The 64635-nt window shown below is 37.5% G+C and overlaps 3 protein-coding genes across 3 annotated transcripts; 2 read left to right on the top strand and 1 right to left on the bottom strand.

The window, feature by feature from the left end:
- The first annotated feature begins 4028 nt into the window (after positions 1–4028).
- On the top strand, positions 4029–8323 carry LOC143559929 (B3 domain-containing transcription repressor VAL2-like). Its single transcript, XM_077048352.1, has 8 exons — positions 4029–4190; positions 6011–6092; positions 6187–6285; positions 6378–6511; positions 6595–6694; positions 6791–6965; positions 7362–7441; positions 8116–8323. The coding sequence occupies exons 1-7, from the start codon at positions 4066–4068 to the stop codon at positions 7430–7432; spliced, it is 786 nt and encodes a 261-aa protein (XP_076904467.1). The 5' UTR covers positions 4029–4065; the 3' UTR covers positions 7433–7441; positions 8116–8323.
- Positions 8324–9799: 1476 nt separating this feature from the next.
- LOC143559918 (cytochrome c-type biogenesis ccda-like chloroplastic protein) lies at positions 9800–18333 on the top strand. The gene is made up of 12 exons (XM_077048344.1): positions 9800–9863; positions 9954–10079; positions 10878–10933; positions 11155–11288; positions 11366–11451; positions 11536–11567; positions 17149–17310; positions 17399–17471; positions 17567–17667; positions 17774–17866; positions 17991–18037; positions 18107–18333. The coding sequence occupies exons 1-12, from the start codon at positions 9800–9802 to the stop codon at positions 18180–18182; spliced, it is 1050 nt and encodes a 349-aa protein (XP_076904459.1). The 3' UTR covers positions 18183–18333.
- Positions 18334–18576: 243 nt separating this feature from the next.
- Positions 18577–21855, bottom strand: LOC143559928 (ADP-ribosylation factor GTPase-activating protein AGD5-like). The gene is made up of 11 exons (XM_077048351.1): positions 21805–21855; positions 20751–20809; positions 20552–20642; positions 20391–20445; positions 20213–20303; positions 19939–20131; positions 19683–19863; positions 19424–19599; positions 19102–19347; positions 18853–18911; positions 18577–18766 (listed from the first exon to the last, which is right to left on the bottom strand). The coding sequence occupies exons 1-11, from the start codon at positions 21853–21855 to the stop codon at positions 18577–18579; spliced, it is 1392 nt and encodes a 463-aa protein (XP_076904466.1).
- Between the last annotated feature and the right edge of the window lie 42780 nt (positions 21856–64635).

Here is a 64635-nt window from a genome sequence, read left to right as displayed (position 1 = left end):
AAGCAGTTAATGCGGAAAAATATCGGATATCGGCCGTGGACCGATATTTGAGATATCCGTTATCGCGGTGAGATATCGGTAATGTTTATATCATGCGGAATTTATATATATAGCACGTTAACACTAACAATTCAGTATATTCTTCTCCTATTAACAAGTTAACCTTTTGCAACACTAACAATTGTAGCAAGTAGGTACTGATTAACACTCGAAACACCAACATTAAACACTAAAAGTTGGAAATTAAGACTTCAAATGCTGATATCGGGAATATCGGTGATATATCGGTGAAATATCGGTCAATATTGCCGATATTATTGGGACCGATATTCTGACCGACATTTTGACCGATATTTCACATGAGGACCGATAACCGAGATACCACCGGCATACCACCGAGATTGACTGCATAGGTATGCATATATGTGTGTGTGTGTGTGTGTTGCTTTGAACACAACATAAAAAGGGTTTAAGTTTACTTTTCGTATTAGATTAGGGTTAGCTTTTCTAAGATGTAGCAGGGTTGTGAAAAAAAGTGAAATGAGATGTAGCAGGGTTTATTCTCAATAAAATCATATTGTGATCTTTATATTGTGAAAAGAGTCATATTCATAATCTTATGACGACAAACTTTAGTGCATGAAATATATGTTCTTTCTAAAACGGTAAATCCAAGTATCAAAGTGTTGCTTGCATTTTCCTGTTGAATAGTCTTTATTATCTTTTGCTTGCTGTTTTGTCTTGTCTTTTAGTTTTTTGGATTTTTTTAGTAACCCTTAAAGTAATTTATTCACGTAAGAGGTAACTAATAAAGATGAAAAAATCGAGGGGTCAAAACAAGTATTCGTTAGCTGGTCGATATAGGGCTATAGGCTAGTGTATGAACACTTTTTGTCCAACGTGTATAGTTTTCCCTTAAAACGATTAGCGTCACATTCGGATACCTAGTGTTTATCACTAACAATATTATAGTTTCTTAACTAAAAATGATTTAGGAGGCTTTATGCATTTTATATGCAATTTGAATGCCTTTCAAGTTGTTTTGACTTTTAGCTATTTTTCTTTTTATTGGCTAAAAAAGTCAAAAGGCGTCTAATATTATAATTTTAGTTGCCAGTTCTATATCTGTTTGTTTTGTGATTAAAACTCACTTCTCTGTCTGTGTTTAGAAAGGTGAGGGGAGTACAAATGAAACGATGTAAAAATGTTCGAAAGCTAAAAGCCATAGCAAAAGCCGTCTCTCAAAACGAGAAATCTGAAGCAAAGGTCAAGAAGAATGAAAGCAAGACTTTGAGAACCAAGTCTGCAAAAAATCTATATGATTGAAGTTATAGCTGACTTTCATTGTTTATAAATCCAACATATAGTGATGCATTTTTGTTTATGTTTCCAGACTCGTATACTTGGGTTTCCCTATGCTAGTGATTGATTTATTTTGTATGATGATGCGTTGGTTCTGCAATACTTTTATCGTAGGTGTTTGAGACCGTGTTTTTGAGCTGGTTGCATCTAAACCAATTTATTTGCATGGGGGTTAAACTGGTCGTGTTCATGGGCTACGGGTTAAAAGCAAGTTAAACATAACATGGTCCTGTTATGTTTAACAAGATTTTTCTTTTTTCATATTAATACCTGGGTGGCATGTGCCCGCTTTGGTTTCGTCTTCACAGTGAGACTTTACAGAGTGGCATGTGCACGCTCAAAAAAACGCTGCAACAAAGCGTTACAAGTGATTGTATTAACGTCAAGCTAGAAATGGTATATATTTAGAAAGTATTGAGGGTTGATGTATCGTGGTGGACAAAAAGACTTTGATTTTTTCTGAAAAAAAAATCCGTTCTAAAAAATATTAATGATTAGAACTACGATCAATGGATTTCATCCTGTCCTGTTCTAGAGACTGACAACTACACGCGCTTTGATTCCTAGCAGTACGCTGGTCTCTCCTTTCTCTCGATTATGAAATACTAACCTAATCTTGATTCACTAATTATCGAATGTGGGCCTCACTCTTTAGAAATCGCACATGAACGATTCTCATGGCCTCATGTGACACAAGCGCACCACTAATCACCTTACACGATACACCTAATAACGTCATATCTATGATCATAACTCATATACTACAAACAAATCTGAATTTTTACAGATTACACACGGACAAGGAAATTACTGGGGATGGGATAAATATTTGTTTCTAGATTGACTCTTGATTGGTTTCGGAACCTCTTTAAGGATGTCTTTTCCGAATCTGTTTAACAATGTCTGGAAAAAAAAACCGTGTGCTTGCAAATTTATTAAACTTATGTCATTAGGTGGTTCTTTCGGTTCAGAAAGACAAATGGGTCTGGATTGAAGATTCATTCGGGAAATTTTTGGTTGCTTCTATGAAGAAGGCTTTGTTCAATGCGTCAGGTCCAAACGCCCTATTCAGCGTGGAATAATTGGGTCCCGAAAAAGTTAACATATTTGTATGGCATGTTGAGATGGATCGTATTGCAACACGGGAAGGCCAAGCTTATAGGAATATTCGAGTTGATTCGGTTTCTTGTCAGCTCGATGAGGATTTTCATTTTTCTAAAAACAAAGCTCATTTGCTCGCTTCTTGTCAGACTGCTAATATGTGTAGCAGAATATAAGTTCTCCCATTTACGTTTTTTCGGTTCGTGATCTTGTTCATTCAGAAAATAGTCCCTATTTGCAATAAAAAGAAAAAAAAAACTTTTGGGTGTAATGATGACAACTTGTAGTATTTGGAAGGCAAGAAGCGAAATAACAAAGTGTTCTCGGTGTCAAAGATGGCGGAAGATATCAAATTCTTGCCGTTCTTATAGATAAAAAATATATCTCCGGTTTAAAGCTTAAACCGGAATGATTGATATTATTTCTCTTTTTAATTCTTTTGTTGTTTTAGCTCTAGCTTCTTGCTAATTTTTTGTGTTTTAATGAAAGTTGTTTGAAAGAAAAAACACGATCATGTTTGTACTGTTTATTTAAGTTTATATGTCACTTAATTGGAAAAAATATTTGTGTTCATGCTTGTTTATCTAAAATCTAAACGCATAGTTCACGAACAAAGATAAACGAATATAAACATATGCAAACGAACAAAAACACACATAAACCAGCATAAATGATCATAAGCAAGGGCTAGATAATATATTAGGGTGGTATAATTTCTAAAACACAAATATTTTTTAATTATTTTCTATTAATATGCAAACAAACATAAATGAATGAACATTCACGAACATAAACGAACATTCACCACCATAAATAAATAAACATAAACAAACTTTCCGCCGAATTGTTTACCAAACGCTTGGTTCGTTTACGGGCCTACAAAATATAATACTCAGAGTCAAACATAGGGGTACAAACGAGCCGAGCCGAGCCCGACTAGGCTCGAGCTCGGTTCGTTTAACTTACATGAAGCTCGAGCTTGACTCGTTTACTATTTATTACTTATTCTTTTTATATATTTTTCAATTATATCTTTAAATATAAAATAATTATATATTATTTAAGCTATTTTTATTTAATTTTTCATAACATACACACATATATATATATATATATATATATATATATATTAGTAGTTATTAAATACATATTTTAAAAAATTATATAATATAAATGATAGGCTAATTTAGGCTTGCCAGCCGGCTCGAGTTAGATAAGTGAAACTCTGACCCGGCTCGCTTATTAAACGAGCTTATTTTTAGACTCGAGCTCGATTAATTTCAGCTCGATCAAATATTTTAACGAGCCAATATCGAATATCTCGCGTAGCGTCGTTTCCACTTTCCACCACTCAAATAAAAGAAAGAAAAAAAAGGAATAAAGTCATAGGCCAGTCAACCAAAAACTTCTCAGAAAACCATGAATACTCACAAGTCAAAATAATCTGTCCCAAATTAATAAATAAATAAATAAATAAATTTCAGATACATTCATTTCCAACAATTAGCTGGTTTCTGCTCAACAGTCAGCCTGCAATTAAATGCTTCTTAAAACATTTACTATATAACAATTTCTAGGGTTTATTGACTGATCGCCATTGCAATGGCGTCAAATTCATCGTCATCATCGTCCTGCTGCTTTCAATGCCATGATTCGACTTCCAATTGCTTCCGTAACGGATGGAAACTCCGTAACGGCGAACGTGCTCACCTCTGCTATCGATGCGCGTAATTATTATTATTATTATTATTATTATTATTATTATTATTATTATTATTATTCATTGTATTCAATTTTGTTTGATTTAGTTGTTTTTATGTGCTAATTAGTTGATTCTGTATTATATTATGTGCTAATAATATGTTAGGGTTGAAGTATGCACAATTGCATGGTGTGATTGGTTGCTGTGAAATTGTTAGGCGCTGATTAATTCCCAATTAATCACTAGTTCCCACCCTAGTAGGTACATTTTGGGCTAGTCGGTTAATTTATCAGTCAATGTTCAAATCTGGCTAAAATCGGGATTAATCGAACTTACTTGGCGTTTTCTGACGAGGTTTTGGCCAAAATCAGCGGTTTCTAGCGAGATTCTAGCCAATTTTCGGCCAAAGTGTGCATGTGCATGTGCATGTTTGAAATAGAAAATTACATAGAAAAATGTGTGTGTAATAGCGTATATATAAAACTGAAAATTACTATTATTATTATTATTATTGTTATTATTGTTGTTATTATTATTATTATATTTTCCCCTCTTTTATTTCAGTGTTTTTGTTTGATTTAATTGTTAGGTTTTATGTGCTGATTTGTTGATTCTGTTGTATTAGTGCAGTGTGTAGTTTAATCAGTTTTTATTATCATTTTTAATGGTTGATGGTTGCAAGTAATATGCTAGGGTTTAGTTTAAGTATGCAAATTTGCATGGTGTGATTGGTTGCTGTGAAATTGTTAGGGGATGAATGAATGATTCATTAGTGTCAAAGGCTGTGTTGTGAAAATCCCGACTAATCGCTAGTCCCCACCCTAGTCAGTTAATTAGTCAGTGGTCAAAGTGGGATTAAGCGAACTTAGTCGGTGTTTTCTGACTAGGTTCAGGCCAAAATCGGTGATTTCAGGCGGGATTTCGGCCAAAATCAGCGGTTTCTGGTTTCCAGCGAGATTCTAGTCAATTTTGGGCCAAAGTGTGTATGTGTATATTTGAAACGGAAAATTGCATATAAAAATGTGTGTGTGTATATATAAAACTGAAAATTATACATTAAAGTCTGATCACTAGTTTTACAACCTTGGGCACAACGGGTGAGCCTTGGGCCTAGGTGCAAGGGGCTTATAAAGCGAGGGCTCAAGACAAGGACATGCAGCATAAACACACAATTTTTTGGGGTTTTTGACATGTTTTAGGCTAGTTTCGGTTCATTTTTGGATGTTTAAGACCTGTTTTTCCGCATTTTGCGGAAGTTTGCTGGAATTTAAAGGATTTGGCCAGAATCCTAACAAAATATGGTCGAAATCTTGCCAGAAGGTCGACGGATCACTTGAATGGCAGCGATGCGTTCTCTGCGCCTCGCCTAAGGGCCTAGGCGCACGACCAAAGGGCTTTTGACAAGATAGGGATTATGTGTGTGGGAAATGTATTTGGGAAAATTAACATATCATGAGGGTTTAACTTAGTCTTGATGTTTTGTTATGCAAGTGTTTGATTTAACAACTTAATCTTTTACTTTGGGGAGGATGCATTTTGGGTTGCTGGTGTTGTGATTTGAACAATCAAAATGAGATAATTAGGTATAGTTGCATGCATCTCAATATTCAATATTTGGATTAGAATTATCGAATTCGGTGTTACGTAAGGCTTCAAAATTTGCGACCTTGTTGAATCATTAATAAAGATCAAGGGTTTCGTTTCTTCTTGGAGCAAAATTGCTTTATGAGGCAAGAAGAAAATTTTGACATGAGCCAATAGTCGAGTTTTGCAGATTGTTTTTTGTTTGATTTAAAAAGTTTTTTTTTTCCTTTTAACTAAGTACGAATATTTTTCTTCCACTAGTTGTGTTTACGAGGATGGAAGGTTCTGTGAAACGTTTCATTCAAACGATGATGGTTGGAGAGACTGTGCATCTTGTGGAAAGGTGAGTATAATTATGAAAATATATAGTTAATGACGCGCCACACATAAAAAGTACTATTTAAAAAATATTGGTTTTTTTCGTCTTGATTTTGCAGTTGGTTCATTGTGGATGTGTTGTGTCATTCAATCAATATTTTCTGCTGGATTTTGGTGGTGTGATTTGCATGGAATGCTCCAAGAAAAACCTCGTTCAGGTAAGACGTAGTTTGTTTTTATAAAGCACATATTTTAAAATTTTCTGCTACCAGAAATGAAAACTACTTTTCTAACATTTCACATTTTATAGGCACGAAACAGGCGGTATGCACGTGAATTTCAAACAGAACCTATGAATTTGCCTGATCTTGCCAAGAAAGTACAAACTGAACCTCATTGCTGGTCTGGTGGTATTGATTCAGACATACAACGCATCCCGATGACGTATCCTCTAGTTTTTATTTTATTTTTTAATTCAATTTATCATTAAAATATTTGATTAATGTAAATCCTTAATTGTAAATTAGTACCAAATCGGTGCTCACTCCTTTGTTTGAAAAGTTATTGACTGCTAGTGATGCTGACCTCCGATTAAGCCGTATAGTGATCCCTAAGAGATACGCTGAGGTAAGACGATAAAACTGTGTATATAATTAAAAAATTATCGTTGTGATAAAGCATTATAAGAGTTTAATGACATTTGTAATGTTAACATTTGTTCAGGCTTATTTTCCAGAAATTTCTGAGCCCAAAGGGTTTATAATGAGTATTCTGGATACCGAAAACAAAGAATGGCATTTTCCCTATCGATTTTGGCCTAATTGTGGTAGCAGAACATATGTTTTAGAAGGCCTCAGAGAATTTTTGACTGTAAAGAAATTGCACGCAGGCGATACAGGTAACTATTGCTTTTGTGAAATTTTCATCACACTACTTTTTTTTTCCTCATTTGTTTAAATAACGAATGCGTTGGTTATTATTACAAAAATATTATTATTATTATAGTAATCGTAATCTATATTGTTAAAATAAAAATGATTTAGGAGGCCGTATGCATTAAAATCAAACTCTTACAGACTTATAAGTTGCAACCAGTTCAATGCATTTGATTCAAAGCTAATAACAATTGAGATCCCAAGCTCAGTAAAAGTAAACGGGTCGGTTAAACTTTGGCAGACTTTTAATTCGTCAATATAACTTGACTACATTCACTTTGTGTAAACATGCTACTTCATTTATTTCTAACATACCATTATTATTTGAGCATAAGTGCTTGCAATGCATTTCTTTTCAGTCACATTTTATCGAGTGGAACCCGGGGGAAACATAGCAATTGGAATTAGGAAGACATCTGTTGCAAAATAGCCTCATCAGGTATGCCATGCTATTTTTTAATCCGGTGACAATAACAAAATTTAATAACTTTATCATGGAACTTCACTAAGTAGAAGTGCAATTTTGACTCGTTTCTTTATAAAGGAGACAACTTGAGTTATTTTATCTTTAACGAGTTAAATGAGTATAATAAAAAAGCTAAAAGAACGAATCGGATTTATAAAAATATGGAGAAAAAGTGTTTTGTTTAACCAACTCGGCTCAACTTGCAAGTCTGCAACGAACAAGTTGCTGACCTGCAGGGCTGTCTTTGAGAATCGTTAAAAAATTTTGGGCCGAAGGTGAAAAAATGGGCTTTAAGTAAAAGGTTTTTTTATTTTATTTTTTTATTGCGTTTAAACAATTAATTATTTAAATGGGCTTACTTGGTTATGCACTTTTGGTTGTGCAAAAAACATATTTTATAAAAATGGGCTTAAATGAGTTGAGTAATTGGGACTAAACATTAAGAATACATATTTTTTCAATATATATATATATATATATATATATATAAATTTTTTTAAACAAAAAAAATTCGGGCTTATCCGGTGACCGGGTCGAGGACGATCGATCTCCCTGGCCCCTCTTCATTGTCGGCCCTGCTGACCCGCATATAAGTTTTAAATATCGTTTTTATTTTTTCAATGTGTTGATATCATTTTTATTTGCAGGCGCCAACCTGATGCTGTGAAACGACAAATGTTGGTGATGATCGTACAGTGAACCGTTGGACGGTGTCTTCATGATACAGTCTTTAGTACTTGTGTTCTAAACTGGAAATTTTTGCCTTCTGAAATTGGTGTGATTTTCAGAGAAACTTGGATATTTTTTTATATCTTTTTTAGAAAATAGATCGAAAGAGAAGCTTGCGAGATTCCTTTCTGGGTTTATACTTTATAAAGATTTCTTGCTATTATAAAAATGAAATACTGTTCATATTAAAGCCATTGTTGCTATGTGTTGCTGCTGATATTTCATTGCTGTGTTTTTAACCACATTTTGTTTTTAACCAAGTTAGGAAGTAGCATTACATTTTGCTAGTTGAGTTCTAGTTGTAAAAAGTCTAGTCGTACGACAAGCAAATGCTATCGAATTGCTGGTTTTTCTTCATTAAACCAAAGACGTTTTGTTGTGTACTCGTGAAAGGGATATGTCTGAACGAATCAACGAATTTAGGCTTTGTAATCTTTGTTTTGAGTTTACGTCTATCCTAGTTGGCGGCCATCGTCACGATCACAATTGTTATTACGAAAATTTGCCCATTAATGGTTTCCATGATATATATATATATATATATATATATATATATATATATATATCATTAAAAAGTGTATATATTTGGTCATCCATATTGAAAGTGTATATTATCATTTCAAAAGATTAAGAAAATGCATGCTTTGATAAATGGGTTTTTGTATATGTATTTACAAGTAGTTATTTATAATCCAACGTTAATTATTTGATTATGAGGATTAATATATATCAATTAATTACAAATTTACCAGGCGGACTGAAATAATTAGGCTTTTTATTGTCACCTCTACCGTGTTTGATAAACATGTGTTTGAGCTAACATAAAAAATCGTCATGTTCAGATTAACATATATTGAACCCATTTCATTTAACAAGTCCACCCGCCAACTAATTTAAAATAAGAGCAAAAATATGTTGTTTCATAAAGTCAACCCACCGTCCGTGTAACGTTTTTATTACAACCTGTTCAGTCTCAGGGTGTGCGTGGTGCAGTTTTGGGCTAAAACCAAACTGAAAATTAAAACTTTGGTTTTTGGATTTTTGGAACTTTTCTGTTTCGGTTTTTTTAGTCTCGGTTTCGTTTGGTTTCGGTTCGATTTCGGTTTTCTCGGTTTTTGCCATTTGAGCTTGAAACTTTTAGGCCGAAAATAAAGTTGGCTGATAATAATGAATTTGGGTATAAAACTATAAATAATTTTGTTAAATGTTAACTAATAGACTATTATATATACATTTGGCAAAAGTATTTGGAGTTACATATTTGTTTAATTCATATAAAGTACTTAAAATACATAAAAAATAAAAATCTAGGAATTCGGTTTGTTTTTTCGGTTTTTATTACATGCAAAACCAAAATCCTGATTTTTTCGAATTTGACCATTAATCGAGTAACCCAAAATTAATCAATAAAACGAGGACTAACGATTAATCAGAAATTAATCACTCCAAGTTAAACGTGGTGTGTCCAAGTAAAATTAATGTAATAAATATCTCTGATGTTGCTTCTACTACAAAAAAACCGTTGCAACAAACCTGTGGTTCAACTAACTACCTTCAACTCATCCAATAAACCTATGAATCTGAGTATTATTAACTCCCGCCATGGCGTACCTCATCGTCTCATCTCAAGCTACCGTCGGCCACCACACAACATCATATCCGGTTAGTTAGTTACTTACTTACATCCACTTGCCCTAATTTACCGGTTCATTAACATAATTATCTAAACGAACTGGATCTGTTTATCAAATTAAAGCTAGTTTCCAACCTCCAATCAAATCGGTGAACAATTCGTCCAGTTACACAAAGGAAGTATCGTCTTCTTCGGAAATTGACCTGAAATCGAGCTTAGGAATCACTTCGTTAACAACCGCCATATCAGGTACTGTTTAATTAAGTTATTTTGCAAATGAGCCGAGCTACTCAGAGATCGGCTCGCTAAAAAGCTCGATTTTGATCGAGCCTAAAAGTAAGCTCGTGTAATAAACGAGCTCGAGCCGCCTCGCGAGCCTAAACGAGCCTGTCATTTATATAATTTTTTTAAAATATGTATTTAATAATTATTAATTAATATATATAATGTTATGAAAAAATAAATAAAAATAACTAAATAATATATATTATTTTCTACATAAAACTATAATAGAAAAAAATATATGAAAATAATTATAATTATCTAAAAAATAGTTGATATATAGTAAACGAGCCGAGCTCGAGCTCTGTGTAAGTTAAACGAGTCGAGCTCGGGCTCACCCCTAGATTTAAGCAAAATGATTAACTATAAAACAAAAATATATATGAGTGTTATGTGATTAATTTATACATGTACTTAACATATGATTATGAATGTTGAAAAAACACCAGCACAAACTTGGTAGCCGGACCAACCGTTGACACTTGACACTGACTATTCCTGGTTAGCCAAATTAAGTAAAACATTGTTTGTGTTTGTTTTGTTTATGTTCGTAAACCATTCACGGACAAGTACATTTCCTTAACGGAAGAACATGAACAAGAAATTTCGATCGGTTAGCTGTTCGTGAACTGTTCACGTGTCCTACAAAAGCTTAACGAACGGACATGAACAAGGCCTTGTTCAGTTCGGTTATGTTTGTTTACAGCCCTAAAAAGCACTAATTAAATTGATTATGATTTTGATTTACTTATGTTGATGTTTTAGCTGCAACTTTGGCTTATAGTGAGAGTGCACATGCCTTGAATATGGAAGATATCATGGTATGGATGAACCCTTTCTCATCAATTTTGACTTCTTCCAACTTGTTGACTCTTCTCTAATGGACCATTTTATCTAACTTTAAGGCAGCTTACTTTTTTACTAAGTTTCGATGAGGTCAATTAAACTAATGAACCTTTCTTGTTTAGTTTTAAAAACAGTTGTTTTGATGTGCATTTTGAAAATGAATTTATGTACTCAATATTAATTTTGTTTAATTCAGGAAAGAACAGCTTATTCTGTTTACACATTGGCTGATGGAAGCCTTGGAGATTGGTTTGGAGGCCTCATGTATAACGCTGGACAACAAGCAAATGAAGCTGTTCAAGTTCAGTTAGGAGCTTTAAGTTTCACTAGGTGTGTTATATATAACATTAGTTTTTTAAAATAACAATCATGCATTGTTATCTTGTCTCCTAATTATCTTTCCACAGTTTGGCAGTTATATTTGGTGCGGGCCTAGTGACAAGCCTTTCACCCTGCACATTAAGCGTTCTACCATTAACACTCGGTTATATTGGTATAAACATTAATTTTGTAGAATGATATGGTTACATTGGTTTAATAACTTTGTTGCTGACCTGGCATGCTGTTGCTATGTTAGGTGCATTTGGATCTGGAAAAAGTAGAGCAGAGGTAAATTATCTGATTGTTATTAAAACTAAACTAACTTCTAATGGGCCAAAAAGTTTAGATGAATATATTAACGATGTAAATGAACAAACATAAAGAAATTTAAATGACGGACGTTCAATAACATAAATGAACGAACATACATGTGTTCATGTCTTGTTCGTTTAACAAAACGAACAAACTTTTTTGTTCATGTTCGTTCGTTTAATATATTTATAACGAACATAAACGAACTTCCATCATTAAGTGTTATTGCGAAACAGTATTATTACAATAATAATCTAAATCTTGGAATAAAAACAATTCAGGAGGTTGCATGCATTAAGTGTATAGACTTCTGTTATTTTCAACTCGTTTGAAATAAATCACAACCCAAAACGATCTATTTTACGTAAATGGTTGGGGACTGCCGCCTCTGTTATTTCTTGGAGTTGAAGACCTCCCAATTTCGGTTCAGAAATTAGGGGGGTGATTGTTGGGTTTAATTTCTGTTTACGGCCCGTGTGGGGTCGGCCCGAGGGAAGGAGGCGATGAGGCCAAATTCTAAATGGGTTGGGTTATATTAATTGTAATTTCTTGTTGACTAAGTTAGGGTTAGCAAGGATTATTATTATAAGATCTCATAACCGAGTTATGGTTTTTGAGACAGTCTTTGTAATCAGCCTATATTTTCCTTGATTAATAAAGCATTGGGAGTTATCCACGTTCTTGTTTTTTTGTCTTTTGATATCAATTCAAACTTGAATTGGTATCAGAGCGGAATCGTTCAAGTACCTGTGAAGAAGCTGTTCGGATCGTTGGCAGGGAAGACCGAAGAGGTACAAGGCGGCTCCTAGGGTTATCGATCAACCATACTCGGGAAAGTTCTCGGGTTCGAGGTTGTTGGCTGATATCAAAGTTCTGGGTACACCTTTGTATTATAGCCGTCAAAGAAAACGCGGGGTGATGTCAGACAACGCGCCGCCACCAACAAAGGAAGGTAATTCTGTTTCACTTCAATGTCCGGTGCTCAACATGACCAACTATACCGTATGGTCCATGCGCATGAAAGCCATTTTCAATGTGCATGGGGTATGGGATATGATTGATCCAGGGACGAGTAGATATGTGAAAAAGAATAATATGGCAATTGCTCTTTTATTTCAAGCTTTACCGGAAGGGCAGATTATGCAGGTTGGAAATAATGAAACCGCTAAGGAGATGTGGGATGCAATTAAATCTCGTCATCTCGGGGCGGACCGGGTGAGAGAGGCGAGACTACAAACGTTAATGTCAGATCTCGAGAACTTAAAGATGAAGGAGACTAGTACGATTGATGAGTTCGCTTCGGAGATATCCAGGTTTGCTTCTAAAGCAGCCGCGCTTGGTTCTGTTATTGAAGAAACGAATCTGGTTAAAAAGTTTCTGAATGGGTTACCAAGGGCTCGGTTCATTTACATGGTGGCTTCAATTGAACAGGTAGTTGATTTAAAAACTATTGGTTTTGATGATGTTGTAAGTTGTCTTAAGGCGTATGAAGAACGAATAAAAGACGAAGATGGCAAAGTAGAAAACCAAAGCAAATTAATGTTCACCAAAGCTGAATCGAGTAAGAGTCGCTCCTATGATCAGTTTAAGGGGCGTAGTCGTGAAAGTCAGGCCACCCGAGGCCGTGGGCAAGGCCGAGGTGGAGGACAAGGACGAGGTTCGGGTAATCCTAGTCAAAACTTACCTGATGACTGACAAAAGGGTAAGAAGGATCGATCTGAGGTGCAATGTTTTCGGTGTGATGAGTTTAGGCACTTTGCCTCGAGGTGTCCGGAGCGAAAATAGAAAACTGATCAGGAAGCAAACATTGCCGAGACTGAACCACGTGACCCGGCAAATTTCATGATGAGGTGTATGCATGAAACTGTTCACCTTAACGAACAGAAAGTGATACCAAAGAACTTCGAATCCGATTCAATGGAGGAGAACATTTGGTATCTTGACAAAGGAGCGTCAAATCATATGACCGGAAACCGGTCTTATTTTTCGGAGTTAAACGAGCGGATTTCGGGAAGGGTGAAGTTCGGTGATGATTCGTGTGTGGATATTAAGGGAAAGGGGTCGATATTGTTTATAACCAAGACCGGTGAACACCGGTTCTTACCCGATGTTTATTTCATACCGAGCCTAAGAAGCAACATCATCAGTCTCGGTCAGACACAGAAAACGATTGTGATGTTTACATGAAAGGTGAGTATCTGTCCCTACGTGACGAAGCGGGAAAGTTACTTATGAGAGTTCAAAGAACAAAGAACCGTCTCTATAAGATCAAGTTGACTGTGGGAGTTTCGGTGTGTTTGCTCGCCAAGCTTGACGATCCCGCATGGCTTTGGCATGCCCGGTTGGGGCATCTAAACTTCGAGTCTATGAAGAATCTGAGCACCAAGGGTTTGGTACGTGGCATGCCTAATATTATTCATGCTATTAATATTTGTGATTCATGTTTAGTAGGTAAACAGACACAGAAACCGTATCCGAATCAAGCAACGTTTCGAGCTACGAAGCCGCTTGAATTATTACATGCAGATTTATGCGGGCCGATTACACCATGCACACCAGTGGGAAACCGATATATGTTTCTGATTGTTGATGATCTCACCCGTTACATGTGGTGCTTTCTGTTAAAGTCCAAAGATCAGGCGTTTGAGTTTTTTAAACGTTACTGGGCCTTAGTCGAAGTCGAGACGAAGTACAAGATCAGTGTGTTACGAACGGATCGTGGGGAGGGGGGGGGGGTGAGTTTACATCCCACGAATTCAGTAGTTGGTGTGAGAAGGAGGGGATAAAGAGACATCTTACAGCTCCATACTCACCCCAACAAAACGGGGTGGTGGAGAGACGTAATCGATCGGTTATTAGCATGGTTCGTTGTATGTTGGCAGCGATGAAAGTACCAAAGAAGTTTTGGGGAGAGGCAGCAAAACATGCAATTTATGTTCAAAACCGAAGTCCCACAAAACCAGTTGTTTCTAAAACTCCATATGAAGCCCTAGTTGGAGTAAAACCGAACATTGAGCATCTGCGTGTGTTTGGTTGTGTGGGGTTTGCATCTGAACTGAAAGTTAACCAGCAAAAGCTTAACGATCGTAGTCGTCCTATGGTATATTTTGGGACTGAACCAGGTTCAAAAGCCTATCGTATGTACGACCCGGTTCAGCAGAAAATATGTGTGAGAAGAACGGTGGAATTTTTTGAAAAAAGGTGTTGGTCATGGGAGGTTAACGGATCTGCAGTAGAACCCGAAGAGCTGATTGTCGAGTTCGACAATCAGTAGTGAACAACCTGAGTCGGATGGGGATGCATCGGAGCCCAACTCAGGTACGAGTACCCATAATATTCCCGAACATGAAGCGGGCCCACAAGCCCAATCGGAACATGTCCCGCAGGCCCAAATCGAAACAGGTCAGCCCAATACAAGTCATAATACAGCAGCTGAAGTAGTTCCATTAAGGCGATCAGCCCGTGCACACTCGGTACCGACAAGGCTAAGAGATTTCGTTATCGCAGATGGGGTTAATCGGGGTGAAGATTATGAGTTGTTGTTGGTTGACGATGATGAACCAACAAAGTTTGCTGATGCTAAGGATGATCTAAACTGTGTAAATGCCATGAAGAGTGAGTTGTGTTTGATTGAGAAAAACGGTACATGGAAGTTGACCGATCTTCCAAATGGGCACAAAGCGATAGGGGTAAAATGGGTATACAAGGTAAAAAGAAACCCAGATGGTACTATTAATAAATACAAGGCCCGTCTCGTAGCGAAGGGGTATATTCAGCAACATGGAGTCGATTTTGACGAAGTGTTTGCCCCGGTTGCTCGGATCGAGACGGTAAGGTTGATTTTGGCAATAGCCGCGCTCGAGGGTTGGCAAGTTCACCATCTAGATGTAAAATCGGCGTTTTTACATGGTGATCTCAAGGAGGAGGTGTACGTTTGTCAACCGGAAGGGTTTGTGAAAGGAGGGGCTGAACACAAAGTATACCGTTTGTCGAAGGCGTTATATGGGTTATGACAGGCACCACGTGCTTGGAACACCAAACTGGATGCAACATTGAAAAGGTTTGGTTTCAAAAGATGTCTCCATGAGCAAGCCATCTACACGAAGTATCACGGTAATGACTTTCAAGTTGTCGGAGTATACGTGGACGATTTGGTGGTGACCGGTACAAGTCCGACTCTCATTGCTAATTTTAAACGGTATATGGAAAGGGAGTTTGAGATGTCAGACTTGGGAAAATTGTCTTATTATTTGGGAATTCAAGTCACACAAGACCCAAATGGTGTGATAATTTCTCAAACCAACTATGCAAAGAAGATTCTCAAAGACGCGGGAATGACCGAGTGCAACCCGACAAAGTGTCCGATGGAACCTGGGACTGTGATGTCGAAAGACGAAGACGGGGAACCGGTTGACCCGACTATGTACCGAAGAATGATCGGGTGTCTACGGTATCTTTTGCATACTAGACCGGATTTGTCGTTTGCGGTTAGTATTGCAAGTCGATACATGCAGGAGCCAAAGAACTCTCATTTGCAGCAAGTAAAGAACATATTAAGGTATGTGAGGGGTACTCTTGATTACGGGGTTCGGTACATGTATGGTGGGAATCGTGAGCCAGTCGGATATAGTGATAGTAGCCATGCACCGGGTAGAGATGATGGTAGAAGTACCAGCGGAATTGTGTTCTATTTTAATGGGTCTCTGGTAACATGGTGTACTCAAAAGCAGACAACTGTGGCATTGTCTTCGTGTGAAGCCGAGTTTATGGCTGCAACCGCAGCCGCGTGTCAAGCACTTTGGTTGCGTGGTATCCTTACCGAGATTACGGGATGGTTAGAGAAGCCGGTTCTTATTAGAGTTGATAACGTTTCGGCATTGGCACTCATGAAAAACCCGGTGTTCCATGGTAGGAGTAAACATATCCACTTATACGCGAGTGTGTTGATCGTGAGCAGGTGATGGTTGAACACGTGAGCGGTGTAGAACAAAAGGCGGACATCCTAACGAAGCCTTTAGCTCGAGTCAAGTTTGTTGAGATGAGACAGCTTCTTGGAGTTGAAGACCTCCCAATTTCGGTTCAGAAATTAGGGGGGTGATTGTTGGGTTTAATTTCTGTTTACGGCCCATGTGGGGTCGGCCCGAGGGAAGGAGGCGATGAGGCCAAATTCTAAATGGGTTGGGTTATATTAATTGTAATTTCTAGTTGACTAAGTTAGGGCTAGCAAGGATTATTATTATAAGATCTCATAACTGAGTTATGGTTTTTGAGACAGTCTTTGTAATCAGGGTTTTTTGAGCCTATATTTTCCTTGATTAATAAAGCATTGGGAGTTATCCACGTTCTTGTTTTTTGTCTTTTGATATCAATTCAAACTTCATTATTTGCTTGAAATTTATGGTTGTCCATATGCAACTTTAAGATTCTTAGACCAAGTAATATTTGAGATAGCGTTGAGATGAAATCTAAACCTGTGAAGAATTTTCTCAAATGCATAGTTTTTTTTCTCTTTTTTTCATTTTTTGCACTTCACTTATATATAAATGGTTTGAATTAGGTTATAGGTGACTCGATAGCATTTGCAATGGGTTTGGCCACTACACTGGCATTACTTGGTGTAGCAGCCTCGTTTGCTGGAAAGGCGTATGGACAGGTTGGACAGGGTTTACCATTGGCAGCTTCTGGTTTGGCTGTTGTTATGGGACTAAATCTTCTAGAGGTAATTAATGAAATCATATTTTGATTTTAATCTGTATTACGCCTTAAACAAGATTAAAATATTTTATATATTTTTGCTAATGTTGCAGGTAATAGAGCTGCAACTCCCTTCTTTCTTTGACAACTTTGACCCACGCGCTGCTGCTGCTAATTTTCCTTCAAGTAATTCAACTTAATTTATTCCTTAATCATCTATTTTATTTGACTTATGTTTGTGAGATGTAATTTAACAACCAAACATACTACTAATTTATCAGGCATTCAAGCTTATTTGGCCGGTCTTACTTTTGCTTTAGCTGCATCGCCTTGTAGTACGCCTGTGCTGGCCACCTTACTTGGATATGTTGCAGCATCCAAGGTATTGTTATATAATATTATGTATTATTACCTTACTGTTAAGTTAAATATAATAATAAAAATGTAAATAAAAATTTATGAGTGATGATCCTTTTTATCTGCAACAGGATCCGTTAATAGGTGGCAGCTTACTATTGACTTACACGACTGGCTATGTTGCTCCTCTGCTTCTTGCAGCTTCTTTTGCTGGAGCATTGCAGGTATTATTAGATACACCACCATTTAAACTCTACCTAAATTTAATTTATCTATTTTACCCGTTAAGTATTTAGAGATAAAACATTATCCAAATTGACCTATCACTGGATCTTCTGATGTGCACAGAGTCTGCTCTCTTTTCGCAAGTTTTCAGCATGGATCAACCCTATCAGGTAGCTTATATCATGATTTTTTTTAAAATCCATGCGGGTGCTAATTTTCACATATGTTCCTGTTTGCAGTGGTGCATTACTGTTAGTCGGAGGTGTTTTCACGCTTCTTGACAAGGCTTTCCCAGCTTCCACAATGGTGATGTAGTTTACAGTGAAATACGGGACATGAATCAGATAAACATGTATAGTTTTCATTATCCTTGATGCACAAGTTTTAGTGTATTACCAGATGTTGTTTGTATACTAAAATTAATATGATATTTGTCTATTTTTATTAAAAAGAAACAGATTGCACAGTCTTTACAATCTTATTGGCATCCTGAACTCAATCAGAAAAATATATAACCGTTATATAAAAAAGTAATAATACCGTTGGGCCAAAGGCTGGGCTGCACATAAGAGAATGAAAATATGAAGTGAGAAAGAAACTGAACTTAAGTTTCTCTACAATTAGTTTACATTTTCCAGCATTTGTTTTCTATTGGACTTACAATTTATGGTATCCTATAAAACTTGCATAAAAACAACAAAAAAGGTTACTACGGTTTTGAGAACATCCCTTGCATCAATGAAGAGAAATCATAGTCTTTGGCAGATTTTGTAGGAGATAAAGATGACGTCAGCGCAGAAGATTGCGGTTTTGACGGTCCAGATGGGCCCACATTAAAAGAAGCATCTTGACCCGTCGAACCAGAAAGTGTCGTCCCACTTAGCCCTGTGGCGTAAAAGCTGATATAAACATAATATATAACCATAAGACCTTTTTTTAATATATTTGTGTGAAGTTTTTTTATATTTTTGGTACAAAACCATACCCGGATGTTGGAACCTGAACTAACTTCCCATCTGAATTTATCGCTCCCATGTTCGTCATCTAGTTCAAAACAGAGAAAATAGTGTCATAATGATATGTACACACTAATAATTTACTGACAAAGTGGACAATAAAGTGTTTTCGGGTCAACCCAATTCAACCCGTTTAGACCAAAATGACCCGTTATCATTACCATCCGACTCACGGTCGTCATAAACCAGTAAAGCTAACAGATCTTGAATATTATTACCTGCTGCAGGTATTTTTCTAGTTCCTCTTTTCCACCAGCTGGCATTATCATTCCAGGCATTTGGTAACCGGTTGGCCAATTTTGATTGGATAAATTTGTGCCACCTGGCACTGTCTGCTGCCAACTGCCAGAAAATTTAGGTAGTCCACCTGATTTAGCTGCAGCCGCCATAATTAATGATTGCTGTTGTGCCAGCATGGCAAGCTGCTGCTGATGATGAAGAGAATATGATGTTGTTGTATTACCCTGCTAACATATATAATACATTAACATCTTATTTCAAAACCGATACGATATTAAGTAATATGAACATTCAACCAACTTTCTTGAAAAGACTCATAATATCGCTTTTAACATCCTTTTGAGCCGTTTCTGATGCATTATTTTGTGAAACTGGAATTGGATCTTTGAATAAATCTTGAATTTCAGAAGTTGATTTGGATTTATTTACAGATTTCGGATTGTGTGTTGTGTCTGTTGCTGATGTATCGTCAACAGCTGCAAGATGAAATAATGTCGATGAGATATTATTTTTTTAATAATAATTAACACTTCAAATATGATTACAAAATTAATTATACATTGGAATGCAGCCCATAAATCATCTGCAGAAGTTGCTTTTGAGCCACTTTGAACAGGACTATCTTCCATTGTAAGCATATCGAAAAGATCGGTTGCCACCTCAACTTTAGGTGGGACCACGTCAGCAGCCTCCTTTGCATTGTCAGCAGATGAGACCGCTGACTCAGCTTTCTGTGTCACCTGCTTTTTGAATATTTAAATGTTTAACCTTTCATATAAAGGGGTTGAAAATTGAAATATGCAAACTTAACGTACGGGCTCGTATGCTTTTGGAGGCACAGGGAGGCTGGCTTTTGTAGTAGAAATGTTGTTTTTTGTATTATGTGTTTGCGGTTTCGTTCTTTCATCCGATGTTGAGGATTCATGTTTTTGCGATTGTTTATTTTGTTGCCGTTTAGAAGGTGAGATTGGCCTTTGATCTTTAGCAGCCCATCTTTTTTCTTCATACCTTAGAACAAAAGTAAAAAAAATATATTTAACTAATATTATAAATGTTCTTGAATCTCGACAGAACAAAAAAGATGCATACTTCACGCGAACGAAATTCTCGATGCTAAGTCTGTCATACTTTGAAGGTAGTTCTGCTTCCCAGTAACTATTTGATTTCACATTTCCCATTGCTGCATAAAAATGATATTAAATTCACGAAACATAAACTTTAATCGTCTTCAACTTATTCCAAAGCTAAAGAAACTGAATTCTCTTACACTGGATGAATGCAACCTGTTCGGGAAGCCATGTGTCCAGTGTAGCAGATCTCACCTGCATTCGCATTAATAAGTATAAATGCAAATCGACATATTTATATGATATATTTAGTTATTACAGTAATGTTTTTAAAAGGTGAGAATATGAAAAATATTATTACCTTTGATATGTGAACTCCAAGGCTTCTGTGGATACCGGAACACTGCATGCATATAAAGATGCCAAGATTCACGCTAGCCCATCGAGGACCTCTGCGTGACAAAAAGGCCCACATTATATTTAGAAGTTGTCATAAAGATCGATATAGCTTGATAATATTCGACATTTTAAATATGTTATATTATGAATAAAACACTTACCTCGCTTTGCAATCAGCGCATTCTCTATTCTCTGGCAATTTAAGAAGGCCTTCTAGTATCTATAGACAAGTTTTGCAGATATATCAAATTATGATGATACATAAAAGATTATAGGATCAACAATTGAAGCGGGAAGTTATACGAGTATGTATAACATCTCGTATAACACCTTATAAGGGCCCAAATCAACATTTTCTCCATATCATATGGACTAAAGTGTCATACGGCTCGTATGATTTTGGAAAACAAAATCATACTACCCATATGACTTCTGACACAACATAGAACAGTCACAACAATCAGTTTCAATAAAGTTACACGAGTCTGTATAACATATCATATAGCACCTTATACGGGCCCGAAAGAATATTTTCACCATATCATACGTGCCATATAGTGCCACACGGCCCGTATGATTTTGGGAAAAAATCATAGGGACCCGTGTGACTTCTGACACAACATAGAACAATCACATCAGTCAGTTTCAGAAAGTTATACGAGTCTGTATAACATCTCGCATAACACCTTATACAGACCAAATGAATATTTTCACCATATCAAGATTGTAAATAGTCTAAAGTATAGTTTAAGATGCTTCATGTAATATTTGTAAGTCAAGGGGTCGGGTATGTAATTCAGGCGGTTAGGCAGTTATTCGTGGTTATGGTTAACCACCATCGTCGGTTAAATAACCACCAGGTAGTTATATAACCGCCGTTCATGTTGTATAAACACAGATGCACATTCAGTTGTAAAGTGTCTTTTTCGATCAACACAATTCGTGTTTAGGGTTCTTGTTATGTTCTTGATTGTTTAGTTGAATCGTGATCTCCTGGGTCCTAACTGTCCTATACTATTTTCATTGTGAAAATACATAATATATTGCTTTCTAACAAGCTACAATAATTTTAGATGCATATCAAACTATAAAAAATTGCAATTAATATATATAAACATATTTGGATAACATGCATGCAGATTAATATCTTCCAAGTTATATTAATAACATGCATGAAATAATATTGTAACGATAATATTATTAAATAAATCATACTTTTCGGTGCCTTTCATTAAGCTCCTTGGATACGTTGGCTTTCTGGTTCATATTTGCCAATTGATTATTAACAGAAATTAGGATTATTAACAGAAGATGATGAAATAGATAGATCGGTTTCAGGAATTTGGAGGTTCTGATTTCTCGTTTTGTTTACTTTTGGACTTTTGGGTTACCATGGGTAGAGGTGCACAAATCGGGTTTTTCAAATACCAGGTTCGGATATGGAATCGGGTTCCGGTATGACAGGGTATTGGAAAATCGGGTATTGGTAATATCGGGTCGGGTTCGGGTCCGTATGTTGTCTCTAAAAACATACCGGCATACCTTATGTATCGGGTTCGGGTCGGGTAGAGACCCGGTATTCTAAAATCGGGTATTTGAGTATCCTATTTTCGGGTATTGAAAAAACCCTATTTTTGGGATTTTTCGGGTATAGATTGAATTTTAAGGGGTTGCACTTTTTAGGGGTATTTTTCGGGCATTTTTCTGGTTTTTTTCGGGTAGAGATTGGGTATTTGAAAAATCCGTTTTCGGGTTTTGGAAAAACCTGGTTGCAGGTATGGAACCAGTTCCGGTTTTCGGGTATTACCGGGTAAAAATCGGGTCCTGTTCGGGTACGGGTTTTGGTATTGAAATGCATATCCTATCCGTATCCTACGGGCAGGATCGGGTACGGATTTGGATATTAAAAACCCGGGTATAAAAACAACCAGTTTTGGGTTTTTTTGGGTCTGGTTCCGAGTTCGGGTTTTTTTTTCACCTCTAACATGGGAGTCTTTAATGGGCTCCGTTTATATTAAAAGTTATAATGAAATAATAATAAATAGTTGCTTAGATTGTAAAATAATTGAAATTATCTAAACATGATAAGTCTTCCAAAGAGATTTTAATAGGGGTGCAAATGAGCCCAACTTTTTCAAGCCCGAGTCTCAAACAAAGCTTATTGGCTTATTGAGCCTGAGCTTGAGCCTTGTATGAGTGCTCGTTTAGGCTTGCCGAGCCTTGTGTATCTTTATTTTTTAAGTTTTACGTCTTTGACTCTTTTCGACTTCTATGTATTATATTTCACACAGCAAAGCCGAGCTTTGGCTCGTTTAAGGTACTACACGAGCTTGAGTCGAGTTTAGGCGCATTTAAGGTTTATACCATGGAATCATGTACTTTTAGATTATTTATGAATGTTAGGGTTAATTAGTCAACCCAGTTGAACCTGAGTTCGACCTGGTAAGGTTCAAAAACCGGGTTTTAAAACATTGCATCTAGGTAACATTATTTCGCAACTTAAAAGTTGTTATAGTCAAAATTATTTGACGTTTAGTTACAATAATACTTTATGATTAATGATAAAGATGCTCAAATCTATTTATATTATGTGTTGATTGTTTCCACCTTTACATATGTTATCTAGGTGGTTTAATAATGGCTTAAATGGACTGTATGCTTAGTATTCCTTGATGAATATAAGATGTTAGAAGTTAATTCAATTATTATAGGAGATCTACTTAGGACTTTTGGTTCATAAAATCCTAGACGGTAACCTAGCCTTTTCCTTGATGAATCAAAGCTGTCATTGTGAGTGAAATGTGCAACGTGCCACTCTATAATCGTACGAGTTGCAACTTGTCTCTCTTTAATTGGTTGCCACAAGTCATCAATTAGTTGTAATAATTTATGTAGGAAGTTTTTTTAGGAACCTAGGTTCATAAAGCCCAAGATGGAAAAAACAAGCTTTTCTTTGATAAATTGAACATATCATTATGAGTGAAAGGTGCAACGTGCCACTCTATGATTGCATGAGTTGCAACGTGTCACTCTTTAATTGCTCGTGACAAGTAATCAATTGTTTGTGATGAAAATGATTGTAGGAAAATTTAGTTCAAGTCCATGCTAGGTTCGTAAAACATGAGATGGAAAATCCAGATTTTCTTTTATTAATTGAACATGACATTGTGAGTGAAAGGTGCAACATGTCACTCTATGATTGGCCAAGTTGCAACGTGCCATTCTTTCATTTGCCATGACAAGTCATCAGTTGCTTGTAATAAATAAAGTCCATGTGGCAAAACATGCCATTGTGAGTGACAGGCGCAATGTGCCACTCTCTGATTGGTCAAGTTGCAACGTGTCATTCTTTCATTCGCCATGACAAGTCATCGGTTGCTTGTAATAAATAAAGTTCACATGGCAAAATGTGCCATTGTGAATGAAAGGTGCAACGTGCCACTCTATGATTGGCCAAGTTGCAACGTGTTATTCTTTCATTCGCCATGATTTAAGTCATCAGTTGCTTGTAATAAATAAAGTCCACGTGGCTAGCATTGTGAGCGGATTGCTTTCATTATAAAACTTGACACTTGGGTGCCAAAAGATGTAAACGAGATGAGTGTCGAATCACACATTGAGGCATAAAAAGACTTTTGAGATCTCTAAAATCATAGATCCTTATATTAGAAAAGAGTAATCAAAGTACTTGGATCTTCAGTAGAGAAAGATCAATGGAGATCCAATTTAACATAGGATGTTTGTTTTGGGTACGAGCTCATTCTTACGCTCAGAGGCGGAGTTATATGTACAATGATTCACCATTGTCAATCGTAAGTTCTGTCTATACACGGTCCTAGATCCACTTTGGAATGCATTTTTTATGTTTGACTATTATTGATATTTGTTTATAACTTAGATTGTTGTACTACCTACAGGATAATAAGAACGTCAAATCTTTGGCAATAACAAACACAACTTTTGATGATTTGCAATTTGTTGAGAAATTAAGTTGATGGTAAGATAATTATGTATATCTTAATGTTTTAATTATTAATTTACGCTCATGTAAAGCTTAGATAAAAAAGTCTAAATATTTGAAGTGTTTTAAGGATTTCATTTGCACTTTGTGTTACCAGGAATTTTCAGGTGTTATCGAATGTGTTTGTGGCTGCTGAACTACTCTTAGACAAAACCTTTGTCAGTTACTGAAGCACTCGTTAACATATTAATCAACGATCGAGATGAATCCATCTCTGACATGTATCTTGATGTAGAATACAACATAGAATTTTGATAATGTTTGAATGTGTTGTGTGTAAAATTTATGGATAAAATATTGACATTAACTGATTCGACTTTGATGATCTTGATGTACAAATTAATACAACACAAAATTTTAATAGTGTTTGCAAAAGTTTTCTTGCAATTAGAGTTGTATAATAAATTTTACACTTAACTTTTTTTATTTTGGTTATCAATATCTCCATCGTATTTATATTTTACCAAAACTGATAAGATGAATAAATCGTTTGATTTGATTTGGTTTGGTATGGTTTGTAGAGTTTTTTTAATACGATAAAATAATAATAATTAAAATCCATCACATAACAAATTAAGATGGAAATCAAATTCAATTTGATTTGAGACAGCAAAAGACAACAAACTAAAATGAAGTGAAATTTTACTTTTTTTTTTATTTTTATATTTATAAGGCTTAATATATACCCTAAACCACTACATCAATAAACTGATATTTGGTTTATTAAAGTCATTAACCATGTCTAATATGAACATACTTGTGAATATTTTTTAATAATGACTTGATACCTTTTGAATTGGCTAAAGTATGATAAAGTGATATTCGATATAATGAAAAGAAATTGTTAGTCCCATTTTGTTTTAGTCTTTTGTATTGTAATTATATGTTTTGAGCTTTAGTTGTTAGTATTGAATGTAATAGACCTAAGAGAAATAATGTTGTAAAGCCTATTGGGCATTTGATGTGACTTACTTCTCATGCATGCTTCCCTGCCATGAGAAGTGTAGGAGTTAATAGTTGATCAATAGAAAACTTTTTGCAAACTCTACTTACTTTCTCTCTTTCTCTCAAACCACCCGAAAATAATATCTCAAGATCCGAGACCGCTTAGGTGGTTTAGTGTGATTTCCGCTAGCACTAAGCTCGGTTGATCCAAGATTATTGTTAGATCCACCCGCGTTGGGATCTACAGAAATAATACAATATTTTTTTTTGTTTTTATTATTTTTTTTCCTTTTACCACTTTAAGAGTTATTTTCAAAACTACAACCTTTTAAACAAGTTTAAGAACACACAACAACGGACTTTTTCATTAGTGACTTGCATATAGCAAAATAACCTGATCGTTTTTCATAAAATATAAAAACATATGTTACTTTTTAAGGTATTAACTCTTATTATAATAATTATAATTCTCTTTCATATATTACACCATATCATATCACATTACATCTTGATATATCATATCGTATTAGATCGTACATTTCATTTGGGATCGTATAGTATCATATCTTATCGTATCATTTCATAGTATCATATCGTATCATATTAAAAATTTCATCTTATAACATATCATGTAAAATAATATCACATCATAACATATTATATCATATCATATTACATCATTGCATAACAGAGCATGTTATGTCATATTACATAATAAAGTCTTCCATTGGAACACCTCACTCACAAATTACTCAATGTATTTCATGTTGCCATTTAGTCGACAAAGTTTCTCTTACTTATATTAACAACTACTATAAGAGGTTCTGGTGGAGATCACATAAAAGAAGTAAGTCGAAGGCTTATAGCATTGTATACGGGTGTAGATATTGGAAGGCATACATATACCTTGTATACGGGTTATACCCTCACATTTGTTTCCCTATACATGTGTATCATATCATATCATATCATATCATATCATATCATATCATATCATGTGAGTTCACATGTTTTAATCTGAAAATTTTTTTTAAATATGTAGATAAAGTAAACAATGTTTTATCACTAGTTAATTACTCTAGATATCATGATACAATAGTGTGTGTTCCACCACGACCGAAGCTGACATGTGTTCGTTTGTGTGCCTCCCGCCAAGCCTTACTGGAAATTGGTAATGTGTTTAGGTCAATATTACACCCGTCTGACCCCCGTCGAGTTTTAATGCATGTGGTGGCTGTCAAACACAGTAGTATTACTTAATATTGCCTCGTCAGTTAACCGTAGTTAACGGTCCGATGTGTGTGATGACTTTCAATTGGTAATTGCACTAGGTATCCATGAGATAAAACAGTCTTATAGTATCCATAATTTTTGTGCATACTTTCTTCCCCAAAAGGAGTAAGTAAAAAAGAGTGGATGTGAAACTCACCTCGAATGCGTGCTAATTAAGTAAAGTCAATAGCTAATTCAAACAGTTTCGCACATGCATCCTTAAGTATACAAGTACGTAAGTAAATGTGTAGTGGTTCATAGAACCCCTAGCATCCAAACAATCCATTGTTTATTAGGGTTTGACCAAAGTTTGACCTTTGTTGACTTTGACCAAAGTTTGACTTTTGTTGACCTTTGATCAAAAGGCCCGACTTTTGTTGATCTGTAATGCCCATTAATTTTCGGTTCAAAGATTTAAAGCTTGTAAAGTATGTACATTTCTCGGGAGTTATCCGGCATTCCTCGATGACCTTATCATCCTTTTGGTACGTTAAGTTATTTAAACTTTCCTTTCAAGTTGCCATATCCCTCAAATTGGAGGGGCTAGAGTGTAACATGTTTTATTATATCATAAAAAAAAAAACTAACCCCAGCCCCCTCCCCTATCCAGCCGATCGGAAGTTTGTGCAGCCTCCCCACCCTCGTTTTTCTTTTGTGCAGTCAAGATTAAGGTCCAAAACTTCAATTGAAGGTTAGTTCTATGTTCCCTCATGTCTTTTACACCTTAATTGGTCATAATAACCCGTTTATTGAACGTTAAATCGCGTGTTGTAGGCTTACCGGGTGGCTGTCAATTCTAACATTTTCGGGACTGTTTTGGTTGAGGTTTTTGCACCAAAATCTTCCTAGGTATGTCTAGTATAACATACTTAAAAATCATGTCCGTTGGCGTTCGTTTGATTGGTCAACTAGATGTAGATTGAAAACTAGTTTTCGGTTGTCTACAATGGTGATTTGTTGTGTTTAACGCGAGGGATGAAGTAAGTGATGACCAATTCAGTTTGTATAGCTTCTGTTTAATGTACGGGCTGTTGGAAAATGATTTTTATAAGTATTGGGGCTGAATTGGTTGTCGGCTACTCAAACGGGTCGGTACAACGCGCATTCGCGTTTATTGAATAGTTGGTGCGTTGTACTTGCGAGTTACCGACCCATTTGACTCGTGTAGCGTCGTGTAGACTTGTTGGCTGTGAATTTATTATATTGGGTCCACACGGGGCTGAGTTGGATGTTAATTGCCTAAACAACTCTTAAACGCGCGTGTTAGTATCACCTAGTGCTTCCGGGGGTAATTTGGGAATTCTTTATTCCCGGAAGTATCTATGGGTCGTGTCGGTAAATGTAAGGCCCGGGAGCTGTTATGATTAAGTTTTATGAGGTCGAGGCTTTAGGTAACTCGAACCATGTTAGAACGTCTCGTAGGATAAACGAGTCCCTTCGATGTCGTTAGTGATGATTGTATGTAAACCGACAAGCGTTTGAGTTGTGGGGATACTTAGGGGTTCTCTAGCTTGCGGTGAAATCGTGCCTTGTGTTAGGTGAGTTCATGATGCCCCTTTTTACTCTTTTCAAGTTTTGGGCTAGCATACATACTTAAGCGTGTTTTGCTTGATGAACAGTTTAAATTATTTTACATGGGCTTACTTGTATAGAGTAGGTCTTGGGATGATATTATTGTATGTTTGTACGTATGTTTATACATGTATTATTGTATGGCCAATAATTGGCGATGTTAATTAGTTGTTATCGACTAAGGATGTTTACGTATGCCTACTTTGTGTTTGCATACGTTGGATGAGATGTTACGTGTTTGGGTTGTACGTGTGCTCGACCCTGATGTTATTACTTGGATGGAATGTTACGTGTTTGGGTTGTACGTGTGCTCGACCATGATGTTATTTCTTGGATGTTATGTATAGGGATATAATGATATAGATATATGAGTATGTCGACTTATCGTTTATTACGGCCAAACCGTTCATATCCCGTTTTATATTTTAAACACTTGGAAAGATTTATATAGATGTCACTATTTTAAACACTTGGAATGGTTTATATAGATGTCAATATTTTAAACACTTGGAATGGTTTATATAGATGTCAATATTTTAAACACTTGGAATGATTTATATAGATGTCTATATTTTAAACCCTTGGAATGATTTATTTAGATGTCAATTATTAAAACTTGAACTCACTCAGCTCAAGCTGACTTTGTGTGTATGTTAGTGTGAGTTTCAGGTTAGGAGGAGGATGCTTACCACTTGGAGGTGTTCGAGGCTACTTGGACGGTTGAAGGCATATCTAGTTAGAAAGTTTCGATAATGAACATTATTCTTTTTAATTTTTACTAAATACATTTAAACTTGGTTTTGGGCCTAATTCCCGGGTTGGGGAAGTTGTTTTAGTACTTATGATTTTCCGCTGATTTTATACTCTGAACTGGATTTCAAATAAAATGTATTGCTTTGGGATAAACTTTCGTTGAGTTTTGGGAATCTTGATACTTATTATTCCGCTGTTATTTACTCTAAACTTGTTTTAATAAAACGAATTTGATTGGTTTTAAATTTTTATGAATTTTGGATATGATTACCAACTGTAGGATTCCCGGGATTCGGGGTCTTACATGATCCTTGACCAAAAGGCCCAACTTTGTTGAACGTTGACCAAAAAGGTTGACCGTTGAGTTTGACCGGGTTGACCCGACGACCCGTTGGTGACTTATAACCGAATATTATAACTTATAATTGATAAGCGTCATTTCTAGTTATATGTTTCTCAATAATGCATGGCATGTGTACCAACTCATTTTTCATGCAACAATTATGATACAACCAGTCATTTCTAGTTATATGTTTCTCAATAATGCATGGCATGTGTACCAACTCATTTTTCATGCAACAATTATGATACAACCAAGTGTTCATAAGAATTCCATATTTCAAGCAAGACTAACCTTTTAGTCAAAGTAATTTCTAAATGTCAAATCATGTTCTAATCACCAATAACCAAGCCAAGTAGTGAATAAATAACCATAAATCTCATCATATAGCATGCATACCAAATCTGAATTACAAGGCAGATTTATAACCTGTTGAAATGCATGTTTATTGTAACACTTGCTATTTTTCAAACCCGAAAACCCTACCTATTATATTCTCGGATTTTCATTTATGTTCATTCACGTTGAATTTTATCAAATTATGTTCACTTATATTTTTGGGATATTTTACAAACTCAATTTTGTGTATTTTATGTCAAAATTGCATTTAAATAAACTCAAGGGGCTGATTGCGTAACAAAAATAAACTTTGGATTTTCCCACCCACAAAGCCGGTCGTGATATGCGACCCGGCAAAAATATTTTAGTTCATTTTGTGTTGGTTTTGTTAATTTTGGAAGCCCGATTTCGTGTATCTTTTTCATAGAACGATTGGAATATGACTTGTCATCATACCTAAGCATATTCTATCGATTCTTGGAGTAGGGAACACGAATTGCTGTTAATTTTGTTTAATATGTGATTTTTACCATTTCTACTTGACGAATTATTGGACAATAAGTTGAATTAAGGCTATATAAAGGACCCCTAACCTCTGCCTAATGTTTACCCCACCTCATTTCACCATCAATTCCGTTCTTAGTTGTTAATTCTTGATGGTTTGACTTTCAAGTGCTTAAGACTTTGACTTTTCGGCATCTGCCTGTTCAATTCACTTTCCCGGTAAGTTATAAAATAAAAATTGTTTATTTTCACATTTTAAACAAAATCCCTCAATCAATTTCATCGATTGAGGCAATTTAATGGTTCAATTTTGTTTTGATCCGTTTAGGGTGCTTAAGGATTAAAATTGAGGATTTTCAAATACACCACTTTCTGATTAAAATTAGCTTTCACTCCATAAAAGTTTTAGCTTTGTTTTCACATTTTACATGTGACAGACTAGAACCAAACCTGAACTCACGGTTCGGATTCTGACCCGTCTCAACTCGCTTAAATCTTTTTTTTTATCATAACTTGAGAACCATATGAATTTTTCACGTGATTCCAGTTACTAATCGCTCATTTTTAATTATATTATCATTAATAAAAGTTTTAGGTTCATTTTATTGAGTTGGCTCAGTCTGCTTATTTCCGCATCCTCATCTTATTGAACCATTAAATTGTTCCTAAATGTAAAATGTACTATGACAGTGGCTCAGTTCCTAAAATCTTAGCCCTCTCCAACTGGCTAATGTTCCCAAATGAAACCCGGCGACGGCAAATCCACCCACCCTACATCTTAGCCGAAACGAAGCCACCACCTTTTACAGAATCCGGTGATCTAATTTTCTTATAATAAAGCTTACTGTCATAGTACATTTTTTTAACCACCAAACAAATGCCAATTAGGAATCACATATTCGAACAAATTGGGGAAAAAGTGACTAACTTGGAAGATCACAGAAAGGCAAACTCACCTGAAAGATTGAAGGTCTGGCAATGGCAAGCCATAATGACCAGTACTCTGTCACCAACACGACAACGACGCATAGGGCAGTAAATACGCCTAATATACCACTGAACCACACCACTCCATCTCCGCCAAGGGTTACTAAGAGCTTAGAAAAACCACTCCATCAGGTAATTTGAATTTGAGAGGAGAAACATAAAGCAGTTATTTAGAAAGCCAAGAGCTGGAGGTTGAATTCGAATAGTGAAAACTTTCTTAGGAAGATTGTAAAAGTGGGAAGCACTCTCCTTGCATGACACGTAAGCCATATGAGCTCTAAGCTTGACAACTCAGCACTTGCTCTATGAAGGACAAGTGTCAAAACCTATCCTCTTTTATTATAGGGATTTTTACATAATTTCCCTTACTTAACACCCTTAATTACATATTTTCTCACACCTAAACAAACAATTACGTATTTCCCCTTTTCATATCAAATTACCAAGTTACCCATATCATTTACCATTAATAAATTAATTAAAAAACAAAGTTATGTTAGTAATTATAGAGTTAAACCCACACCATCAAATCATCTTCTCCAACCTACTTCCGGCAAGCTTCTGGTCATCTCATCATCGACATAAATGACTACCGCCACTTTTTCCCTCTGAATACCGCCGTCTCATGTATACTTTTTATTATACTTGAGTTGTTTTTGTTGGTAAAAAAATGAATCCAAAACGTTTTTATATTGACTATTGATTAAAAAGTTTGATGCCAATTGGTTTATTAGTATTCGATATGTTTTTCTTTACATTGACTCGGTTTGGATTGAACTTGAGGAGATATGTAATTAATGTTTTAAGGGAGGGGATATATGTAAATACTTATTTAATTATGTCATTAAGGGTAAAACAGTCATTTAATTAGTTTATTTTAATGAAATGAGAAGATATGTAATATGTGTGGTTTAGGGAGGCGAAATATATAATTGATTTTTAAGAAATGGGTAAATATATAATAAAGTAACTTAGTTAGGGGGTATATGTAAATGCCATGAGATTATGAGATGAGATTAACAAAAAAAAAAGGAAAAATACTAAAAAACGTCTAGGAAAATATGGATTTATATTACTTTGTTTCATTGTTTTCGGTGATACCCAACAAAGCTAGGGGTTTACGTAAGAAGTTTAGATGGGCGAAATTAACGAAGATCCTTATGAGGTATTTGATTTCTATTGCATCTGTGATTTATGTTCTTGACTTCTCATGCAGTTCGATTCTATTGCATCTCGGGTTGCTTGATTTTAAATAAAGTTTGACTCTAATTTGATTATTGATGTTTGTGTGTTTATGAGTACTAATTCATATATGACACAAAATTACAAGAAATTGATGAAGATTAAGACATGTTCATTTGTTATATACTTTTGTTTTTAGCTGCAAGTGTTCTTAATCATTTAAAACTGTAAATTTAATTAATTTATATCATTCTATAATGCAAAAGTTCTAAAATAGTCAGAAATTTCAATGTAATTCCATACCTTAGAATAACAAAATATATCAATATTATGCATCTGACCTCTCCTATAAAGTTTCAATAGCACTTCTTGCGTTTCTTTTGCTCAGCTTTTTATCTTTTCATGCATGTTCTTGGCATAGACAATGCCGAAGCGCTCGCCTAGGAACTAGAAACACATTTATTGTGCCTCGTCCGAAAAAATGGGCCTAGGCGCAAGAAGCGAGGGCTTTTAATAACTATATATGATCCATACTTCCTATATTATAGTGCATTTAAACATATCAGGTTAAGACTTGTTACATTTAAACTGTTAACTCATACCCCCTACATTGCCCAATGTTGTATAGCATTTAATGAAGACAATGAAAGACTATAAATGCGTATATGAAAAACTCTTAAATGTAACAAGTCTTAAGCTGATATGTTTAAATGCATTATATTATAGGAAGTATATATGGATATTGATGACTGATTTACATAGGTACTACAGAAAAAAAAAAGACTAAATATACAAATTAACAATGATGTAATCAAATTCAAGTTCTAGGTAGTCAGATCAACTTACCGGTTTTCCTTTGCAGCAATGAACAAGCTCCACTCAAGAATAGGTCAAAGCAAGGGACTAGTTTCTTTGGTCAAAGAATTGGTCAGAGTAAACCAGTAATCTATATCCGTACTTCCTATATTATAATGCATTTAAACATATCGGCTTAAGACTTGCTACAGTTAAGAGTTTTTCAGAATTGTAGGTCCCGAAACCGGATCCGACAACGAACGGCATTGTTCTTGAGAAACGCTCGAGACGGGTGCGGTGAAACAAACGACCAAACATAAATAATATAACGATAAAATAAAGGAATGATCTCGTAACCGGTACAAAAGATTAGATAATAAACGATCGAACCGATCCCACCCAATGTGAGCTCCCCTTGGGTGGTTATTTACACCATAAAAAACACACACATAATAAAAACATTGAAGTCCTATTTATAGCTAACAAACATTCTAACATTCTAGAAGCTTTCTCGTTAAACTTGAACGCGTGTCGAAGTTCTCGTCTCGTGTCCGGATTTCTCGCTGGCATTAATTATTATCTTGACCGTGAATAAATAATGGGTTTCGTAATTTGATATCGCAAGTCACAAATATTGGCCTTACAATCACCCCCTTGACTTGTGATCTCAAAACTTTGTCTCACCGTGTCTTGCATCTTCACAAATCACCCGATAAATCGATGCCTCTTCATTTCAGTTCACCCCCTCAAGGTATGATCCACCTATATTTAATCTTGAAGTAGTTCTCGCTTCTTCGGATCTTAAGTTGTATATAGGCATGAGATGAGCTCGAATATCCACAAATCGATCTCGAATTACCGGATTCAATGATCAAATGAACAAAACTTATTAATTCGTTCGAAGTTCACCTTTCGGATCCAACTTCTCGAATGCCTTAGAAATAACAAGCTTTGAACACGGTTAAACAAGACGAAAAAAAACCCATTTGACTTTTTTCAGTGTGGTCAATCCAAATAATAATTCTCTCTAAAAAAACGTTGCACATAATCCGACGAAATAAATTTATTCAGCCAATTAATAGTAGACCAAGTTGAGCCCAAGATATAATAGCCCAACATCTAAAACCTTGCCAAAATCTGAATTAATTGTAGGCCCAAACAGCAAGGAACAAGCCCATTAGAAGGAAGATGGCCCAATTGTAGTCCATCATGGAGACAGGAACCCTAGCTTCAATATGATGCATTGTGCACCAGCCTCACAAGTCATAGCCGTCATATTTCGCCAGAAAAGAAATATTCCGGCAGCTTTCATAAGCGGTAGCTGGCCACCCATCTTTACCACCGGAAAAAATGCTCCGGCCTGTTTCCAACAGCCGACAACCTCTCTAAACATCATCAGTCAAAGCCACCACCCTACAAAAGCACCGCCGGAAAACATGTCTGAGCTCCGGCATCCGTTTTCGGTGAATCCTCTCTGACCAAACATTACCATAACCGCCGTCTTTCTTCATCAATCCCGCTGCCACACTCACCCAACTAAAAACGCCGCAATCGCCACCGTTCACAACCAACAACAACAACAAAAAACCATGGGTGGCCTACTACCGGAAAATCGATCTCCGGTCGTTCAGCCTCAAACACCGTCACCGACCACCGTTGACCTGCATCTTCATCATACTGCTGTTAACCACCATTTGAAACTACCAGACCACCATAATATCAACACACCGCCGCCAACGGAAAATCCAATTTCTGGCCACCATATCACTAGTAGGTTCTTCTCTAGCCCTACACCGGTCATCTAACGCCCCTTTTCCTTGTCGATTTAAAGCATAACCACTGTTCTTCGTGTTCATCTTCAACAACCCAAAAAAAACTTCCTAAAAACAATAAAAACGAACCTCAAACTTAGCTGAGAATCCAGATCTGGAAACACGAGACGAACTTCGAGCACTTTATTTCCCCAAATCTTCAAACGTTATTTCCAAACATCAAATTTTATTTCCAAATCTTCAACAAAATTAACTTCTCAGTTCGGGTAATAGCGGAAATAGAACCCGAATATCAAGAACAAAGTTGAATCATAAGATTCGACCCGCTCTGATACCAATTGTAGGTCCCGAAACCGGATCCGACAACGAACGGCCTTGTTCTTGATAAACGATTGAGACGGGTGCGGTGAAACAAACGACCAAACATAAATAATATAATGATAAAATAAAGGAATGATCTCGTAACCGGTACAAAAGATTAGATAATAAACGATTGAACCGATCCCACCCAAGGTGAGCTCCCCTTGGGTGGTTGTTTACACCATCAAAAACACACACGTAATAAAAACATTGAAGTCCTATTTATAGCTAAACAAACATTCTAACATTCTAGAAGATTTCTCGTTAAACTTGAACGCGTGTCGAAGTTCTCGTCTCGTGTCCGGATTTCTCGCCGTCATTAATTATTATCTTAACCGTGAATAAATAATGGGTTTCGTAATTTGATATCGTAAGTCACAAATATTGGCCTTACAATCATATCTCTATACCGTCTCATCTTGCAAGTGTGTGAATCAATGATAGGACACAAGGACGAGACGTCGCAGTTTTTGCTGAGGTTTATTGTGTTGGTTGAGAATCAAACTGACAAGAAGGTGAAGTGTATCAGAAGTGACAACGGCACAGAGTTTTGCAACAAGGTGAATGAATTCTGTCACAACAAGGGAATCATTCATCAACTCAGCGCACCTCTGTTGGTACATGATGTCAGTAGTTCAGTGTCTAGTGTCTGTAATCGAGTTAGTTGGATTAGTATTTTGTATTAAGCGAAGTTAGCTCACAGGTTCGCTGATTTAGGCCAACTTGTAGAGTAAGCGAAGTTAGTGACAACTTCGCCTAAACATGTTAGGCGAAGTTGTCGTGTTATATAATCTGTTAGGTTACGGCAGAAGTTAATCAATTGAGAGATCAAGTTGTAACGAGTTGTCCAGAGTTTGTGATTGATATCACGTGTTTCCAGTTGCAATACAACGTGTCTTTGTTTATTGTAACGTGTGTTTAATCGTGTTAACGTATATCGTCTTCTACGCTCGTATCGTCTTACGTAGGGATTCCGCACCTACGTAGAACGAGATATTCCGTGTAGATCCGGCTGGGAACCTACAATTGGTATCAGAGCAAGAGAGATGAAAAAGGGATAATTATCAGGAACAAGGCGAGGCTGGTTGTAAAAGGTTTTAATCAGCAAGAGGGGATCGACTACAATGAAGTGTTTGCTCCTGTGGCGAGATTGGAAGCGATTAGATTTTTTTTGGCATTTGCTGCACACAAGGAGATGAAGGTGTTCTAGTTAGACGTGAAGAGTGCGTTTCTTAACGGTAAAGTCGATGAGGTAGTGTACGTTGAGCAACCTCCGGGTTTTACTGACCCAGACTTTCCTGATCACGTGTACAAGCTATGTAAAGCGCTATATGGGCTACATCAGGCCCCTCATGCCTGGTACTCAACTTTATCCGATTACTTGCTTGAGAATGAATTTGAAAGGGGAAGGATAGATAGTACACTGTTCGTTAAGAGAAATGGAAGAGACTTTCTTTCGGTTCAAGTCTACGAGGACGACATTATCTTTGCTGCATCAAAAGTCGCCATGTGTCAGGAGTTTGAAGCAATCATGAAACAGAGGTTTGAAATGAGTGCTATGGGTGAACTAACTTTCTTTTTAGGATTGCAGGTTGATCAGAAGAAAGATGGGATGTTCATTCATCAGACTAAGTATGTCCAAGACGTTCTCAAACGCTTCAAGATGGAGGACAGCACTCCATTTGATACTCCAGTTTGCGTCAACCATAAACTGGGTGCTGATTCAGACAGCGATGCAGACGTGGACCCCACCCAATATCGGGCAATCATAGGTTCTTTAATGTACTTAACTGCTTCTAGACCTGATATTATGTTTGCAGTTTGTCTTTGTGCTCGCTTTCAGGCAAACCCAAAGGAATCTCACTTGAAGGGTGCAAAGAGGATATTGCGGTATCTCAAAGGCAAACCTAAGCTAGGGTTGTGGTACACGAGAGGAAGAGACTTGGAGCTAGTCGCCTACACGGATTCTGATTATGGAGGATGCAATCAGAGTCGGAAGTCAACAACAGGTGGATGTCAGTTTCTTGGAGGCAGATTAGTGTCATGGCAGTGCAAGAAGCAGACCTCAGTCGCCATTTCTACCTGTGAAGCAGAATACATGGCAGCATCGAACTGCTGCTCCCAGGTTCTTTGGATTCAACAGCAATTGCGCGATTATGGTCTGAATTTCACTCATACTCCTATTTGCATTGATAACACTGCTGCTATCTCAGTAACTAACAATCCCGTAAAGCATAGCAAAACTAAATATATTGACATCCGTCATCATTTTATACGGGATTGTGCTGAGAAGAAACTGATTGTGCTCGAAAAGGTTGATACGTTAGATAATTTCGCTGACTTGTTTACTAAAGCGTTTGACAAAACTCGTTTTCAAAACCTTGTGGAGCTGAATGGGATGATCAATCCCGAGTAACCGTGTTTTTCGTTTTTGTTTAAAAAAAAAAAAACGTCACTATCGCTTAGAATTATGTCGGTTGCCTCAGCTTGAAGGACATATTTTCGGATATGTTTGGTCCTCATTTCTACTTGTAGAATATGAGGATAGCCATTAACCAGATAACTGAAAGTGACCGGGGCGGTTTATGATGTGTTTTTATTCTTTCGCTGAAAATTAGTCGATCATACTTAGTTAGAAGGACACATACTTGTATGTGGTCGGTCCAGCTGATCCATTGGATCTTCAGGATAGCCGTTTACCTGAAAACTTCAATTTGATCGGGGCGTTTGAAGTTAAAATTTTTTAGGGAGATGAAATTATTTTTCAAGTCTACTACTTCGTAAGAAGTTCCTTTACCATGTTTAACAGAAAATTGATCCAACCTTGGAAAGTGATAGATATATTGATTCTGTGTGTTTAACTAGTGAAGTTATTAGGCCTAAAAGACTTTAGAACAGTCATTGTATGTCATGGTAGCTTCTTATGGTGTGTAAAAGTAGAAGTGATACTAACTAAATCTACTCGATTTTACGTGGAAACTCCTTAAGAGTTGTGCATGTCTCCATATATATCTTTCCGAATGATAGGCAGAAAAGCGATTACCCAGTCATACACGAGCCCGTGAGTGTTCTGATTCCCGTGAAGATAGCGTGTCAAGAAACTGCAGTGATCCAGATTCGGGACTTGCAGTTGTTTACTACTCTAAAGTTGTGTAAATACTTAAAAAAAAAAAATTTTGTGTATGTTATTGAGACATTCTAGAGTTCATAATGTTAATACTTCTCAATCAAGATGTAAGAAAGAGAACGGGAAGAAGAGTCTACAGATCAAAAGAGTACTTACTATTTAATCAGACACTACGGGTCGAGGTCAACTCGGGGTGACTTGGGGAAAGCCAAATATGCTTTGAGAATAGATAGGAGGCATCATAATCTCTGAGTTGTTGCCCATTTAAGTTTTGAGCTTAATTGAACCTAACCCATATCACAGAAACGATGAAAACCATTTTAAGTTATTTACCTGCTTACAACCTGTTTCTTTATGTCATAATACAGCTGAACATGGATCTGTGTAACAGTCACGTAATTAGTATGATTCCTGTTCGGATCTTTTCTAAAACATGGTAGTCCCTGTCGAGACTGAAATTTGATCCCGTGTACTTTATTTTTAAATTTTTTTTCTACTTATGTAGTTGTATTATTTTATACCTGGTTACTTGGTCTTGATCGTATCATTTAACTCTTTAAAGGATGTTTTAAAACTTAATTGCAAATTGTTCAAATTATAGGAGTTTGTTTTGTAAATTTTAATATCGACGAAGTTATCCCTAACTTCGCCTGCAATCGGCGAAGTTATCCATAACTTCGCCTGTATAACTCTGACCCTATATAAAGAAGGTTTTGGTCAAAGTTCAGTATTGTTTTTCAAAATCCAGCGAACTTATCTCCAGTAACCCTAGGCGAACTTATAGCATCGATCCATCTGTGTTGTTTTCTCAGTTTCTAATCAAAATTATAGGTGTGTAGTGTCGATATACTCGTATATTCACTGTCATTGATGAAAATCAAAGTGTATTTTGACCCGATTTGTGACCTCGTTCTTTCGGAACCTTAACACCCGATTTTTCAAACTTTTTTCACGTGGTCGTAATCATTGTGATCGTCTAGATCTTCATAATATCATGTGTTTATCACCGAACATTCTCCAAATTGATCCAAATCAGTTCGTTTGAAAGTCTAATCTGTCGCCGATTCATATTCGGCGAAGTTACAGTTTAGGCGAAGTTATCTTTAACTTCGCCTGAGGTTTAACTTCGCCTGATAATTAATTATGTAACAGTTTATGAGGCGAAGTTGTGGTTAGGCGAAGTTATCATTAACTTCGCCTGGCCCTTTTAATTTTAATTAACTGCTAACAGGCGAAGTTCAAGTTGAGGCAAAGTTGTTCCCAACTTCGCCCCACCTCTAACTTCGCCTATACAGAATAAATCATAACTTCGCTCATGGTAACATGCGAACTTGTGATTTGCCTCGACAATTCTCTAACTTAGACTGTTTGTTGCAGAAATGGCAGCTGTAGCTGGAGCAGGTGGTGCAGGTGGTGATGAAGGTGGAGACAACAACCGACAGTTTTTCCCGGGGCATAACATGTACATCACATTGGACCCGGATGCGAGCGGTGTTGATGATTTCAGCGAGATCATCACGTTTCTACTACGCTCGCGTATATTCCACGCGATTACCACTACACTGCCGATATCTTTGCCAAACATTGAAGATTTCTGGCAGACAGTGGAATATGACTGTCGAGTCGAGCCCCCGGTTATGCGTGCAACGGTTAACAATCAGATAGTTCAGTTCTCGTCTGAACAGATCAGGGTGGCTTTACAGTTTGGGGATGAAACAAGAGACGATCCTACCGACTTTGTGGCTCCATTCCGAGATGATGCGTTTCTGAGGATGGGATATTCTGGTCCCTTGGGAGATACTCAGAGACGCAAGGGGTTCTTGCTAGACCAGTGGGCCTTTCTCATGCACGTAATGATCGTGTGTATGTCAGGGAGAAAGGCTGGTACAGATGGCATGGGTGCGACCATGCAGTCGGCGATGACTGCTCTGACTTACAATAAGCGTTACAGCTTTAGTCAGATGGTATTCTACGAGATAGATCGTCAGAGAAGAGCGGTGGCGCGTGAGAGATTTCTTATGTATCCAAGATTCATTCAGATGATCTTGAATCACGTTGCTCCAACGTTACCTCAGCGCCGCCCGATCAGATATGTAGAAAGTGTCAGCAAGAGGATCTTTGCCCAGTGCAGATCATCGAGTGTGAGGAGTAAGCCTGAGCTTCGTCCTTCTCATACTCCACTATTTGGGTACTTGATCAACCCATAGTATGTTCCAGCTCATGGGGACGAGTTTTGGGATCCTCATCCACAACAGGCTGGAGCACCTCAACCACCTGAGGTACAACAAGCTATACCTGCTGCTCCTGGTGTGTCACCGAAGGAAAATGTAGACCTTGATGCAGCGTTTGGTGGTCAAGGCTTCTTTGATATGGAACGTGTTGATCCAGAGGAAAATGTGCAAGTCTCAATTGCACAGGTTTCTAGTGTGAATGTTACTAGGGCAGCTACGACGGTGGCTGATTCTGATTCGTCAGATGATGATGTGGCTGAAGCGAGACGAATTTTGGTAACACAAGAACGGATTCATGGGAAGAGAAAGAGAGTCGATGATGACAGTGAGTCCGATTTTGAGGAAGAAGTACATCAGTTGGTCCGTAGATCAAGAAGGGAACGGACAGGTGCAGGTTCGGAAGCTGGTGAGAGCTCAAGGGTGGTACGTTTCACTCCACCCGCACTGTCCGGTATGACCATGGTTCCTACACCATTGCAAGTTACAAGGCCAAGCGCCACGGACGTTCCCGTGGTGGCTACCTCATCCTCATTCGGCCTCCCACCCACTACATTCCATCTATCGACTCCGGAGATTGTATCTTTGCCACCTCCAACTCTTACTCCAACGGAGGTTGTGGCAAGATTTATTGAGTCGACAGTTGTAGCTACTGCAGGGTTGTCAGTTATGATACCACCTGCGGTTACGTTTACGCCTACTTCTGAGGTCCCGGTTACAATGGAAATCCCTCCTCAGTACACTCAAGATATATCACATCTGAGGTTTGATTTCGATGCAACCTTATCCGACTCAGAACGAATAGCAGCGCTTGAACGGGTCGTGACAGAACAATCAAGGGTAAATCTTATCCAGACCCATGCTATTCAGCGCCTCGTTGCAGAGAATCAGATACAATCGTCCCTGCTGATCGAACATGGCAAAATCATTGATGCTTTGAAGGTGTTCTTGGCATCTCAGGGGGAGACGAGCTGTAAGGGTGATGAGCTGAGGACGAAGAAGCGTAATGATCGAGACGATGATCCCAATGCATCGAAAGGTGCAGGTGGAGAGTTGCCAAGAACTGAACAAGCTCTTGGGACTTCCACATCTCAGGGGGAGTCAACAAGTGCAGCGGGTGGTACTGGTGATGATGTGGTGGTCGTGGATGCTGAGGTGGATGATGATTTTATAGGTGATGATGATGTATTACCAGTTGAAGAGATAGAGAAAATTGGTGCAGAGATTGTTATTGATAATGATATTGAAGAGGGAGAGATTATAGAAGAGAATATTGAGCATGAGATTCCGGATGTTGATAAGGCAGATATGAGTAAAGATATGGGAAGTGATGAGACGGAATGGGAAGAGCAGCCAAGATGGAAAGAAGGCTACGCTCAGTGGTTTGTAAAAACGAAGAAACCGGCGGTCCCTACTATGTTCAAGAAGAGTTACAACATTAGAGGGTATGCTGAATCGAGAAAGGGATTATTTGCTGGATATATGATGAGCAGTTGAGGCTCTTTGTGATTAAAAGATATGATGGTGTTCAGTACTTCAAGAGGATGTTGAGATCGTTGAACACGTTGCCTGAGTGTGAAGTGAAGGACTTAGCCAGATTGGGGTTGATGAACAAGAGCTGCTGAGAGTGTATGATCCAATGCATCTAGTGAACTTGTCTCAAGCTGATCTGCAGGTGCTGAATGAGAAGAAGATATTTTATATTCCTGCTTGGAAAGACGAAGCGAAGAAATATCAAAGAATAGTATCGGTTTGTGTACGAGAAGGAGTTCATGATTGAAGATGAAAGATACAAGATTATTGAAGATTACCAGACACGTGCTTGAAGTTAGAGATATGAAGCTACTGCCAAGGGGGAGTCTGTTGGTACATGATGTCAGTAGTTCAGTGTCTAGTGTCTGTAATCGAGTTAGTTGGATTAGTATTTTGTAATAAGCGAAGTTAGCTCACAAGTTCGCTGATTTAGGCGAACTTGTAGAGTAAGCGAAGTTAGTGACAACTTCGCCTAAACATGTTAGGCGAAGTTGTCGTGTTATATAATCTGTTAGGTTACGGCAGAAGTTAATCAATTGAGAGATCAAGTTGTAACGAGTTGTCCAGAGTTTGTGATTGATATCACGTGTTTCCAGTTGCAATACAACGTGTCTTTGTTTATTGTAACGTGTGTTTAATCGTGTTAACGTATATTGTCTTCTACGCTCGTATCGTCTTACGTAGGGATTCCGCACCTACGTAGAACGAGATATTCCGTGTAGATCCGGCTGGGAACCTACAACCTCACACTCCCGAACAAAATGGGGTGGCTGAGAGAAAAAACCGTACTTTGGTGGAAGCCGCTAGAACAATGCTCTCATATTCCAAACTACCATTGATTTTCTGGGGTGAAGCTATCAACGCTGCTTGCTTTACCCAGAATCGTGTGCTTCTAAACAAAAGACTGAACAAGACTCCGTATGAAGTCTTTTATGGAACGAAGCCAAGGGTAAATTTCTTCAGAACGTTTGAATGTCCCTGTACCATACTCCAAACAAATGCTGGAACAACCTCCAAATTTGCTGAAAAGGTAGATGAGCGCTACTTTGCTGGTTATTCTGCTGATAAAAGTGCTTATCGTGTGTACAACAAGAAATCAAGAGTGATCTTGGAGTCTTTCAACATTGATTGGCAGGAGTTAAACCCTACTGATGCACATAATGGTCCGGACTGGATGTTTGATTATGAAGGCTTGTTCAAGCAGTTTCGTGGAATGTACATGACACCAGCTGTACCAATGGTTTCCCCTGTTGTTTCTCCACCTGTTCAACCTGCTGATGATCAGTCTGTCCTAATGCATGCTGTTTTGAAAGATCTTGGACATGTTGACATAGCTGCTGCTGCACCCATACTGAATGTACAACCAATGGATAACCAACATGCCCCGGTTAATGAGCAGCCCTCTGCCGACACTACTGAAATGCCAGTTGTTGAAGACATGACTAATTCAGATTCTGATTCGTACGTGTCAGCCGACAACAATCAAAATGTTCAAGTCGATCAGACTGAGCTCCCCCTGCAGAGTCAAGTATGGTGGAATCAGTCCCCACACCTCCCTCAGAAGAAGACAATCAAGGTCCTGCAATGGAGGTTGATGCGTCAAGTGTGCAGGTTGAACCAAGTCCGAATGAGACTTCTGCTAACTCCAACACAACTTCTGTTCCAGCTGTTGCTGTCCCATTCTATGACAACCTATGGGAAGGTCCCATTGCTCTGATGGTTGGGTAAAAGTTAGTTAGTTTTATATATTAATTAGTTATATTTAGGTTAATAAACGAATGAACATTGGTACTTCAAGCGTTGTTTACGTGTTTCAGGACATTGGAGGCTATGGAGCTTAACAAGGATATTTACGGGCTTGGAACGAAGATCAAGAAGTGAAAGATTGGAAGTGCACGCATGACGAGGCATTCAAGAAAAGAAAAAAATAAAATCTGAAATTTTACGTCTTCGCGATACGCGAAGATGCAATGAAGGGCAACTTCGCGTAATGGCGGCTGCGACTATTTTGTCTTTCGCGATACGCGAAGAAGTGTAACTGGACATCTTCACGATACGCGAAGATGCTTATGTCGGCCTAAAATTTAGTTTTCTCCCTATATAAACCCCTTAACCTCCCCATTCGTTTATCATCGACTTCCAGAGGCAAAAGAGGCTGCTTAGGACGATCTTCCATCGTTCCAAGGCTTCCGGTTCGTGTCGGGTTTGCATGTTCATCCAAGATAAGTGTATTTACGTTATGATCATGTTCGGCTAAGTGCTTTGTTCATTCTAGGCTAGGTTTTTGTGTATTTTAACTTCTGACCAGATTTTTATGCTTAATGTTTTTGAGCTTGATTGAGTTATTGCTTTAGTCTTGCTTATATTATGATTGATTATTTAAACAACTTGTGTTTGAGATTATTGATTGATGCATTATTTGTTTGGTTGTGTTTATCAACATTTAGGGTTTGAACTCTTGTGTCATTGACTAGTTATCATCAAATATTGTCTCTTAATTGGTTTTAACAAACATAAGTTGGTAATTAGGTAAACCAAGTTTCATTGTGTCATCAATTTGGTTAGGGTATCGTTTGACATCACAATCCAGCTACTAGGTTTAGTAATTACTGCGTAATCAATATAACCGAATCTGGAATTAAGTTTAATGTCACATTAACCGAACCTAGAATGAATGTTTTTATTAATATTATTCACAAATCGTTTTTAAGTAATTGTTAGTTTTTAATTTATCCTTTTTCTAAAATCGCTTGACATCGTCTGTCCGCCTTAGTTTAATAATTAATTTAGTTATAATAAACTTGCACTTTCCTTGAGTCCCTGTGGAGACGACCTTACTTACCCGTACTTATTATAGGTATTTAAGTCTTTAATTAATTGTTTTTGAGTAGACCACGACAGCCTACGTCAAAATGGCGCCGTTGCTGGGGACTCAACGCGCTTAGTGCTAGTTTAGTTTAGTTTAAATTAGCGTAATTTAGTTTTAGTTTAATTTCTTTTCTTCGTTGATTTTACGTGGGGTGTGTTTGTTTGTGGTGTGCAGTTAATTTTCTAGGTTGATGCATACGAGGTTTGCTCGAGACAAGGAGGTGTTGCAGTTTGACCCGAGATTGAGAAAGCCGCGAGAAGGAACCGAGCAAAACAAAGAAGGGGCGAGACTTCAAGACTGAAAGAAGAAGAGATGAATCATCAAGAAGATAACCCCTACCCGGTTCCACCTGTGTTTCAACCCGATAACATTAACCCACCGCATAATCGAGAACAACCCATTCCACAAAACATTCCACAAAACCCACCAATCCATGACTTACCACCATTTAACCCACCCATTCACCAAAACCGAAACCCGAGAGCTCAAAGAAGATATCTATGAAAGATGATCGTTCAATCAGGTCTGAACCACCGCACAATAGAGTTAAGGTTGAGTATGATCGGCGGAGGGTATTTGATGATTTTGATGAGTTCGAGGATGAAGAGGAGATGGAAGACGTGTAAGGGGACCGGTATTATAGAAGACAACAACAACCACCACCAAGAAACCGTCGAGAAAGAAGAAGACAAGAGGTCCCCGAGCCACAGTTTCCTGAGTATGAATTTTACGATGGAGTCCCGAGGGCATTTGTTCCACCGCTCGTTTGGGGGGTTCAAAGCCACTTCATTCCACAAGTGGCCACGAACCCGCTTCCCGTTGTAATCCCGGTCCGAGAAGGAAGAACGTTTTCAGTAAGGCAAAGTAACTTGACTGGGATGCCTACTTTTCACGGGAAAGCATCTGAAGAGCCATACCTACACTTGAGCGAGTTTAATGCAATTTGTGCCACTATCTCGAGTCAAGGGTTCACTGCTGATGAAGTTAAGCTAGTTTTGTTTCAGTTCAGCCTTAAAGATCTTGCGAAGCAGTGGTTCTTATTTTTACCGTCAGCAAGTATCTATATGTGGCAAGATTTGGCCCAACAATTCTTAGACGAGTACTATACACCGCAAAGAACTTCCGAAGCCCGAACTTCCATCAGAAATTTTCAGCAAAGCTCGGGTGAGACTTTTCATGAAGCATTTATGAGGTTCAAAAGGTTGTTAAGAACTTGCCCGCATCACGGGATTGCATTGTGGGAGTTGATCAAGGCGTTTTATGACGGGTTATCAAGTGATGATGTGCGTGATATTCAGTCGACCACAAATGGGTCGTTTTTGACTATGACGAGAATGAAGATTGGCAACATTTTGAGAGGCATGCGATGAATTCAAAAAGGCAAGATCAGTCGAATCGCATGATAAAAAGGGCGGTTGTGAAAGCCATTGATAGAAGTGAGTCAAATGATCGTATGGCTAGGTTGGAGAAGAAATTGGACCAGTTAATGAGTATAGGAGTGAAAGATAAAGGCAAGTCAGGAAAGGCATATCCAGTTTGTGAGGATTGTGGTGGAATAGGCCATGTAGTGGCTACTTGTGGGGTCGTGTTGGAAGACGAAGAGGAGGTGAATTTTGTTCAGGGTGAGAAGAAATACAATAACAACATGAATTCAAACATATTCACCTGGGCCTCCGAAACCACCCCAATTTTAGCTATGGAAACCCGAGCACGCAGCAAAACCCGAACTTTCAAGGTAATTCCTAAAACGCAGGTTATCAATCAAATCAGAGGCAGTATGGGAATGAGAGGGGTAATGGTTACAGCGGGTACAATCAAAGAGAATCGGGGGGTTATAACAAGAGTTATCAGCAAGGTCAGCAAAGTCAAGGGGCAACACAAGGTCAAGTAGGTTCTTCGGGTAATCAGGAAGAGTCGATTAAGGATGTGATGAACTTTTTGAAGCAGATGAAGACAGATCAGGATGCTCAGAATAAAAGCGTAAATCAAAGATTAGTGCTCCAAGAGAAAGCTAATGCTGCGAGAGACAAACAAGTGAGCCAACCTGCAGAAGAGGTGGCTAGTTTGAAGAGGAATCCATCCAAGCTACCAAGTGATACTGTGAAGAACCCAAGCCATCAGAGTAGCAGTTCATCAAATGGTAAAAACGTACACATTAGTGCAATCACCATTGAAAATCATGAGGTGAACGACACAGTTGAAGAATTTGAAATAGGGGCACCACTTATTCCCATTCAGATTGGAAAGTTCAAGACCATCAAGGCACTAGTTGATTATGGTGCAAGTGTAAGTGTTCTACCGGGAAGTGTTTATGATCGTTTGAGTTTGGACCTTTACAAGAAGTTAACACCACATTGGTGTTAGCTGATTTCACTCGAAGACGGCCCCGTGGGAAGTTGGTTGGAGTTGCAGTAAAGGTTGGTGAGTTTTACTATCCTGAAGATTTTCTTGTTCTTGATTATGAGCCGGTGGAGAATGAAGAAGAGCCGAGAGTGATATTGGGGAGACCGTTTTTGGCAACATCAAATGCTCAAATCAATTGCCGAGACGGAACAGTGTGCATGGCCTTTGGTAATCGTAAGTTAATTTTGCATATTTTTTCAAATTTATTTGATTATTTTTGTGAAAATAAATCTTCTAGGTTAGGTGCTACTAACACGTGTCTTCCTCATGTAAATGAGGATGACACCAAAAAAGAAAGTTTTGTGTTTGATAGGTCGAAGCGGGAGAGAGAAAAAGAGGAGCTGAATGCGGTAGAGGTTCATGTTGGAGAGTTGGCGATTTCATGTGATGATATCAAGCATGTAAGAGAAAAAGTGATTCATAATGAGACGGGCAAAGCAAGTAAGAAGAAACCGCCGAAGAAGGAGAAGGTGAGGAAGCCACCGGGGTTTGAAAATGAACAAAGAAGATTGGCATGCTTCGGGCCAAGATGGAGTGTCATGGACAGTGTACCACTATGTTGGAAGAGTAAGAAGAACGAGGTGGAGGAAGGTAAGCACTCCATTAGACCACCATAATCGCCAAATCAGGTAATGGTCTAGCTGAAGACCTTAACAAAAACTTAGCACTAACCGGGAGGCAACCCGGCCTTGTATTCAGGTACATGTATAGTTTGAAGTTGAACTTTGTGGGTGTAGTTCACTATAAACCCTCACAAGACCATACTCATCCACCCGGGCTACGGGGGGGGGGGGGGTTTAAAGGGCTTGTTGCATATGCTAAATGCAACCGTGATTCCTACGAAAGTGAGTTAGGTCTTTTAACTTTTTACTCGTTTAACAAACTGGGTTATGAATTAATTAATCTCGGTTGGTAATTTAAAATTAATGGTTTTGCAAACGGTTTAAAAGACCTATATTTTTAACATTTGTGAGAAGCGTGCTTCTACATGTTTAAGAGTTTGCAGATTTTATTTTGAGAGTTGAGGAGGTAAGGTTCACCGAGAGATCACCGAGGACACGAGAGTTGCAAATGAGAATTTTCTTTTCTATCAGGTGATTTTGTTTTCATAACCTTATTTGTTTTATTAGTTTTTATGTTAAAAGTGTAATTGTATTTTTGTAAATTTAATAACCACCATCACATTATGCCCAGTTTTTAAAATTGTCGAAGTGAATTTTAATCCCGTCCCTATTTTATGTATTAAATTTTAAACATTGAGGACAATGTTTGTCTCAAGTGTGGGGATGGGGGAGAAATTGAAAATTTAAAAGTTTTTATGTTCCTTGAATTAAGATTTTTGCACAATAATGGAAAATGATAGAAAAATTGGGGATTATTTTTCAAAATTATTACATAATATGAGATAATAAAAACGGGAACACACTTAATTTGGGATGTGTCGGTAGGCCCAGCTGATAGTGGAAGGCTTTTGAAAATGTAATAAATGTATCTCTAAATTAAATCAGGAAGTCTTGTGGGTTCTCATCTTAGGAATATCGAAAAACTGAAATGCGTAAGGTAATGGATAAGCACCAGTGTAGGGTAAAGCCTTGTAAATTTCAAAATTTAATTTTATTGAGATATTAAGCAAGGAGTATGAAAAAGATGTAATAGTAAAAAGGATCCAATAATTTAATGTGTCTCCATCCGGGATAGTGACTTAGAGATGACATCTATGGATGAGGATCAGAATAAAATAAATAAAAATCCAACAACCTATGTGTTTTCTTTCGAGTTGGTAACTTGACTGATAGGCCTCTGGGTGAGGATTGATGAACGTTAATGAATAAGGACCAACAACTTACATGCTTCTCATTGGGCTAGTAACCATGGTGAGAACATCCATGGGTGAGGTCTAAAGTATGATAAAAATGCAAAATGCTCGATTAATTCATTTGTGTTGTCCAATAAATTAAATTTTGATAGTTACAAGTTTTTAGGTTACACTGGTAGAAATAATCTTTATGATTTTATCTGTGCTTTGACATGCCTGAAAAAATTAGGTGGATTTGTGATTTTAGGTGTGAGACCCTTAGACTGAATGTTAACTTGAACTTAAATCTAACATGATTAGAGGTCTGAATTATCGGCGGTTGGGTTTAAGTGGACAACAGTATCGGCAATCGCAGTTTTTGTGTTCTTTGTGCTTAATTAAGATAATCTATGAAGTACTTTGAGAATGATCTCTGATTCTGATTCCATTGCAAAGTCTTTTTCGGTACGAAAAAGGGTTAAGTGTGGGGATGTGATGGTTGGGTAAAGGTTAGTTAGTTTTATATATTAATTAGTTATAATTAGGTTAATAAACGAATGAACATTGGTACTTCAAGCGTTGTTTACGTGTTTCAGGACATTGGAGGCTATGGAGCTTAACAAGGATATTTACGGGCTTGGAACGAAGATCAAGAAGTGAAAGATTGGAAGTGCACGCATGACGAGGCATTCAAGAAAAGAAAAAAATAAAATCTGAAATTTTACATCTTCGCGATACGCGAAGATGCAATGAAGGGCAACTTCGCGTAATGGCGGCTGCGACTATTTTGTCTTTCGCGATACGCGAAGAAGTGTAACTGGACATCTTCACGATACGCGAAGATGCTTATGTCGGCCTAAAATTTAGTTTTCTCCCTATATAAACCCCTTAACCTCCCCATTCGTTTATCATCGACTTCCAGAGGCAAAAGAGGCTGCTTAGGACGATCTTCCATCGTTCCAAGGCTTCCGGTTCGTGTCGGGTTTGCATGTTCATCCAAGATAAGTGTATTTACGTTATGATCATGTTCGGCTAAGTGCTTTGTTCATTCTAGGCTAGGTTTTTGTGTATTTTAACTTCTGACCAGATTTGTATGCTTAATGTTTTTGAGCTTGATTGAGTTATTGCTTTAGTCTTGCTTATATTATGATTGATTATTTAAACAACTTGTGTTTGAGATTATTGATTGATGCATTATTTGTTTGGTTGTGTTTATCAACATTTAGGGTTTGAACTCTTGTGTCATTGACTAGTTATCATCAAATATTGTCTCTTAATTGGTTTTAACAAACATAAGTTGGTAATTAGGTAAACCAAGTTTCATTGTGTCATCAATTCGGTTAGGGTATCGTTTGACATCACAATCCAACTACTAGGTTTTAATCAATATAACCGAATCTGGAATTAAGTTGAATGTCACATTAACCGAACCTAGAATAAATGTTATTATTAATATTATTCACAAATCGTTTTTAAGTAATTATTAGTTTTTAATTAATCCTTTTTTCTAAAAACCGCTTGACATCGTCTGTCCGCCTTAGTTTAATAATTAATTTAGTTATAATAAATTTGCACTTTCCTTGAGTCCCTGTGGAGACGACCTTACTTACCCGTACTTATTATAGGTATTTAAGTCTTTAATTAATTGTTTTTGAGTAGACCACGATAGCCTACATCATGCTCTAGAACATTTGGTTGAACTGCAAGAAGATGAAACAGATCCGCAACCAAGTGCTTCTGTCCCTGCGACCACTGTCTTCCATCTCATAGAGAGCCTGACAATTCAATCGAGGCAACACCAGTCGAGCATGTCGGGCAAATTCCACAACTACCAATTCATCGTCGACATCCGACTGAGAACATCATCGAAGATCCGTCTACTGGCATTCAAACACACAGTACTTCCGGTAACATTAACCGATGTCTTTTTGCTTGTTTTATTTCACAGGTGGAGCCCAAGGACTACAAAGTCGCACTGAAAGACAACTCCTGGGTAGAGGCCATGCAAGAAGAGCTGTTACAGTTTAAGAAGCTAAATGTTTGGAGGCTAGTAAAGAAACCAGAAAATAAAAGGCCGATCGGAGAGAAATGGGTGTTCCGGAATAAAAAGGATGACAAGGGGGTGATCATTAGAAATAAAGCCCGGCTTGTTGTACAAGGTTTTTGGCGACGTGAAGGTCTTGATTACGATGAAATCTATGCACCAGTAGCTAGACTAAAAGTAATTCGCATCTTTCTGGCATACGCCTAGGGCTGTTCTAAAAGCTCGAGGCTCGCTCGAAAAAAGCTCGATTAAAAGTAGCTATAAAAAGTTGATTTGAAACATCCTGAGCTGATTTGGATCATTTTTGTAACCGAACCAAAATTGACTTTGGCTCGGCTCTTTGGCTTGATTTTATTCTCGTTTAACTTTAAAATCAAGCTAGAGCCTAACTAAGTTACCCCGTTTAATTTCGAGCCCGAGCTCGAAAACACCATGGCTCAACTCGGGCTCGACTCATGAACAGCCCTACATACGCCTCGTACATGAATTTCAAAGTATATCAAATGGATGTGAAAACTGCTTTCTTGTACGGGAAGGTAAAAGAAGAAATCTATGTCAGTCAACCACCAGGCTTTGAAGATCCATCTCATCCTGATCATGTTTACCGTCTTGATAAAGCACTTTATGGTCTTCACCAAGCACCTCGTGCATGGTATGCCACACTGGTTGATCATTTAATGAAGAATGGATACAAGAGAGGAATCGTCGATCAAACTCTCTTTGTCAAGAAGGTCAACGGTGATTTGATTTTGGTGCAAGTTTATGTCGATGACATCATCTTCGGGTCCATGAATGAGGATCTGTGCAAGGAGTTCTCTAAGGTTATGCAACAACGATTTGAGATGAGTTCCTTAGGGGAGATGACTTTCTTCCTGGGCTTACAAGTTGAGCAAAAGAAGGACGGGACTTTTATTCACGAAGAAAAGTACGTTCAAGACATTGTTCAGAAATTTGGTTTCAAGGACTCATCATCTTTCATAACACCAGTCGCCACACGACCCGTTCTAGCTCCTGATCCGTTGGGAAAACCAGTCGATCAACACCTTTACCGGTCAATGATTGGTTCCCTGATGTATCTCACTGCAAGCAGACCGGACATCATGTTCCCTGTTTGTTAGTGTGCCAGATATCAGTCCGACCCAAGAGAATCCCACATGAAGGCTGTCAAGCGTATTTTCAGATACTTGAAGGGTAGACCATGTTTGGGTCTTTGGTATCCAAAGGTATCTTCCTTGGAACTTCATGCTTACACCGACAGTGACTATGGGGGATGCAACTTGGACAGAAAATCAACATCGGGTGGTTGTCAATTCCTGGGAGATCAGTTGATCTCATGGCAGTGCAAGAAACAAGTCACTGTGTCTACCTCCACAGTAGAAGCCAAGTACATTGCCGCATCCAGCTGCTGCTCTCAAGTGATTTGGATCCAGCATCAGCTGCTGGATTATGGTTTGAATTTCTATGGATCCACGATCAAATGTGATAATGAGGCGGCCGTTGCCATTGTTAAAAACCCGGTCCAGCACTCAAAGACTAAGCACATTGACATCCGAATACATTTTATTCGTGATTGTTATGATCGTAAGCTCGTCGACATAAAAAGGGTCCATACTGACTATAACTTTGCACATCTCTTTACCAAAGCCTTTAGTCGTGCTCGATTTTTATTTCTTGTTGAATCATTGGGCATGATTTCTTTTGAGTAAGTCTTATCTTTTAGGTTTTAAAACTGTAAATATTTTTCAAATATATCACAATTTTAGAGGGAGAAAATTGTGTTAAGTTTAACTCACCAAAAGGATTTTAAGTTTGCTTTCAAGAAAAACTAAAACGAGTCATTTGACTTAACAAAAAGATTTTACTCCTATTTCTTTATATACGAGTCAATTACATACCGGAAATATCGAACAGTAAATGCTATACCGGAAATGCGATATCTAAAGTCAATCTCAGTGAATTCCGTACCAAGCAGCCCTCATTTGACTTAACAAAATTGAGTTAAGTTTAACTCACCAAAAGGATTTTCAGTTTGCTTTCAAGAAGAAAAACTAAAACGAGTCATTTGACTTAACAAAAAGATTTTACTCCCATTAGTCATTTGACTTAACAAAATTGAGTTAAGTTTAACTCACCAAAAAGATTTTCAGTTTGCTTTCAAGAAAAACTAAAATGAGTTATTTGACTTAACAAAAAGATTTTACTCTTATTAAAAAAAAAATTCAAAAATTCAAAACGTATTATACCGCTTAGAGGGAGCTCCTTCGTAGAGGGAGTCGGTTATTTTAATATTTTCAATTAAGAATTTGATCCGACCCTTTGGAAAGTGATAGTACGTTGGTATGTAATGATTCTAGCGCGTTAACAGAGTAGAACAAAAGGCTACAAGATCATTCATAGATGTGTAGGTAGGCTTGACAAACAAGTAAGTGTTGGGTGATATAAACTTAAATTAATGCCGTTGCCAGTGGATACATGTTTAAGAAGCGGTTGCATGACTCCGTGAAGTCATATTCATGAAGGCAAAAATGTAATTATACATGTCATACCCAAGCCTCTCTTTACCTGATCACAGTTGTCTTATGAAAGTCAGTGTTGATTTTAAATTGAGTCAAGAAAAGAGTCAAGTAAAAAGCCAAGAAAAAGAAAAACAAAAGAAAAAGAGTCAGAAAAGGAGTCAGTCCTAGGAATTTTAATTTATGCTTTATTTCTTCATTTTTTTTGACTCAAGCCTTGGACTTTCTACGTTTGTAGTCATACAAGATCTGATTGTTAAGGCCCTGAGTCTTCTGCTTTGTTTTATTTTCTTTCTTTTGTTCAAGCCTTGGACTTTCTCTGCACGATAATATGGTATTATCCGACCTGATTGTTATGGCCTGAACTTCTGCTTTAGTTTAATCTTTCTAGATCGATTCAACTGTGCAAAGCATAAAGTGTTATGTGTACAGTGTATAATAAGTCAAGTATGTTAATAAGAATACTGTGATCAACTAAGAAAGGTTTAAGTCAAGTTGAGGTGATATGTTAACACAAAGTAAGCCTGAGATATGATGGAATTAGTAACATGTCTGATTAAGTGGGGACCACATTAGTATCGTGCCTAATCGAACCTCAAATGTATCACTCTAGCATCAAAACACTTGTCAAGTTAAAAAGAAGGACAATATCTACAGTCAATGATGAACTTGTGTCATAATAATTTCAAAATAGAAATGCGATCTAGGGCTTTGCAAATCAATATGATTTCATGTCGTGATCATTCTTTGTAAATTAGATAAACAATAGATCTATGTAAATTAATTCAATATTATTTTTAAACTCAAAATGTTTTAAATTTCTTTAAGTCTACTTTGTTTTGTTTTTGTTTTCTAAAATATTAAGTACCTGTACAGTTTAATATTTTAAGTTTTATTTTTAATTTTATTTGATTTTATTTTATCTTATTTTAATTTTTAATTTTATTTTTCATTTCACTTTATTGTCTTCTTTTATTGTATCATTACGTTTTGTTAAAGAGATCTACTGTGCAAAGTTTAATAAGTAACAGACCGACAAAAGAAAGTTTTAAAAAGTAAACAAGTGCTCGGATTCAAGGGGTAAATGTCTTTCAGGTTTGAAAATGCAAATATTTTTAAAGACCGAGGACTGAGAGTGTATTTCTGGTGAATACTCGCTATGTTTTGACTTTATCGCGAGATAGGCTGATCCTATATAAATGGGAAACCTAAAATATCTTTCACTATTCACCAACACTTTTACTTTTCACTCTCTCTCTTCTCTCTCATCTTCAAATTTTCAAACCCTAAAATCTCTTAAATTCTTCAACAATCCGGCCCTCATAGTTGCAATTATGCCGTTGAGTCCTGAATATCCTCCCTCGGTATAACATCAGAACACCATCAATCCTTTCATCTTTATGTTTCTGGGTTCACCAAGATTGAGGCGGTGGTTCATATGAACTGTCAGCTTGATCTAGAACAGATCTTCAAATATGGTGTTATGAACTGTTATTAGGACTAGATCTTGTTTATCATCATTGTTAATTAGTTTATTTGGTTTATTATGCAAAGTTTGTAGATCTAGGTTTTTGTTCAGATTGTTCATGGGTCCGATTGACCTAGTAAAACAGAAGGGTTTTTCTTCAAAATCTCCAAAAACTTAATTCGCGTCTAGACGACCATGTGGAAAGAAAAAGGGGATAAAAAAGGGGCTAAGTACAAGTTTTCGCATGGATGGGTTTTTCGCCTCGCTTGGTGATGCGAAGCGAAACATATTTCTGTTTTGCTTCGCTTGACCTTATGCTTAGCGAAACATATATCTGTTTCGCTTTGCTTGACCTTATGCGAAGTGAAACATATATCTGTTTTGCTTCGCTTGACCTTATGCGAAGGGAAACATATTTCTGTTTCGCTTTGCTTGATCTCATGCGAAGCGAATTAGAGTTCTGTTTCGCTTCGCTTGACCTCATATGAAGCGAAACATATTTCTGTTTCGCTTCTCTTGGGCTCATGTGAAGCGAATGGATTGTTTGTTTCGCTTCGCATGACTCCATGCGAAGCGAAATAAGACCTCATGCGAAAAACCTACACTTAGCAAAATTTTCAGAATTTTAAACCTGAGGCTACTGGACTGTTTTTGGATAAGTGAACTATTTGGACTTTTGGATTGTTCTGGACTTAATCTTTGTACATTGTGGACTAATTGACTTGTGAATATATTAAAATTGATTTATCACCTTATTAAGACTAAAATGTACATAATTTTTATTATCTAAAATTAAATATTTAAATTATATAATATGTAAATACTTAATGCTTATGTATATATCTTATTTGTTTTGTTTATATCTTAATGATGATTCTCATAATCTTATGGCTTAATTTCAGGGTCATAATAACTTCTGTGCTCTCGGGTTGCCAACGGCAAAAGGGGACAAAGTGTTCACATCTATGATCAAGGGGCTTCAGCAATTACCCCTTGTACATGCTATTACAGCCAACCCGGCTATTTATTACAAATGGGTCCTGGACTTCTGGGCTTTTGCTGAAGTGGCTGATGATGCTCTATCTTTCTCCACCAAAGTTGCAGGGGAGAATTTAACCATTATCGAATCAGATATCAGAAGAGCCTTAGAGATCAAAGACGAATCGACCTATGCTTATGAAAGAGGTGATAGGACTAAGTTGGAAGATTTTGTGAGAAGTATGGGGTATGACACAGAATGGAAAAGTCTGGAGAAGAAGCACCTACCACCTTACTGGAGATTTCTCTTCCATATTGTGACTCATTGTTTTGCTGATATACGTGGGGGTTTTGACAGTATGAGAGTGGATTGGGTTCGTATAATGTTTGCATTGACGAGACGGGAAGAGTTCAACTATTCAAGGAGGATATTTCTGTGCATGTTTGCTAATGCTAAGAACGACTCCACGTGGCTTATGTACCCGAGATTTGTACAGATGCTGCTTGATGATTTGATCCCAGAAGTTCCAAGGCCGGGGTCAAAGAAAGCCAAGGACAAGAAATCCCTTCCAGAGCCCTTTCACGTAAATGAGATCAAGACTTCTATTTTTAGTGTATTGTTGAGCACCAAGACCAAGGGACATCAATATGAGGGACCAGGACCAGGTCCTAAATTTGGGTTATTTGAGGAAACGGAGCCTGCTGGGGATGAGGCGTCCGTTGAAAGTGACGAGGTTGATGAGCCAGAGGCTGAGGCGGAACAAGATTCATCTGACGAGGCAACTGAGGGCCGAACCAAGACCAAACACGATCTAAAGAGGAAGAAGGCTGAAAAAGGCAAGGTAATAGAGCTTGGGGAGGAAGAGGAAGACCAACCGCCCCTGAAGCGTTTGAGGAAACTTGGGGACTCCCAGAAGTCAACCAAGTTTCTTGTCAAGACTTCCTCACAATACAAACCACCTGACCAACTAAAAATCACCAAAGAAGCCCTGGCCCAAGCCCTCAAGACACTAGACGTAACTAAGATACAAATCCCCGCCTACAAGACACCTAAAACCAGAAAGAAAACCAAAGCCAAGAAAACCAAAACCCTACTCCACGACTCACCAGAATCCTCACCCGAACCTTCACCAACAGACCAACCCATATCAACATTCCTACCTCAAATACCATCCTTACCACCCTCACCACCACAACAATAAACCCAACCCGAACCTTCTCAAATCTTAACACCACCTACCCAACCAACCTCATCCATATTCACCTCATCAGTTTTCAGCTCACCAATACACACAACAAGCTTGTGGGGCAAAACCGTTATAACTTCCCCAACCCAAACCGTCACACCATCTATAACACAACCAACACCACTACAACTTCACCAATCATTACACAAGCCATCACCTTACCTTTGCCAACAACCTCACCACCCATCATGTCCACCACCCCACCATCCACCATTATCTCACAAAAACCCATTTCCCGAGGGATGTCTTCGACACCTCCAGTATACGCCGATCCTATCCTCGATAGGATCATCGCACTAGAGGAATCCAACGCTAAGTGCTCCTCAATGAACGGAGATGAAACGAAAGGTGTTGGAGGATGAGGAAGAAAAAGCGGCTCTAAGGGAGAGGATTAGGGTGTTGGAAGAGCAAAAAGAAGCAAGCGATGCACTTGCTGAGAATCAGAGATTATTGACCAACACCTTCCACACCCGAATCCAGAATCTGCAACCACTAATGAACCGTGAGGCCTCTGAAAACGCTAATCTGAGAGCAGACCATTCAAGACTTGGTGATAGGCTGACTACCCTTGAAAGAGACTTACCAAGTGCTAGTGCTCTCAGATCTAGTGTAACCAAGAAGATCAAAGATGCGACGAGAAGGTGGGATGTTGAAAATGAAGCCACAAACTCCAGAGTTACAAATTTGGAGAATCAACTTGCTTCATCCGCTTCTCTCGATACACTCAGAGCAGAAATGGAGGCCATACAAGGAAAGATAAAGGAGCAAGATCGTCTGAATGAGCTACAAATCAAGACGAATGAAGACATGGTCTAGAGGTTAGGCTGGATGCAGTGTTTGGGACTTGGAGAAGGTCTGGTGAGACTTCTCAAGTCGATGGCTCACAGCCTACCGCAGGTCCATCTGTGACCATGCGAGGAGTTCAAGCTGTAGTATCTGAAGGTGAGGCGACTGTTGATTGGTTAGTACAACAGGGCAGCCAGTCTAGCGGTATTGGTGGTGGAAATGATGGTGATGACGAAGATGAGAAAGAGGATGATGATGAAGAAGAAGATGATGACGATGATGAAGTTCATGATAGCTTTTATGAAGATGATGATAGTGATGATGAGGGCGGAGAAGGTGGAGATGGAGGAGCCAAGGCAGCAGGAGGCGAGGGTGGAGATAACACTCAAACACCTCATCTAGCTCAACATGACGACCAAGACCCTGCTGCTCACGACTCGGCTAGCAAAGTCAGAGAGCATGATACACAGATCACTGACATGTATAAAGATTTGTTTCCTGATGACTTTGCAGGTGTCATGGATGACTTTATTGAAGCAGGAATAAACTTGGAGCATATTATTGATTAGAATACAGAGGCAAGAGTTGAAGATGACTACATCAACTACTCACCAAATCCCGACACTCCGCCTGCTCAATTTCAGAGAATGAGAAGAGATTTATAACAAAAGGTTTTTTTTTTAATATCAACAATTACTATTACATGCACTTTCAACTCTTTTTACTTCTCATGGCATGCTTCCTATTTATAGGGAAGCATGCATGAGAAGTAAGTCACATCAATGGCTCAATGGACTTTACAAAATTATTTCTCTTGGGCCTGAAGTAAAAAAAATGGCCCATTACATAAACATCAATACAAAAGACTAATATAACTAAAAAGGGACCTAACAAAAATGCGCATTCCAATAGTCTTTCATTGTCTTCATTAAATATATGCTATACAACATAGGGCAATGTAGGAGGTATGAGTTAACAGTTTAAAGAAGACGATCAAAATGGTTATTTGATTGTTTACCATCGACCATCAATGTAGGAGACGTTGCAGATTTTCGTGACCGGATATGTCTACGCAACCACTAATCGTTTCTCGACTGTCTTGTTTGAAGATGCAATGAAGAAATTTCTTCGACAACTCATACCGATGAACTGAATTACTACCATAATGCGTTCAATAGTTTACTTAATTGAGTATCACAGAGTCATAACCTGTTAGTCTCTTCCTCAACGGATTAAAGAAAGAGGTGAAAGGACTGATGAAGTTGTTCAAACCTAGAATTCTTCACGATGCCTATGGGTGGCAAGGATGCAAAACATCAACAACGCTAGATTGCTGAAGCAGGTGTCTCTTACATGGAGAGTGTTGTTTGTTCTCAAGGTATTCCATGATTCGGCAGTTCGTGTAAGTGGAGCCAGTAGGGACAGAGAACGAGTCGATGACAATTGTAGCCATGACTGATGTGTTGGAGCTCGGGGGAAGCTTCAACGGACCTTCAGGTTAAGGTTAACTGATGAGAAGGCAGATTCAACTAGGAAGACGAGGAAGATTACAAGAGGTACAAGTGATCATATAGGAAGGCAGTTTGAAGATTATCAAGCCTCCAAGTGGAAGATTGTTGGGTTTAATGTGAAGACTCAATTGTTTAGGGCCCGGCTCAAGGGAACTATGGAGCAGGATATTAGAAGATCAAATGGGTTGGCCCGCTTTGTTTTAATTAAAGCCCATATTAGTTTTCTTTGTGAACAAGTTGAAAACTCTAATCTTGTATCTATATATATTTAGCCTTGTACTTATAATTCCTCATCACGAGTGAGAGGCAGAAAACAATAATAAAAGTATCCTGTTTACAGCCCGTGGACGTAGGTCAGCCGACCGAACCATGTAAATCTCGCGTGCTCATGTTCATTTATTATTTCTCTTGCAGTATTATTTGCGCTTGTGTGTGTTTTGCAATACCCGTATCCCTAACATGGTTGATGCATTTAAATGATATTATATGGAATTTTAAGACTATGATTACGAGTTTCAAAATTGATGGGCACTATGTATCTCAAAGGAGTAGATAATAATAAGATTTCTGTGTGTTCTTTAGAAAAAATGAATTCTCTAAAAAGCAAGCGTGTGCTATGTCTTCTCAGCTGTTTAGCTTACAATTGGCAGTCATTAGTGAAAGCCATTATGAGTCTTAGGTTTAGCATAGTGAAATCACTGCTTCATTGCAGCAATTACTACAAGAGTTTGAAGATGTTTCTCATACTCCTAAAACCTTGTCTCCACCTTGAACATTTGATCACAAAATAGTTTTGAAAGAGGGTAGTGAACCTGTTAATCAGAAACCTTATAGATATCCAATGGTCCAAAAAGATATTATTGAGAAAATGAGTAGGGAGTTATTGGTGTCAGGGGTAATTAAGGAAAATTGTAGTGATTTTGCTGCACAAGTTGTGGTAGTTACAAAAAAGATGGGCAGTGGAGAATGTGCATGGATTACAGGAAACTTAATGATGCCACTATCAAAAATAAGTTTCCTATTCCTCTATTAGATGAATTATATTTATTAGATGAGTTAGGCCCAGCTACCATGTTCTCTATATGGGATTTAAGGTCAGGATATCATCAAGTTAGAATGTGCCCTAATGATATTGGAAAAATAGCTTTTAGAACTCACGAGGGTCACTACAAGTTCCAAGTAATGCCCTTTGGCTCTACCAATGCACCAACTACTTTCCAAGCACTTATGAACTAACGAACCATGTGCTCAAATCTTACTTAGGAAGTGTGTTGGTGACTTGGTGTTCTTTAATGATATGTTGGTATACAGCAGGGATCAGCAACATCATTTGGCACACCTTCAGTTGGTTTTTACCTGTTAAGAGGTCACCAATTGTTTGTTAGGCAATCTAAATGTACTATTTGTGGAATACCTTGGCCATATAATTTCAGGGGAAGGTGTGAGTATAGATCCTGTTAGAATTTAAACAGTTAAAAATTGGACAGCACCAACTACTCTTAAGAAGTTGAGGGGATTTTTAGGCTTGGGTATTACACGCGATTCATCAGGTCATTTGGTTTTATTCAAAATCCTTAACTGAATTATTGAAAAAAGATGATTTTGGTTAGAATTCTCAAGCTCAGTATGCTTTTAAAGCTCTCAAGTCAGCTATCTCTTCAGCTCCTGTTTTAGATTTGCCTGATCATACTAAGCCATTCATCATTGAAACAGAGTGATGGTTGGTAACTTTGATACTTTGAGAGATGATATAGTCTCTGTATGCCATAGACCTTCAGGCTACTAGAAAAAGATTGAAGGTTATGCTTTTATTGGAAAGGAATTTCTAAGTTAATTAGAAATGTACTCAGGAATTGTGATGTGTGTGTAAAAGAACATAGGGGGAGAATGTGGCTTATCCTGTGTTATTACAACCTCTACCTATTCTTAAGTCTATTTTTTCTGATATTTTCATGGATTTCATTGGGGTTTTACCTAAAGCTATGGGTAAAGATACTATTTTTGTTGTCCTGCTACCATTGCTTCTGATAAATATAGTATATTTTTAAGTAATTTTTGGAAGGAGTTTATGGCTTTGCAAGGACTTAATTTAGCTATCTCTACTGCTTTCCATCCTCAAATCGATGGTCAAACTGAGGTTGTCAACCATTGTTTGGAAGGATATTTGAAGTGTATGGCAATGGAGAGACCACACACTTGGGTCAAATGGTTGCCTCTAGCCAATGGTGGTATAACACTTCTTATCGTGCTTCAATTGCCATGACCCAATATGAAGCCTTATATGGGATAGTTCCACCAATTCATGTTCCTTATGTTGCTAAGGATATTACTATTCTAGTATCCAGAAGCGGATTTGTTTATGAGGGAGAGGGTGACTACAATTCAGGTTCTCAGATACTCTTTTTTGAAAGCTCAAAGTTGAATGAAGCAGCAGGTGGATAATGGATATTCTGAAAGAGAATTTGCAGTGGGTTCTTGGGTTTATCTGAGGCTGCAACCATCTTCCAGTTTCCTTATGAAATTTGCAAATCAAACATGATAACTTATCATCTATGTACTTCACAAATTCTAATTCTTTTGACAGCTTCATCAAGCTCTGTTGTAAACTTCTTGTTTATTCAAATTCCAACTCTTTCAAAAAAAATTCCAGTTTATTTACATTACAAAATTTGAATTTCTTTGCTGGGTTTCGTTTCAAATCCATTTTCTTCATAATTCAATTCTTTTGTCAAAAGATAATTTGCCAATCAAACTCTCCTTACATTTGAGCAGTTACTGATTTTTCCTCATAAACCAAACTAACAAATGTACGAAGTAATATCCCACTTAGAAAGTGGGGTCTGGGAAGGGTGGGATGGGGCAAACTTGATCTCAATTATAGGATAGAGCGAGGCTGCTTTCAGTGAGACCTCGATATATGACCATAAATGGTTTTCTTGTAACTTTTATGTTTCATATCAAAATTAAAATTGATGGTAACTTCTGGGAAACTGAAGTTTAAATGATAATTAATAATGAAAAAGAACAAAAAAGGAGCCAGATATTCGGTATCACATTTTTCATGTCACTGAACATAACACTCATGCAAATAAGAAATATACGAAACGATGTTGTTGAGGGTTTCTTGAGCTGATTTGGCATAAAAGAATTACAATTGACGGTGTTATAACGGAAATCTAATCGAGTTGAAGATAACTTTAGCCCAATATATTTCCTATAAATTCTAAACGGTGAGATTTGGACGTTCAATCACAAACCAAAGCTCTTCGAACGCAATTGAAGGACACTCAAATTAATACATGGCACAGGGTAAAGAAAATTCTCTTTATCCTTTTTTGTACTTCTTTCAAAGTTACAAATCGCGTTTAATTTCAGTTTTGATTTTGCAAATTAAAGTTGATGTTGCTATATGTGCTCGTTTTTTATTTAGGTTCATTTAAATTGCCTGAGTTGTGCTATATATGCATCAATTCATTTGGTGCATTTAAGATCGCTAATCGATTGATTGGATCTGCTTGCGATTAAAGTTTGTGATAAAGGTGTCCTGTTTTGATTTCTGATGAACGAAATTGTTTAAGTTGCAATTTATGGTTCAATTCGGTCATGGTTTTACAACCAGTTTTCTCCATTTCAATCATTTCACTGGATCTACTTCAGGTTGATGCTTTGTGATTGTGTAATTGATAATTGGTCTGCCAATTGACGATCTTTTTACCAGAACTATAACTATTGTGATAATCACATATTTATAAAATTATAAATCAGACAGCATGTGTAGTTAAATTTCCAGATCCAAAAAATATTAATGATAGTAGACACAAATAGTATTAACTTGATTTTACATTATTATTTAATTTTCTTTCAACAATCAGAAATTAGTTTATCATAAATCAAGACGATCTTTGAATCCACTTTAGGACAAACGGGGTATTTGATGTGTTAACAAAGATTATGTGTCTGTTTGTATAATATTTAGGTATGATGATTATTCACTCTTAAGTTGTTAGATACTTTTATAACTGTTTTCCTAGTTCGTAAAAGTTGTATGAAGTTTATATTATTTCAAGCATCTTAGTAATTGAAATAGTTTTCAAAAAGTATAAAATAAACCATGCCTATGGTTCTTTAAATTTGTAACCGAATTGAATTTGGTTGCACAAACAACAGCAAATGGGACTTTCTTAACGGATGAGGAATTGACTGCCTTTGCTGAGAAAATCTTGGTCAGAGCGCCGCATTACGTTGAAATAGCGTGTGGGTGCACAAACAAAAGGTTGGGGGACTCGTTAGTCATCCTCAGAATCAGTGACGATGGCACCATCCGCTCTACTTGCCATTGCACTCTAGACTGCAAAGAAGGCATGATCAAATCTCACACAACCACTTATTGTTATTATATCTTTTGTTATAAAAATATTATATATGGTACTTTTGGTTGAAATAGTGTTTAGCAGTCCTGCAAAACTTGTGAAGCATGCATCGGGTTGTATGAATGTGCCAAATTGGAGGACCAAGGTTTGGGTTCTTAACTCCAACCTCAAGAAGATAAAATTAGCTCAAACATGTTTACTCAGGCACTATAAAGGAGATGAGATGAATATGTTAGACCACATAACCAAGTCTCCCATCGAGATGAGTTCTTGAGTTGTACCGCACGCCACAAGGTGCGTCGCTTTGAATTTAAGACAAGGGACGCGTGCAA

Source organism: Bidens hawaiensis, unplaced genomic scaffold (assembly GCF_021521415.1).
Source record: "Bidens hawaiensis isolate Kalapana, Puna unplaced genomic scaffold, B.hawaiensis_p1.1 tig00020121_1, whole genome shotgun sequence".
NCBI classification, from domain to species: domain Eukaryota; kingdom Viridiplantae; phylum Streptophyta; class Magnoliopsida; order Asterales; family Asteraceae; genus Bidens; species Bidens hawaiensis.
Note: the sequence above shows the minus strand (reverse complement) of the source record. Positions and strands in the feature narration are given on the sequence as shown.

Coding starts and splice junctions, on each gene's coding strand:
- LOC143559929 (XM_077048352.1), top strand. CDS start 4,066: ATGGCGTCAAATTCATCGTCATCATCGTCCTGCTGCTTTCAATGCCAT. Junction 4,191..6,010: donor CACCTCTGCTATCGATGCGC/GTAATTATTATT, acceptor TTCTTCCACTAG/TTGTGTTTACGAGGATGGAA. Junction 6,093..6,186: donor ACTGTGCATCTTGTGGAAAG/GTGAGTATAATT, acceptor TTGATTTTGCAG/TTGGTTCATTGTGGATGTGT.
- LOC143559918 (XM_077048344.1), top strand. CDS start 9,800: ATGGCGTACCTCATCGTCTCATCTCAAGCTACCGTCGGCCACCACACA. Junction 11,289..11,365: donor GGAGCTTTAAGTTTCACTAG/GTGTGTTATATA, acceptor ATCTTTCCACAG/TTTGGCAGTTATATTTGGTG. Junction 17,668..17,773: donor GATATGTTGCAGCATCCAAG/GTATTGTTATAT, acceptor TATCTGCAACAG/GATCCGTTAATAGGTGGCAG.
- LOC143559928 (XM_077048351.1), bottom strand. CDS start 21,855: ATGAACCAGAAAGCCAACGTATCCAAGGAGCTTAATGAAAGGCACCGA. Junction 20,810..21,804: donor TTAATGAAAGGCACCGAAAA/GTATGATTTATT, acceptor ACTTGTCTATAG/ATACTAGAAGGCCTTCTTAA. Junction 19,348..19,423: donor TTATGAGTCTTTTCAAGAAA/GTTGGTTGAATG, acceptor ATATGTTAGCAG/GGTAATACAACAACATCATA.